The 61,298-nt window shown below is 36.8% G+C and overlaps 1 protein-coding gene across 1 annotated transcript; it reads right to left on the minus strand.

Annotated features, from left to right (window-relative positions):
- Positions 1–29,979: 29,979 nt before the first annotated feature.
- Positions 29,980–36,168, minus strand: LOC110797526 (mRNA-decapping enzyme-like protein). Its single transcript, XM_022002644.2, has 8 exons — positions 35,845–36,168; positions 35,717–35,757; positions 35,446–35,495; positions 33,768–33,912; positions 33,497–33,544; positions 32,874–33,006; positions 31,420–31,881; positions 29,980–30,508 (listed from the first exon to the last, which is right to left on the minus strand). Exons 1-8 carry the CDS (start codon positions 36,001–36,003, stop codon positions 30,452–30,454), a joined length of 1,095 nt encoding a protein of 364 aa, XP_021858336.1. The 5' UTR covers positions 36,004–36,168; the 3' UTR covers positions 29,980–30,451.
- Positions 36,169–61,298: the final 25,130 nt, after the last annotated feature.

The raw sequence follows: 61,298 nt of genomic DNA on the forward strand, positions 1-61,298 counted from the left end.
ATGTAATAATATGCAATAAATATATATCCTTCTGTATTACAATAGATGCACGTATTGTAAAATATGTTCTATATAATGTACAACTATCACCACGTATAGGTTGTAAACTTGTAAAATATACCCCTTGTATGTCAGTTGTGTTGAGTAGTGAGGTTTTGATGATTATAAACAAATGATGATTATCTAATTAACATGTGTGCTAAGATGTGCATAGGAAGAACAAGCTATGATTAAACCAAGAGACAAGGGACATGAGCAATGATAAGCTATTGTTGACGAGAGCGGAGATGGCTACGTTATACATGTTGTTTATTTACGTAAATTAGCATTTACATTGGTAAACTTCATGTGGTAAGTAAAGTGACAAAGGAGGAACGAAATGATACTTTATATGGTCCAGCAGGAACAACAAGAAAGAGATCAGAAATAGTTTAACAGAGTTCCTAGTTGTCTGACTGTTCCTGTTCCCAGTCACCTGTACGAGATACGCATGCGTGCATCAATAGAGTTTAGGAGTGCATATAGTTCTTTCATATTTGCATCCTAATATGTTCGTTATATGCATGTGTAATTAAGAGTCCATATTGGGATAAGTTGTTTATTAGACTTAGGACTTTGCATTAGTTTAGGTCTCTTATAATATCCTATCATAAGTACATATAGTTGTGTGTGATTAGGACTCTTCATATAGTTATATATGCATTAGGAGTCTTCTAGGAATGCATATCATAGCTGGTCTCATTTATCATATATTATGGTGCATTGTAGACGATGTAGGAGTCTAAGAGTTTTAGTTTGCATAAGCATGTTAGGAAAGATTAAATATTTAGAGTTTAAGCTTTTATAATTAGTATTATGCATAATATAGGACTGTCTAGATTCAATGTATTTTAGGAGTTTGAGTCACATAATACTTGCCGTAAATATTAAGTTCATATTAGGATAGGAATAGTATTTATCCACTAGTATATTATATTCCATATTATCCTATGTGTATTTTAGTTAAGCAAATATTATAATATATGATTTATGCATATTTATCATACTTGACTCAATATCTAACGTGGTTTATTATGCATGCAAATAAATGATAAATGACGTGTGTAGGTAAGACTTTGAAGAAGACCCAAAGACTTACAGGAAGAACGAGGATTTTACGAGTTAGAGAATCCAAGAGAAGAGGAACTTGGACTCGAGGAGAATTAAGAGTACAAGTACAGAGAAAGAGAAGAGAAGAAAATCTAGTAGCATTAGTGTGCTTAATAGATTTGTTTTAGAAACTGAAAGTTAGGAGCTGGTGGAACAACGTACGTGGAACAGTGTCAATGACGAGGGTACTGGTCCTAGTCTGCACATAGTATATAGGATTGCATGAGTATAGTATTTAGATCATGTTACCTTAGAGTTTATGTCCTAATAGAAGTCGAAACATAATAATACTAAGTCATGTACTAAGGAGTTTTAGTATAGTTAGGATTATGTGTTTGATAGTAATTAGGATTGCATTAGTTAATGGTTAAATAATGTTTATCTTATTTAAGAGTCATGATAGGAAAGGAGTGTCGTTTAGATAGAGTTTTCATTAATATATCTACTGCATAAAGAGTTATTATTCGATCATATGTTTGTTAGAGTCTTAGGATAAAAGTCTATCATGATAGAGTTCTATTAGGTCTAGGATTCCTAAATAAAAGATAAACATAAAATATATCTTCTAGGGTTAATAGGTAACATGCATCACTATATATACTGCATTCATAAGTCTAGGAAAATTGTCTGACTTAGTGGTGTTACGTGCTTAAGTTAAATCTACATTATAACCCACGTCAGTACCGTCAGTTCCCGTTCCACATACGTAGTTCCTGCTCCAGCAGAATTTCAGATTCTATTTGTTATTCTATCTTTTATACTTGAGAGTTGGGAAGGGGTTTGAGTGAACCTTGTAATTGAGAGAATCAGCTTGAGTCGAGCTGAAGAGTTGAGAGAGAAGATCTCTAGAGAGATCATTGAGAAGGAACGGTTGAGGGACTGTTCATAAGGGAGTTGAGTTTAGGGAACTGTGATTTTTCTAATTAGTAAAAGGGTTTAAGTCCCTACGGGGCCGTGGTTTTTCCTCTCTATTAGGGTAGAGAGGTTTCCACGCTAAAATCTCTCTTGCAATCTCTTAATGTTTTTAATTCCGCGAAAAAGTAGATCCAACATCTACAAACACTAATTCACCCCCCCTCTTGTGTTGTTCATCTAAACTAACAATTGGTATCAGAGCTGGTGCTCTATATTTTACAGGTAATTCTGATGAGTGATCCGGGAAAAGATGAACAATGTTATGAAAGAAACAGTTCCCACAATTCTGCTGTTCCTGATGGACGAAAAGGATGATAGCACGTATTTGATGATGATGATTAACACAAAGATTGAAGAAAAATAATTAGAGGTAAATTTTCAATCTTTATGATTTTATTTATGTTCGCTCTTAATTATTAAATATTATGAACATCATACGTTATATATTATTGGCCATATGTGTGTTCTTTCCGTAACGCAGAAATAGAAATCAACGATTGATTGTGAGCAACCTTGAATTAACCATGTTCATTTACAAGTTTTCAATAGGGCTTTGCTTTAAATTTAAAATAGTTCTTGCGGTTTTGAAGAGGAACAAAGTGGTCTTGTTTGTTGCACAATTCCAGCAAAATTAAAATTTTCTACTAGTCTTGTCGATATTAAAAATATTTCTATTTTTCCAAAAGGTTTGAAATATAATTTTATTATCTTGAATCTGAAAAGTTTGTTTTTTATATAGATTTTAAAAATTGCAAAGAATTTGTTTCATAAATATTTTACCAGGAACATGTGTGCAACAAGACTTGTTAAAAGCAATATTGATTTGAGATATCAAAAATTGTTTTTGCAAATTGTCGAAAAGGTCATGTAACTTGAATTGAACCACGTGACCATGAACACCAAAATTATTGAGATGGAACTGAGATTCTTTGTTCCTTGTGTTGTTTTCAGTAAGACAATTTTTGGTTCCAAAAGAGTTTTGAAATCTATGTTTAAAAATTATTGAACTTCTTCATAATGCAAATAAAAAGGAAAAATCAGATTTTCAAAATAAAATTTTCAAAATTTGAATTTACTAGGAACAACCTATATATCGTTTATGGAACAAGTCATATCAATTTCAAAACAGATTTTACGAATCAAAATAAGTTTCTTATTGGTGAAGTGTTGAACACATGTAGGTAGCTTATACGGAAATTTCCGACTTTAAGTTTTCAATTGACTTTGATGGAACTCAGACATGTTCCTACAACTGTTTCTAGTAAAGATGACCTTATCTATTTTTAGAATTTGAAATCCGACTTTAACTGTTTTAAATACGATTTTTATGTGTCTTCAATGGAAGAGAAGATTTTCAAATCATTTCAAAAAATTATCAATCTTCATCTCACTAGAAACAGTACAAGGAACAGATCTGGAGGAACTGGTTGTTCCTACTTATGGGAACTGAATTATTTAGGCACTGTTATTTTAATATTTTCAAATAGTATGCCTAAAGTCAAGAAGGTTATGCATTATGAACTATTTACTTATTCAGTACCATATGAATGCATAATTAATCTTGTTAGTATTAGTAGTATAGTAGAACATGTTTGAAAAAAAAAGGGGGCACATATGACTACTCCTACTAACAAGAAGGGACTCAAGGAAATTTGGGTACCCAAGACCAAGAACTGATCTATTTTGCAGGCCATATGTGAGAAAAGACAATATAAAGCTCATGATAAAAATGTTATTCATGCACATATTTGAAGACATATAAGTGCGTTCTCACGAAAAGCCTTTAAAAGAGGTTCTAGAAGAGAAGTTGTATTACAGGTTTATATCATTATACAAAAGATCTATAACGAAGAAATGAACAGCTAACGAATCACACAAAGAAGAAAGGAAAGATGGTATATCCCTTAAGGTCCGTTGAAATATTAGGAACAGGCGCAGTAGGAACTGGATAAGAAAACAGTAAAAAGTCAAATCCAATTCCTCCACAACAAGTCAGTTCCCTGTAATCAAGATGGATGAACACAACGAACAAACTCATATGGATTAAATTGAAGTTTCAAAGACTACGTTAAGGAGACTGAGTTATGAGTGATATGAAGAAGGGAGTTTAATCAAAATCCTTATTTACTTTGTGTGATTTACTTTGTTTCCTTTATTTCTTATATTATTAACTTCACTTTGTGTTTGGTCAGTTGTGCAAATTAACGATAAGGTTTTGAAGGTCTATTCTTGAAGTAAATGAAATTGAAGCGTAAAAATATGTTCCACGTATCAAGGAAACAGAGACCAAGATTTGGAGGAACAACTGAAGTACCTAAGAATACAGGAACGAAAAATAACTTATCCATGAGAAGGCTTTGACGCCGACGCATAAATTCCTGGTCCAACTCATGAGGAACTCAATTTCACAAATATAACAGAAGTTCGGGAACAACTCTCTTAGTGAATATACAACAAAGAACATCAACAAGGTGTACTGTTGTAAGATACTATCAAAAGGGAGTATTCACGTCTTGAATTTTCTGTATATTTATTTCTATGCTTTAATATATATTTATTTCTCGAAGACTAACCTACTAACCTTATAATTATGCAAAAGATTACACTTGGGTCTTAATTTTAGATTACATCATTGTGAGCGAAAACAAAGATGCTTTACTGGTTAATAAAGACCCCAAACTGGCCAATGCAACTTATTCCTCAGATCTACGAGAGACAAACCAAGATGAAGAAGCATGGTCAAGCATAAAGACCAAAGGAAATAGAACGAGTTCCTGTTCAGATGAAAGAGGAACAAGGAACAGGGAGCAGTTGAGACGAACCATTCAACATCACTTAGAGCGTTCTAGCAAAGAAGAAAAGAACACGAACAAGATCTCAAAAATTAGAAGGTGTCACAAGGAGCAACTGAAGTACATGTGAAACTAACACTTAATGAAACTCGTAAGCAAGCCATCAATTATCAAACCATATCCAATGTTTTCAAGCAAGTTTGGACCATGTGAGGTATAACACTCTTACTCATATTAATGATGTGTCAAATTGCATGAATATCGCACCATTTATTTTAAGCAACTTTCTAAATGCTATTTCATGTGAATAAATGCTTTTGATGCTATCACCAAGTAGTAAAGGAACAAGACTTGTTGAAACTAACATGAGCATAAAGTACTCTTTTCCCAAATGAACTTTTCGTTTAGGGCCCTTGTACAATTTTCAATTGAAGTAAATCATGCACGCCTATAAGTCAATGTGTCACACTCAATTCTCATGTTTTAAAAGACATATTCACTTGCCCAAAATTATTAGAGGACTCGTTGAGAAATTTGGATGTTGTCCCAATACAAAATTCCTAAGTTGCCAAAGGAACAATGAAAGAAACGTTGAAGGAACAAGGCAGTAGTGTTCCTGAAATATTGCACTTCTTTTTAAATCTTTTAGAGGGAACAAACTTTCAATACCAATATCATTCCCCAAGTCAGGTTTGTGTTTTCGTGATTGGGTTGAGCCTACCCAGGCCGAGCCATTAGCATAATTCTACAATCTTATGATTGTGGGTGTGTGCTAAGTTCAATCATACTCTACAATCCTGATCTTGTCTTTCTCCATATCATCTTTCAATAATTTTGAATATTCTTTCCTTATCCCATATCATATGTGTACTCTACCACTTCATATTCTCACTACCCTTGAACTCCAAAAATATATTCTTCTTTCCTATGGTTCGACGATGCATGAAGAGAAATAATTATGAATATGTTTTGAGAGGGAAGTCAAAGATGAAGTAGAAGCAGCGTGTTATTATTTATCAATAAAAGCTTTGAAGGAAAATCACCGTATGATGTACGTATCACATAGAATTTTACTAGGTAACATATGGAACTTCACTTCTACAAGGTTCCGCATGAAAGAAGATGGTAAGGAACTCAGGGGGAATAAGGTAGGGAACATTGAACATGATTTTGGTATTCGATGGTGGAACTTATATTTAATGGTAAGTCCTTTCTATATTATTATATGATCTTATACTCTAGGAAAGCTCAAAATTTTGTAATGACGCCTTTGTTTCAAAAAAAAAATCAAAAAAAAAAAATCAAAAAAAAATCAAAAAATAACCCAAAAAAAAAAAAAAAAATCAAAAAATTGAAACAAAGGTGATCAATTCTTGTACTTTATTATTTTCTCCTAGAATTCAATTATTATGAAGAATATCAATGAGTTACAGAAATTTAAACTCATACACTCGTTGAGCAGTAAAGGAACAGACGGTTCTAGGACCAGGAACAGGAAAAAGAAGCAACACTAATGTTAGTTCCTGTTCCACTAAACTTGGTAAGTTGTACACTCACTGCAGGCACTGATTTCAGCAGTCAGTCCACGTTTCACTATGATGTCAGTTCCTTATGGAAGATTGGTGATATATGGGAACTTGGTACGATAAGGTGCTACATACAAAGAGATGGAGGTGTGTTGGGTTTTGTTTCATATTCATTAAAAAGCTCTAATGATTGTTGAGGACCTCATTTAAAAGAAGAAACCACAAACACATCATCTACCCTTGGTTCCCTCTACTCGATTATTCACCAAGCCTTTTCTTCACACCATTTCTACTTAATTCTCGCCCTTGGCAATTAACATTGAAACCATTTTCTTCTAACCTTTTTTTGATATTATTTGTCAAGTTACTTCATTGCTTCTAACATTGGGTCTTTGGATTGTGAATTGGAATTATGTAGCAACAACATCCTTAGTTCAAAATTGGAAACTCGAGGACTTTTGGGACAAACAAGTGTCTAACCTATAAGGTGGTGTGTGTGACATATAAACTCAGGGTGTGTATGGTTAACCTAAAAAGATTGTGTGCAAAGTAACCCTTTTCGATAATGCCAAAAGGGGGAAGAGTATGTATGATGCTTATTGTTTGATATAATACAATCTAAATCCTTATCTATATGGTGTTTATTAGTATTGCTCTTACTATGTCATTATACTTGTTCATAAGTTGTTGGTTTACAAAATTAAGGGGGAATAAGTGTAATCGATTTATTGCTTAAATTGTGATAAGCATCATTAGTTTGTCATCATCAAAAAGGGGGAAATTGTTGAGTAGTGAGGTTTTGATGATTATAAACAAATGATGATTATCTAATTAACATGTGTGCTAAGATGTGCATAGGAAGAACAAGCTATGATTAAACCAAGAGACAAGGGACATGAGCAATGATAAGCTATTGTTGACGAGAGCGGAGATGGCTACGTTATACATGTTGTTTATTTACGTAAATTAGCATTTACATTGGTAAACTTCATGTGGTAAGTAAAGTGACAAAGGAGGAACGAAATGATACTTTATATGGTCCAGCAGGAACAACAAGAAAGAGATCAGAAATAGTTTAACAGAGTTCCTAGTTGTCTGACTGTTCCTGTTCCCAGTCACCTGTACGAGATACGCATGCGTGCATCAATAGAGTTTAGGAGTGCATATAGTTCTTTCATATTTGCATCCTAATATGTTCGTTATATGCATGTGTAATTAAGAGTCCATATTGGGATAAGTTGTTTATTAGACTTAGGACTTTGCATTAGTTTAGGTCTCTTATAATATCCTATCATAAGTACATATAGTTGTGTGTGATTAGGACTCTTCATATAGTTATATATGCATTAGGAGTCTTCTAGGAATGCATATCATAGCTGGTCTCATTTATCATATATTATGGTGCATTGTAGACGATGTAGGAGTCTAAGAGTTTTAGTTTGCATAAGCATGTTAGGAAAGATTAAATATTTAGAGTTTAAGCTTTTATAATTAGTATTATGCATAATATAGGACTGTCTAGATTCAATGTATTTTAGGAGTTTGAGTCACATAATACTTGCCGTAAATATTAAGTTCATATTAGGATAGGAATAGTATTTATCCACTAGTATATTATATTCCATATTATCCTATGTGTATTTTAGTTAAGCAAATATTATAATATATGATTTATGCATATTTATCATACTTGACTCAATATCTAACGTGGTTTATTATGCATGCAAATAAATGATAAATGACGTGTGTAGGTAAGACTTTGAAGAAGACCCAAAGACTTACAGGAAGAACGAGGATTCACGAGTTAGAGAATCCAAGAGAAGAGGAACTTGGACTCGAGGAGAATTAAGAGTACAAGTACAGAGAAAGAGAAGAGAAGAAAATCTAGTAGCATTAGTGTGCTTAATAGATTTGTTTTAGAAACTGAAAGTTCGGAGCTGGTGGAACAACGTACGTGGAACAATGTCAATGACGAGGGTACTGGTCCTAGTCTGCACATAGTATATAGGATTGCATGAGTATAGTATTTAGATCATGTTACCTTAGAGTTTATGTCCTAATAGAAGTCGAAACATAATAATACTAAGTCATGTACTAAGGAGTTTTAGTATAGTTAGGATTATGTGTTTGATAGTAATTAGGATTGCATTAGTTAATGGTTAAATAATGTTTATCTTATTTAAGAATCATGATAGGAAAGGAGTGTCGTTTAGATAGAGTTTTCATTAATATATCTACTGCATAAAGAGTTATTATTCGATCATATGTTTGTTAGAGTCTTAGGATAAAAGTCTATCATGATAGAGTTCTATTAGGTCTAGGATTCCTAAATAAAAGATAAACATAAAATATATCTTCTAGGGTTAATAGGTAACATGCATCACTATATATACTGCATTCATAAGTCTAGGAAAATTGTCTGACTTAGTGGTGTTACGTGCTTAAGTTAAATCTACATTATAACCCACGTCAGTACCGTCAGTTCCTGTTCCACATACGTAGTTCCTGCTCCAGCAGAATTTCAGATTCTATTTGTTATTCTATCTTTTATACTTGAGAGTTGGGAAGGGGTTTGAGTGAACCTTGTAATTGAGAGAATCAGCTTGAGTCGAGCTGAAGAGTTGAGAGAGAAGATCTCTAGAGAGATCATTGAGAAGGAACGGTTGAGGGACTGTTCATAAGGGAGTTGAGTTTAGGGAACTGTGATTTTCCTAATTAGTAAAAGGGTTTAAGTCCCTACGGGGCCGTGGTTTTTCCTCTCTATTAGGGTAGAGAGGTTTCCACGCTAAAATCTCTCTTGCAATCTCTTAATGTTTTTAATTCCGCGAAAAAGTAGATCCAACATCTACAAACACTAATTCACCCCCCCTCTTGTGTTGTTCATCTAAACTAACAAGTTGGCTTTGTGCAAGTACGTTGTTATAGATAATAGCTTGTACATATTTACATTTCCAAAAAAGTAGTCTTCCTATATGAAAAGCTTAAACTTTTATATAACTATTATATTCTATTTTTTAGAAGCCACATACAAAAACCATCGACAACAATATGTCCGCCACGAGGAAAGCTAATTATACAAAAAATGAACCACACCGTACCACAATAAGATACCTATTACAATCTTACGGTTACTTTTAAAGTTATCAGATTATATTACATGTCACCTCATGAATCATTATTGAAAACACTCACTCTACTTCTAAACACGTGTAAGAAAAAATATCAAATCCAATATGAATTTTACCCATTCAAATATTTATAGTTATCGTTACTACATCTCTAACGCTATGCCTATAAATACAACGATCGAAAATACAACACTCCCACCCACGTACTACCAGAAAAAACACAATAACAACAGCCTTTCTTCGTGTATTCTTTCTGTTACAACTAATGGCAGAACCACGCCGAGTAATAGAGGTAAATATCAAACTAATATTGCACGATGTCTTGATGCAACTAGGATTACCTCGAGCAGAATTTGGAATTCATGCAATCACCGACGACGAGATGAAAGCATATATAGATCTACATAGAATTCCAAATACCATTATTGGACCAGTACGGTTCATAGGAACATCTGCAACACGACTTGGTCCTTCACAAACAAATGCTGCAAGACAAGCAATTAGGTTTCTTCAACAAACACACAACATAGACGTCGGAGATTATAACTACTACCCACTGAAATTAGAAGAACACAACCATCAACAACTACTACAGCAAATGTCAAACAAGTTTACAAAACTCAAGCTCTAGAACATCTTATATATATGTACCATCTTTTTAAATATAGTGTGTAAATATTTGTTGTTAAAATAATGTTGTTAAAATAAAACAACCACTATTGTACATATTTTCTGCATCTACAATTTCTAATAAAATAATATTACTCATAAATGTATATTAGTTCAATTTAGTCATTTATCTGTTATGGAAAAAAGTTGTGATAGATATATTCTAGAATCACATTTCCTTTCTCTGTTGGTCCCTTAAAGAAAGATATCGCAAGTTTTGGTTAACTATTACCATTATCAATTTGCGTGAAAAAAATATTAACCGTTAGTTGTCATGAAAGTAAATGACGCTTAAAAGACAAACTAAAGTCATCTGTTACATTGCCTATTGATCGCATAACTCCCTTGAAGTTATGTTCTTTTTTGCTTTTTTTTAAAGATATATATGAACTGCTACAACAAATCTATCAAGTATTTCAACCATTGATTAACCAAGTTGGCTGCCGCGTGCGTAGCACGCGGAGGCCCAACTAGTTTAAAAAGAAAGAGATGGGGTAGTATTTATAGGAGGACATTAAAATCTATAGTTGCATAGTTATAGCTTATAACAAGCTAAATTTATGAGTGCACCCTTCAATGACATGTGTGGGTATTATAATTATTTGAATTTTATTTTGAGCAAAAATTGGTTCGGACCGAAAAAATGAATCGGGCCGGACAGACCCAGACCGAACCGAAGGAAAGTCCGGTCACTGGGTAGAGAAATATCAATTTCCGGTCTTCGGTCCGGTCCGGTATGGTCCGGTCCAAAACCCGATTTTGGACCGGACCGATTTTTCCTTAATAAAATGTAATATAAACTATTTAAAAATTTAATTCTCTCATTTAACATGTTGTAAATATCAATATATTTTGATATATTTTATTTTAGCCTCCAAAAAAGGCTATATTTTTTCTTTTTACCATAGTTTTTTGAAAAAATAAATAATACATAGAAATAGGTCTAGAACCGGTCCAAACCGGTTCGGTCTGGGTTTTGGACCGATATTTCCGCTTCGGTCCAGATTCGATCCAAGCATAATCGGTTCGGTCTTGGGGTCTTGAATTATCAAAATTTCGGTTTTCGATCCGGTCCGGATCGGTCCGGTCTGGTTCGAGTTTGGATCGATGAACACCCCTAAAAATAAGTTGCATTAGCAAAGAGCTTGTAATAAATAACATGATGGAGGGGTAAAATTGGAACAAAGAAATTACGCAAAAAATTGCTATCACTCAACTTTTTAATATAGAAGAGATAAGAAGGAATTCAGATTCTAGTTGTTGGGGGTAGGCCCCCACCATTAAATTCTGTCGTAAAATATGTTAAGTTGTTAACTGGTTGTAAAAGCCAAAATTATTTACGTGCCATAACAAAAAAAAATTAAGTATGTTGGTTAAAAACAAAACAAATCTTTTTAAAGGTGGTAAAAAATAAACTTTCCAATAAAATATTCATCCTTTAGAGTTACAAATAAACATTTAACATATTTCCTAAATTGGAATTATTTATGACAAAATCACTTGTAGATCGATATAACCTATATATACCTAGTCTTTGAAAAGGAAAACCACATTTGATTGGATGACATGTGTCAACACATTTGATTAGATGACACGTGTCATCCATTCTTTCCTCCATCAATTTGGTTTTTCATTTTATTTTTTCTTTGTTGTTTGATATATTATACAACTCCAATCGCCTCTTTCACTCCATCTTCCTCATACAACATCAATCCACCAATCTATTCATTCAACATTTTACATTTCATCTTCCCGATTAACACTCAATATTAATACACTATTTAATTTTATGTATTCTTTCAACTTTCAAAATTTACCTCTATTTAAATCATATATTCTCTCTAAAATCACAAGATTAATAAAATTAGAATTTAAAAAGATAGACTAAATAACCACTATACAACCGCCCGTTCAAAAGCTAGTTATTAGTTAATACGGAGTATAGTTAATGTTTTCATGTTTAGCATTTTATATGTAGTTTCTTGGGCTGCATATATCATTTTCCAAATAATTGTATGCATTAAAAAACCCAAGTATTAAGCTCGTGTGATGCTCGACGGTTTGATGTTGTGAAATTATTTGTTTTTGGAAATTGTCGTGATAAAATGTGGAATAATAATAAGCGGTAATTTCATAATGAAAAGGAATTAAATTCAGTAGACAACTTATGACAATCATCAACATCCCAACTACAATATTTATTTAAATCGAACAACACATTACAATCAACCAAATCTCAACTTCAATAGGTCTTAATAACTATTATCATTCAACAGGGGGTGGCAAAGATTTTGGGGGCCCTGTGCGGTTTCATATAATCGGGTCCTTTTTCATTATTAAACGTAACTCGGAAATATTTAGTTCAAATTAGTAGGGTATCCCTTTTAACTTTTTCATTGACTATTTCTTTTGTGGTTTTAGTATCACTATACCCAATTTCCCTATTAACAGTTTAACACCTTCCCCAATATTTAACAAATCACCAATTATTAAAAAAAAAAAATTCAGTTATATGAAAAATAATTACTTCATTTAAAAATAAAATTTATATTATTTACCAACAGAAGAAAAATTTAAATATTTTGTGAAATAGGAACAAAGAAACAAACAATGAGGTCCCGTCAAAAAAAAGTAGAATAGTAAGAAATATAAATTGAAAAAAAACAAAGTAGAATAGGAACAAAGATGGAAAAAAAACAGAAATAAAGAGGAGAGAGAAACCAAAGTGATGGCTGTCATGATTTGACATCTTTTGTTAAAAAAAAAGACCAACCATAAGCATTGAACGCGGAACTCATAGTTTATTTAATAGATATTTAACCACTGGGCCAAACTATGAAGGAAATAATGCCCTTGGTCCAAGTATGCATTCTATGTTAAGTCTAATAAATGCGGTTCAGTATTAATTAACAAGTTAATAATTCAGTGAGATCAAGTGAACTGAATGCCTAGCTAGAGGCCGCTTCAGTTCAAGTGGAATTAATGATATTAATCCACAACTTACTCTTGACTGAACCCGTAGGGTCACACAAATAGTACGTAAACGGATCAAGTATTTAATGGCATTAGATACTCCATCTATGGATATTCGGAATCGACGGATCTTGGTTTCAGTGGGAGCTGAGATCGTCACAGGCAAGAAATGAATACTCCGGAAAACGATGATATTGCCGAAACGGAAATATGGATCGTATCGGAAATATAAATATTATCCAAGTCGTAGATGTTGCCGGAAACGGAAACATGGTACGTATCGGAAAATATTATCGGAAATGGAAATATTGCCAGAATCGGAAATATTGCCGGAAACGGAAATATTGTCAGAATCGGAAATATTATCGGAATCGGAAAATAATTCCGGAAACGGAAATATTAAATATTTGTTCGAAACGGAAATTGATTCCGGAATCGGAAATATTAAATATTGTTCGTATCGGAAATGAATTCCGGAACCGGGAATTTAATCGGAAGCGTATCGTACGAATTAGCATCGGACGAGGCCTGCCGGACGAAGGCCCAGCACGAAGTCGGGCCATCGCCCAGCAAGCCAAACGCGCGCCCAGCCAAGGCAGCGCCCAGGCCCACCGCAAGGCAGGCCCAGCGCGCGCCAAGGCCATGGCCTCGCTGCGTGGGCTGCTGCTCGCACGCACACGCATGGGCGGCCCTCGTGGCTGCCGTGTGTGTGTGAGTTTGTGTTCATGCATGATTCCTAAAACTATTAGAGTTAGTATATGATTAAATTCCTATTCCTAAAAGGATAAATTAATTAATTAGAGTTCTTGTAGGATTCTAAGTTTAATTAATTCGCATCCTACTAGGATTCCAATTCCCTTTCCATAACTCTATAAATACGTGCCTAGGGTCACATATTTTCAGAGATTAATTCAAGTATTCAAAGTGAGTTTTGAGAGAAAAATTCAGCCATATTTCTTACCTAAGAGTGCCGAAAATTCTAGTACCTTAAGGGCGATTCTAGTTGGTCAATCTTAAGGCGGATCCGGACGTGCTGTGGACTATCTACGGAGGGACGACACTTGGAGTCCTAAAGACTTGTTCTTGTTCGGTTCGGGCGCAGCCAGGGAAGGCACGCAACAAAGAGTATGCATCTAAATTTTGCTATATGATTATGTGTAAATAATATGTATTCCTGGCTTAATGGTTGTTTCCGCATGATTTATGTATTGTCATATGTATCATAACCTAACAGTGGTATCACGAGCCCCTTATTATTTTCATAATCTAAATTGCATGAACATGGTTAAATATTACAAATTTGCAAGAATTAAAAGGGGTGATTAATTTTCGTAATTGTTAATTAATTGCAAATTGCGTTTATTTAATTATACGTACGCAGTTTTTCGGCAGTTTCTTCGTTACTCATCCAAATCGAGTGATTTTTGTGTCAATTCCGCATGTAAAAGGCATTCTAAAATTTTGACAAAAATAGTGTTTTTCTGCCGAACCCAGAATTCTCAAATTCGAAGCCTAACTATGACTTTTCGAAGGTTTTACTATTCGAATGCAAAATTTCGTAAATTTAAGATGTTAAATTAAATACTTGCGATTCTTGTTGATAAATCTTGAATTTTTGATTGACCTACTGTATATGTTTAACAAGTTTGAATGCCTAGCCTTGTTAATTATGCAATCTAATTTGTAATTATGATTAATTTGTTGAAAATTAGAATAATTTAGAATTAATTTGATTTTCATAATTAATTATAATTTAATTAGAAACCTATGATTAAAAACCACCATAAAAATTGTAAATTTATGATAAATTTTAAATTTTTATGACCTAGACTTGAATCCATGACAATCGGAAATCAATTGAATAATAAATTTTCGATTTTTCGCCCTAAAATTATGAAATTAATATTATTTATGAATTTGTCATTAATTTTAAATATAAATTTTAAATTTTTATGCGATTCGTTCATATAACTTGCACGCACAAAGCAATGGACGCTTCGTGTTACCCTTAAGGGGTGTTGTATAGTGCGGGCATGCGACGACGAGCAAGGGAGCTCGTCGCCCGTGCGGCACGAATGCAATGAGCAAGGCATGGTGCACGAGCACAAGGCAGCAGCCCTGCCTTGTGTCGTGGGCCACGAGCTATGGACAAATGGGCATGGGCGAAAGGCAAGCCATGGCAGTCGCGTGTGGGCAGCAAGCGAGCTGCGCCACAACGCGCACTGCCTCGCGCAAGGGCGCGCAGCCTCGCGCGCAGCGAGCGCAAGCTCGCGTGCCACGAGCGCTGCGCCCAGCGTTGATCGCGCGGAATTCCTCTCGCACAGCGAGCGATGGCTCGCGCGCACAACGAGCAATGGCTCGCGCGCACAGCGAGCGAAGGAGCGCGCGCAGCGAGCGCTGGCGAGCGCGCACAGCGAGCGATGGCTCGCGTGCGTCGAGCGCTGGCGCGCGCGCAGCGAGCACCACAGCGTGCGATGACTTGCGATGGAAGATGCAGCAGCTATACGACGAGCGCATGGGCTGCGCGCACATGGCCAGCAATGGCTGTGTGCGTGCGGCCCATGGGCGTGCAATGCGTAGGGTGTTTGCGTTGCGATTAGATCGTTTTGAATGTTTAATTTGAAATTTTTCAGTTTACGTAATTTTAATTAATTTTAAAATTAATAATTTAAATTATTTTCTTGGATTTTAATTTTGAATATTGTAATTATAATAAATTTTATTTATTCTAATTATTTTACTAAAATTAAAATCATGAATTAATTTAAATACGACTGAAATTAAATTAAACTTTTTGGATTCAATTATAAATTTATATGAGCTTTAAATTTTAATTAAATTTGTATGTTTCCGGTTAGACTTGAAATACATTTTTATGTTTAAAATTAGTAAAGCATATGAATTTATTGGTTTAAGTGGGAGCCCTTTTAGTCATAAGACTCTTGATTAGGTCTACAAATCCTTAAGGTTAAAACAACTTGATTAGAATTAATAAGGACTGAATAATTGGTAGATTATTAGAGCCCTTGATTAATTGCTGCAAATGTTTACGTGATGCATAATGTGTTTTACTAACCAGCTATGTGGGCCATTCATGATAATGAATGGGTGAATGGTATATATTGTATATGTACTGTTTTGCAGGTTATGAAGTGACTAGTATGGCCCAAATAGGATAGAAAATATGGTCTGCGTACCATTAATTTGAATGTAATTGGTCTAAAGTACCAAAGTTATTTTTCAATTCAAATATGGTCTGCGTACCATCAAATAGTTGTAATTAGTTATAGCTTATCCTATTTGAAGAAAATGGTGCCTCCCACGGAGATTTTCAAGACGGACTTTGAAGTCAAAGCTTCAAGATGAAGTCGGGCCATACTAGATCACATTTATCTTATGCATGCTTTAAGTTATTTATTGCTTTAAATATGTCTTAATTATGCATGAGATTGTGGCTTGATTATGTTGCATGATTAAGGATTTTAGTTCACTTAAAATCTAACCAACATAGTAAGAGCCTTAAGTTCCAAACCTAAAAAAATTGAGTTAAAAGGTACCATGCCAAAATATACACTTGCTTGGATATCCTTTACATCAATCTAGTAATAGTTTTCGCTCAGCGAGGTGTTACTTATTGGTCCAAAGGGGCAAGGTACACAAATAATTGTGAGTACATGTTAGTTTTGGTGAAACTCAACGATATAAGTAAGGAGTCCTTTTATGTCGTGGCAAAATCGATAGGTTTACCTAATAAGTTCTTAGACGTACCTATCAACCAAGAATAGTTTCTAGACTATTAGCAAAAGGCTTTTGCTTACCTAAGATGTTCTAGGATTAAGTCGACAAACTGTGCTTAGTTCTTCAATGATTTTAGGATCTTGGAATCATTTTATTCACACCTGCCGGAACACATAACTTGAATAAAATGCTTAATAAACATTGAATTATGCATATATGCTAGAATTTAAGTTTATTAAGAGAAACTGTGAATGGTTATTTATTTGTTTATTCTTTTCAATTGTAGTTTTTAATATGGCAAACAACAATTCATTCAACATTCGATCAATTCTCGAAAAGGAGAAGTTGAACGGGAAAAACTTCCTTGACTGGCAAAGGAACTTGCAAATAGTTCTTATGTAGGAAGAAAAGGAGTATGTCCTAGATGAGGCGATGCCCGAAGCCGTAGGCGACGGGGTCACTCAGGCAGCCCTCAATCGTTGGATTGATGCCAACAAGGATGTGAAATGTCTAATGCTCGCCACCATGAGTGCGGATCTGCAGAAAACGTTCATCAACTCAGATGCTTTCACAATCATCAGTGAGTTGAAGAACATGTTCCAAGATCTCGCTCGAGTCGAAATATTCGAGACTCATAGGCAAATTCTTGAGACCAAGCTTAAGAAAGGCGAGCCCGTAAGTCCACATGTTCTCAAAATGATTGGACTCATTGAGAATATGAGTCGGCTGGATCAGCAATTTTCTCAGGAAATGGCTATAGACACCATCCTCCATTCTCTTCATAGCGGGTATGATCAGTTCAAACTGAACTACATTATGAATAGTCTGGAAAAAACGCTCACTGAGCTTCACGGTATGCTGAAGACCGCTGAAAAGACGCTCAAAAGTGATAAGCAGGATGTGCTTATGGTGCGTGGGGGCAAGTTCAAGAAATCTGGAAAGAAGAGGAATGCTAAGAAAGGTGGCGACAAGGCCAGCCCAACTAAGCAAACTGGCGCCAAATCTGTAAAGAGGAAGGTCAGTCAACCCACTTCTGAATCCGAATGCTTCTACTGCAAGAAGAAGGGGCATTGGAAGAGAGATTGCTTGAAGCTAAAGGAAGATCAGAAGAACGGAACAGTCGTTCCATCTTCAGGTATTTTCGTTATAGACTGTATACTTGCTAATTCAACTTCTTGGGTATTAGATACTGGTTGTGGCTCACACTTATGTTCCAATCCACAGGGACTAAGAAGAAGTAGAAAGTTAAGCAAGGGTGAAGTCGACCTACAAGTGGGAAATGGAGCACGGATTGCTGCATTAGCTGTAGGAACTTACTATTTGTCGTTGCCCTCCGGGCTAGTTTTGGAACTGGAAGAATGTTTCCATGTTCCAAGTCTTACTAAAAACATCATTTCAGTTTCTTGCTTAGATGCTAAGGGATTTTCCTTTTTAATAAAAGACAATAGTTGTTCGTTTATTTTAAAGAGATGTTTTATGGATCTGCTAGATTAGTCAATGGACTTTATTTATTAGATCACGACAAACAAGTATATAACATAAATACCAAAAAGGCCAAAAAGGATGATTCAGATCTCACCTATCTGTGGCATTGTCGATTAGGCCATATAAACTTGAAACGCTTAGAAAGACTTCAAAAGGAAGGAATTCTAGAACCATTTAACTTAGAAGATTATGGTAAATGCGAATCATGTTTACTTGGCAAAATGACAAAGCAACCTTTCTCTAAAGTTGGAGAAAGAGCAAATGAACTATTGGGATTAATCCATACAGATGTATGTGGACCAATGAGTACAAATGCTAGAGGTGGTTTCAGCTACTTTATCACTTTCACTGATGACTTCAGTAGGTATGGTTATGTCTACCTAATGAAGCATAAGTCTGAATCCTTTGACAAATTCAAGGAATTTCGGAGTGAAGTAGAGAATCAATTAGGCAAGAAGATTAAAACACTGCGGTCTGATAGAGGCGGTGAATATCTGAGCTATGAATTTGATGACCATCTGAAAGAATGTGGAATTCTATCAGAATTGACTCCTCCTGGAACACCACAATGGAACGGTGTGTCGGAACGGAGGAACAGAACCTTGCTAGACATGGTCAGGTCAATGATGGGTCAGGCCGAACTTCCATTAGAATTTTGGGGACATGCACTAAATACAGCTGCACTCACTATAAATAGAGCTCCGTCTAAAGCTGTCGAAAAGACTCCATACGAATTATGGTTTGGAAAGCCTCCAAATGTGTCTTTTCTTAAGATTTGGGGATGTGAAGTATACGTCAAACGATTAATTTCAGACAAACTTCATCCAACATCTGACAAATGTATCCTTGTGGGCTATCCAAAGGAAACAAAGGGGTATTACTTCTACAATACATCTGAGAACAAAGTGTTTGTTGCTCGAGATGGTGTCTTTTTGGAGAAAGATCACATTTCCAAAATGACAAGTGGGAGAAAAATAGACCTCGGAGAAATTCGAGTCGAACAACAAACTCTAGAGAATGCTCAAGATGACATTCAGGATGAAACTCAGAGATCTTTAGAAGAATCTGGTGAGAATCATGGTCAATCTAGAAATGTTACCCCGCGTAGATCGCAAAGATATAGATCTCAACCGGAAAGGTACTTAGGTATTTTGACGAACGAGATCTATGACGTTCTATTACTTGAAAGTGATGAACCTGCGACTTACAAACAAGCTATGACGAGCCCTAGCTCCAAGCAATGGCAAGAAGCCATGCAATCTGAATTAGACTCCATGTCTGAAAACCAAGTATGGGATTTGGTCGATTTGCCAGATGGCTATCAAGCCATTGGAAGCAAATGGGTTTTCAAACTGAAAAAGGACAAGGATGGGAAACTTGAAGTTTTCAAAGCTAGATTGGTTGCAAAAGGTTACAGGCAAGTCCACGATGTGGACTACGATGAAACCTTTTCACCAGTTGCAATGCTAAAGTCTATTCGGATAATGTTAGCAATCGCTGCATATTACGATTACGAAATATGGCAGATGGATGTCAAAACTGCTTTCTTAAACGGCGTTTTAACAGAAACTGTGTTTATGACACAGCCTGAAGGTTTTGAGGATCCAAAGAATGCTAAAAAGGTATGCAAGCTAAAGAAATCAATCTACGGATTGAAGCAGGCATCCAGGAGCTGGAACATACGTTTTGATGAAGCAGTCAAGGACTTTGGTTTCATCAAGAACGCGGACGAATCTTGTGTATACAAGAAGGTCGGTGGGAGCAAAATTGCTTTCCTAGTATTATATGTCGACGACATATTACTTATCGGAAATGACATTCCTATGTTGAACTCTGTCAAGATTTGGCTTGGGAAATGTTTTTCGATGAAGGATCTAGGAGAAGCACAGTACATATTGGGCATCAAGATTTACAGAGATAGATCTAAAAGGATGATTGGACTTAGTCAAAGCACTTATATCAATAAGGTACTTGATAGGTTCAAGATGGCGGACTCCAAGCGAGGCTACCTACCCATGTCTCATGGAATGACTCTAAGCAAGACTCAGTGCCCAAAAACACTTGATGAGCGTAGACGAATGAATGGGATTCCATATGCATCATTGATTGGTTCAATAATGTATGCTATGATATGTACACGCCCGGATGTTGCGTACGCACTTAGTGCTACGAGCAGATACCAGTCAGACCCAGGAGAGGCGCATTGGACTGCTGCCAAGAACATTCTGAAGTACCTGAAAAGGCACAAAGATGACTTCCTGGTCTATGGTGGAGATGATGAATTAATTGTTAAAGGCTATACGGACGCAAGTTTCCAAACCGACAAAGATGATTTCAGATCACAGTCTGGGTTTGTCTTCTGCCTCAACGGAGGAGCAGTAAGCTGGAAAAGTGCTAAGCAAAGCACCATTGCGGATTCTACAACTGAAGCGGAGTACATTGCTGCACATGAAGCAGCAAAGGAAGCTATATGGCTAAGGAAGTTCATAGGTGAACTTGGTGTAGTCCCCTCCATTAAAGGACCAATAGCCCTGTATTGTGACAATAACGGAGCTATTGCACAGGCAAAGGAGCCTAGACACCACCAGAGAGTCAAGCATGTACTTCGTAGATTTCACCTTCTACGAGAGTTCGTTGAAAGAAAAGAAGTCGAGATAAGCAAAATTGGAACTGATGACAACATATCAGATCCATTAACTAAACCTCTGCCGCAGGCGAAGCACAACTCGCACACTGCAGCTATGGGAATCAAGCATATTGGAGAATGGCTTTGATGTCTCTGTTTAATGTTTTAAAGTTTTAGAGTTTAAATCTTTGTAAAACATTATTGGTTAATCATTCACAATAAATGAAAAGAATTCATTTTTCCATTTAATTTGTGGTTTATTAAATGATGAGTCCCTTCAATTTGACGATATATTCAAGATAGACTGTCAGGACCAGTTCTGTGACTAAGAAATGTCTATCAAGTGAACTTGAATGTCAAAGGTTGAAAATGGTCCCTAGTCGGAGTTTTCTATAAAATTGGACGCATAGAAAACGTTAGACGATTAGAATGCAAGATGACTAGTAGTTCTGTTTCTTGAACTATGTGGACATGGCAATGTCATAATCATTTGCATAGATACTTACTTTGGGAAGACTAGTATCGGACAAGACCTATGAAACTTTACTGTAAGAGATGAAAATCTGTCATAAGTAAATTTCATTAAATTATTAGACACTAAATCCTCAATACCTGAGTGATTTGAGATTACTTGTTTGAGAACTGGTTGCTTTGACGTTGACCAACCGTCGCACCGTAAAAGGAGGCTATAAAGGCAACGCTCAGGTAATCACCTATCAAACGAAGTCTAATCTCAAGATCGCAAGATTGGGATTGTCCTCCCATAAATCGGGATGAGATGCTTAAAAGTTGTACAAGGCCACTCGGAGAGCTAGAAACTGTGAAATGCATGGCCGTGCTCGGATGAATCATAGGCTATGATTATCTGTTTATTTGATCAGTTGAACTCTGAAACCGAGAAACACCTCTGGATAATAAGGATGACAACTCTTACCTTATGTTCAAGAGCAAGCATCGAGCGACAAAGGAATTAGGAAATGCACACTTGTCCCTAAGGACAAGTGGGAGACTGAAGGAAATAATGCCCTTGGTCCAAGTATGCATTCTATGTTAAGTCTAATAAATGCGGTTCAGTATTAATTAACAAGTTAATAATTCAGTGAGATCAAGTGAACTGAATGCCTAGCTAGAGGCCGCTTCAGTTCAAGTGGAATTAATGATATTAATCCACAGCTTACTCTTGACTGAACCCGTAGGGTCACACAAATAGTACGTAAACGGATCAAGTATTTAATGGCATTAGATACTCCATCTATGGATATTCGGAATCGACGGATCTTGGTTTCAGTGGGAGCTGAGATCGTCACAGGCAAGAAATGAATACTCCGGAAAACGATGATATTGCCGGAAACGGAAATATGGATCGTATCGGAAATATAAATATTATCCAAGTCGTAGATGTTGCCGGAAACGGAAACATGGTACGTATCGGAAAATATTATCGGAAATGGAAATATTGCCAGAATCGGAAATATTGCCGGAAACGGAAATATTGTCAGAATCAGAAATATTATCGGAATCGGAAAATAATTCCGGAAACGGAAATATTAAATATTTGTTCGAAACGGAAATTGATTCCGGAATCGGAAATATTAAATATTGTTCGTATCGGAAATGAATTCCGGAACCGGGAATTTAATCGGAAGCGTATCGTACGAATTAGCATCGGACGAGGCCTGCCGGACGAAGGCCCAGCACGAAGTCGGGCCATCGCCCAGCAAGCCAAACGCGCGCCCAGCCAAGGCAGCGCCCAGGCCCACCGCAAGGCAGGCCCAGCGCGCGCCAAGGCCATGGCCTCGCTGCGTGGGCTGCTGCTCGCACGCACACGCATGGGCGGCCCTCGTGGCTGCCGTGTGTGTGTGAGTTTGTGTTCATGCATGATTCCTAAAACTATTAGAGTTAGTATATGATTAAATTCCTATTCCTAAAAGGATAAATTAATTAATTAGAGTTCTTGTAAGATTCTAAGTTTAATTAATTCGCATCCTAATAGGATTCCAATTCCCTTTCCATAACTCTATAAATACGTGCCTAGGGTCACATATTTTCAGAGATTAATTCAAGTATTCAAAGTGAGTTTTGAGAGAAAAATTCAGCCATATTTCTTACCTAAGAGTGCCGAAAATTCTAGTACCTTAAGGGCGATTCTAGTTGGTCAATCTTAAGGCGGATCCGGACGTGCTGTGGACTATCTACGGAGGGACGACACTTGGAGTCCTAAAGACTTGTTCTTGTTCGGTTCGGGCGCAGCTAGGGAAGGCACGCAACAAAGAGTATGCATCTAAATTATGCTATATGATTATGTGTAAATAATATGTATTCCTGGCTTAATGGTTGTTTCCGCATGATTTATGTATTGTCATATGTATCATAACCTAACAAACTATACACATTATCATCTGTTGCAGCGTAATACTGCATTAAACGATTTTGGGGGCCCTTTTATTTGGGGGCTTGTGCGGTCGCCCCGCTCGCACCCCCTCTTCACCGCCCCTGTCATTCAATTAAAAGATGTACTTTCTATATGGTACAAATATCGCTAACATCAACACATATTCACCTATATTTAGAGTTCAAACTCGCTAATATCAATACATTTCGACTTACATTTTTATTACCTTATCAAGTGCAATAAGCAAACATAGCATTTGCATTGATAGTTCTTAAATTTCATTATCATCTCTTTAGTTCATCACCTATCCTTGGAGTAATCCCGTTTGATTCTTTTTGCACATAGTTGAAGAGATAATTGATTACCTTTGTTTCATCACACTTTCTCACATCTCAACAATCTATTATCATGGTTAATAACATTTTTAGCCGACGACATTGTCCTTTTTATACCTGTAGATCAAAGTGAATATATGTTAGCGTGTACCCCGTAACTCAATAATTCTTCTAAACAATACGTACTTTTTTCAAACATGGATTAATTACTCCTTACCAATTTCTTAGTTCCGTAAAGTTCACATGTTGACTTTTTTAATCATTCATTAACGTCGATCATCAACAAATCACAGCTACTTTCAAAGTAACAGAAAGAAAAGGTACGACTGCTACACCAGAAGTTGATGCACGGAGACTAAAGGAATATAAAGATACTTTTTATGTTTTTCAATAAAGAGTTCAATGGTCAGCATACTTTTGTTTTGAAAATATCCAAATTAAATAATAATATGAGATAATGGAAAGAAAATTCAAGCAAAACCTCCCTCCTTTTTCCGACTAGCAAAAGATGATAATTACCTGAAATAATTAAAGAAAAAACAACAAATTTTTGTAAATTAAGCAGAGATACATAGTATGAAAAAGAGAATTGCAAACCCAAAGCCTAAAATACAACAAAGGAAAGATTTGAAATATGGCAGAACCTTGAAAAAACCAAGTATTCATTAAAATTCAACTCATATTGAATTAGGCTATAATAAGTTTTTTTTAATTAAAAAAAAGGCGACATAGGAACGTTCGAAGAGAGAGGAAGGTACTTATGGTAGATCAAACATAAATATGATTGGAAATGGTTAGAAATTACAATTAGTTTCATATTTGTTCTGAATGTCAATAATATAGTACTCAATAATACAGTCAGAAATGATGAATAGCGTTGATTTATAAGTGAAAAATTAAGAAATAATTTATGACTCTGCGCTGCTCCAATTGCACAATTCCACAATTTTCATGAATCCAAAGATAAAAATATTAGTGAATAAAAAAGAAAGAAAAGAAAAATTAAGTATGTGTTGATCATTGGTTAAATTGAAAAATATACATAAAAAAAACTTGAAGAAAGAGATGTACCCAATATTCTTGTGTCTACACCATAGTGAGGTAGAATTAAATTTTTGAATATTGATCGTTAAAAATCGATATCAATTAAGCAGAATAAATGAATCAAAGGACGAGATACTGGAGAAGTTGGAACGGTTTCTAAAGAGTTGAGAATGAGAGAAAAAGGTTAATTGATTTGAGTTTTGGTTTTTTTTTTTTTATATCCAGTGTAAGCGTCAAACAACAGGAGAAAGAAGTGCAAATTACATTTTCTATATTAAAAATGAGCACAATCAATTTTATTTTTTTTAATTAATTTACTTTTTTTTATAAAAAAAAATTGAAATAGTAAAAGGGATCACGTGACACTCTAGATTTCTTTTAAATTAGTTTGTCATTAAATAGTAGTATCAATTTACAAGAGAAAATCAATTTTTTCTCCAATAAAACAATTATATCGAGTATAAATTTGCTTTTGTTCGCAAATTACAGGAGCCTAATGGAATACAAATCAGTAATATAAACTAGCATAGTACCCGTGCGATGCACGGTTTATAATCTAAATATATGAAATCTAAATGATAGTAGTAGACAATTATCATCAAAATAAAGCTTACATATATTTTAATTAATATCGATGATGGATAAATTTGTTATTTTCCCATTTAGTATCGTATTTATTAAAAAAGTTAAAACAAATAAGTGTACATAGACAAAATTATGCGGTACTCGCCCATCAAACTCATTGCCCGATCACTTAACACCTACCCCCCCATTTACTTTATTCAGATAGAGATGACTGTGAAGCGTGGAAGGACCTCCACAATTGTAATCACCTAAAATCTTATCCCCATCATCGTCACCCATGATAGAAACAATAGTACCAACAGGGCCCCCTACCCAATCCCCTTACTGAAAGGTAAAAAATAAAATTCATCCCCGCTCAATCACCCACCGATATATCAACACCAACCTAAAACTCACCCCTGGAATCAACTTTTTTTTTTGTTTTGGTAAGAGAATTTTGAATTTTAAAACTCTATTCTAGAGTTTTTGACAATTTGTGTTATCTGATTGGAGTAATTGAATAAATAACAAAACATTGTAATAGGTAGGTTAGTAGGTACTTTTTTTAATAGATTCAAAATAAATTGGTTGAAGGCCGATAAAAGAGGCGAGCGGGGCTAATAAAAAAAATCCATGCATCCTCGTCATGTCACCCGAGGCGAGTACATTTTTTAACCCCATCACCTACCTAATTGCCTCCACTCCGTCCACCAAGGGCAATGCACGGGGCATATCTCCCAAAAAACTCACCCCACTGACCATATTTCGTCCATATATTCATCAAATAAGTCACTCTGTCTTTCAGCTAACTTTTGAACATATTGACATAAGTTTATTATTAAAATTGATTGTATTATCTATAATATTGATGAAAGTATCTAAAAGTGACACACATAATTAGAATTGGGTGACGGTTCTCTAATCCAATAATTTAAACTTGCCCCATCACCAAGGTGGGTACACGTTATCCTCATATCTGCTCACCAACACCAAATCTCAATTTATTAGTGAATATTAGTCAATCATCTATCTTTATCTTCTTCGTTAGCCCAATCTAAACTCCGAACTCGCCCATATAAAGTGTGATGCATGGTTTACATAACAAAATGTTAATTTTACACGAAATTTACATATAATTGATATTACAATCATTTACATTAACATACAAAAAATACTTTTGTCATTGCAAACATATTAATAATAATTTTGTTATAATATAAGATACTACTACGTACAATATAAACCACTAATTATAAGATATAACCATTATAAAGCCTACGCTGGCTTATGGAGTTAGAAATTTCAAAATCATCTTTTCCCCTTTAGCCCAAATATGATATAATATGATATATTATTAGTAGATCACATATATATCATTATAATGTGCACCCACTTTATTCGACCAAATATTCATTCAAAAATGGCATACTCCACCCTCTTAACTCAATTGACCCAATTAAAAATTTATCTTATTCATCAAATTTTACATCGAACGTACTTAATATAAATCGTAAAATACAAAATTAAAATTTTCTAAGTTATATACGTAGTATATGTAAATGCTCGCCTATCTTATTTGTTATGTCTTTTTATATTACACTTTTTTAAAAATTTGTTAGAAAAAAATATAAATTCCTTCGATCTTCATCATTCTCATCTATCACATATCCAATTAATACACATTTTATGTATCCCGGCCCACCACTTATCTTATTATAATATGATTGTTTTCATAATTGTGCAATAACTTTCTTTTATTCTATTCTCGGCGATATAAACATAAACATAGGGGGTATTTAATTATAAGATACAACCATTATAAAGCCTACGTTGGCTTATGGAGTTAGAAATTCCAAAATCATCTTTGCCCCTTAAGCCCAAATATGATATATTATTAGTAGATCAAATATATTACATTATAATGTGCACCCACTTTATTCGACCAAATATTCATTAAAAAATGTCATACTCCACCCTCTTAACTCAATTGACTCAATTAAAAATTTATCTTATTCATCAACTTTTAAATCGAACGTACTAAATATAATTCGTGAAATACAAAATTAAAATTTTCTCAGTTATATACGTAGTATAGGTAAATGCTCGCCTATCTTATCTTGTTATGTCTTTTTTATATTACACTTTTTTAAAAAATTGTTAGAAAAAAATATAAATTCCTTCGATCTTCATCATTCTCATCTATCACATACCCAATTAATACACATTTTATGTATTCCGACCCACCACTTATCTTATTATGATATGATTGTTTTCACAATTGTGCAATAACTTTCTTTTACTCTGTTATCGGCGATATAAACATAAACATAGGGGGTATTTATTTACGGAGTAGTTAAATTTTTGTGTCAATATTACGACATGTATTTTTATTAAATTAGTTTTGCATGTATAATTAAATGGACATAATGTGAATCAGATCAGTTGCGTTGACATATACTTTGTATGTCGTAGTAAAACCATTTAATGTTTACTACTTTACTAATACATAAATATAAAAGATATTCTTTAGTTTGACAACAATATCTTTTAAAAATATACTTCGTAATAAGGTATTAAACTAAAGTATATTTCCTTATAATTGATTTATTTAATTAGGAAGGGAAATAGCTGAATAATATTTTTAGCAGGTTTACTATCAACAGAATCTATAAGATTTATAATGAAAAATCAATAATAATTTTCCTAAATTAGAGTGTTATAATTATTTTTGTTTAATTAAAAGAGAGGCGAATCAATGAGTGACATTTGTCATCACCACATTGATTTCCTCTCTTTTAGTATAATATATAGATTCTTTTTGGTTGTCTATTTATGCAACTTTTTGTTAAATGATCTCTTATCACAATTTGAACTTATAGATTTTTAAAAACTAAAACATAACATTGATAATGATATTTGAAGAATCAAACATTGCTATTAAAAAAATCGAAGAGTAATGGGTGTTGTTGTTTTTGCCTGTTTGTAATAGCTGCCAAAAAAAAAAAAAAAAAAAAAAAAAAAACCCGAAGTTCATGGACTTCTAATACTAGTTTGAAATGGGTAAGACTCGTACGAGTATCATGTTTTGTTGACAAAATTATAAATTTAAAACTCATAGCTTGAACCGATAATTAATGTATATACCACATATTTATGCAACCAATTTTGAACCGAGCCAAAGACATGGGATTAGACTATTAGGTATAAAGTTCCAACCCCATACCATTGATACCACCTTGATTGCATATCTGATTTAATACCTATACCGTTTTTCAAACTAAACGTCCCCTAAAAACTAGTGTCAAAGATGCCCTTAGTAATTACCACACAAAAAAAAAAAGATGCCCTTAGTATCCGTTTTATCCAAGCATGAATTTACTTAGTTTGCATATATGTACCAGTCAGCCAATACAGTCTATCTTTTCACTTCTCTTACAAACAACCAAACTAGTTAAAGGTAAAGATTAGTCTAATCGTCGCCGTCTTATAGTGTTGGACCACCCCAATCTTGACGGTAAGGTAAAGATTAGTTAAGGGTTTATGTTTTGGGATTGTTTGACCAAATTCGTGTTTATTTGTTGTGTATCTCCCCAGTTGGCTTAGATTTTGGGTGTTGTTTGGCTTAATCTTTTGGCGTTGGGTTTGTTTTATTTGTTTTTGTTTAGATTTAACAGGAGGTTAAAGGCTTAATTTTTTAGAGTAGGGTTTGTTTTATTTGTTTTTTTTTAGATTTAACAGGAGGTTAAATGCTGTTTATTTGGAGTGTGTGAAAATTCATGGCTACTGTGTCCAGTTGGTTGTGGTTTTTGTGGGTAGTTGTCTTGTTTGTTAGCAGGGTACCTGTTAAGGTTGTGTTGTGTTTGTGGATTATTGTTGGATATGCTATGTGGTTATATCCAATGTGGAGTATGGAGGGAGCAGAAGGGCTGGAATTAGATTTTAGGTTGAGGGTGTTGAGGATAAGTGTCATCTCCTCCTCCAAAGTGTGGTGTTTGAACTTTGGAGTAGGTTTTCTTTGGTTAGAGATCTTGGTTTTGATGGTAATTAGGACGAGGGGATAAGGTATATGTGAATGGAGGATGAAGTGTTCTCAGGTTTGGTTTGTTAGTTGGGTCGTGAGAATTACCTTTTTAGTTAGTTCTCTTTTTAGGTTAGCAACGAGATTTATTCTCATTGCTTTCAAAACTCCTTATCTGAATGGTGCTCCCCACTTTGTGGGAATTCATAGCATGCCTACCGAGTCATTGGTAATGACTCATGTTGTTAGTGAGCACATTGAAATGATCACGGTCAAGAATCATCCAACCCATGGAGGTCCTTTTGTTCCACTTATTTTCTCGTATTCCAAGGTTCACATGTTTCCAGGAAATTCTCTTAATGTCTACCACCCTAGTTTCAGCACAATTTCCGGTGAGGAAGTGATGATCTCCGGTAAAGCGTAATACTGGGTTTCAACAACCAAGGTCTGTTAGAAAAAGAAGCAACTATATCTTATGTTTTAAGTAGCCTTTGTGTAATAGCTACTAAGGCTCATTGTGGCTTTGGTAAACTTTTAGTTATGGTGTAATTCTGTTTTTATTAATGTCAAATTCAGCCTATGTCAAAGAAAAAAAAACTAGAGCAATTTATAATAGTTGCAAAAGTTGCAGCAATTATTTTCTTTTTAGTCATAATAAAAGAAAGTTCAACTGTCTTATTACAAGGACATTATTCCATTGACCTGTATTCTTCTCTGAGCTATGTTCGGCTACCTGTATATTCATCAATAGTTCAGAAGTAAAATGGATTACATAGACCACAAACCCAATGACACTAATCCCAACAAAAACCTAAGATGAAGTGAAGATAATCTCTCTAACAGCCACAGACTGATACCATACTTTGATACTGACAGAGATTATGAACTGCGCTTTCCGAAGTTGGCAATTCAAGCTGGAAACAAGTTCCTACCCAAGATCGGCTGTCGCATTTCAGCCCCTAACATGCAACGAAATGCTGGAAGCCCTCGAAGGGCATAGCTTCTTGCTTCAATATTATGCAACCCAAAATGGGAATGGCAAATACACAAGTCCTGTACAAACGTCCTCAGAACACCCGGCCACTTCTACAATATGCTTACACTTGGTGAACGTGCTGTAAGGCTTTGCAGAACATATCGATGAATTGGTTGTCCTGAAACAGATTCCAAACTTATATTTAGTCTCTATAGAACACAAAATATGGAAGTTTTCTTCCCGTGCTAAATACACTGCACTGCAGACCCTAAAAATCATCTTGAACATTATCAACTTTTCAGGAACTTGAATGCACTAAAATTCATGCTAAATTTTCAGGGAATGTAATCCAGTAAGCCTATGCCAGGACCAGGTCTATCGCAGGGAGCTCACCAGCCCAGACAGAGAAGTAATGGCGGAGGACAGGGAATCCCACCCCAAGAGCCCCTAATGGAGTTTGTTCGCAGGACCTTAATGCCACAAGAGCAAACCTTGCCACTAGACCAAGACAATTTTGGTACATCATGAACATATTAGACACTTGTTTAATGGTGTACAATAATATCCAAGGAAAAAAGCCATCATTATTTACATACTATACAATATAAACAAAGAACTTGATGGTGTACAGAAAATTATTCAGTCAAGTCCCAGACACTAAGCAATGTCTGCTACGCACATCAAACTTTACCATCAATTGTAAGTCCTTCAAATTTCAGATTTACCCCAGCACCCAATGATAGATTTTACTGGGTTCAAAAGCATCATGATCATAAAGACTAGACATTATGCAGTTACTTAGTGTTCTTGCAGTATCATCCAGTCGAACTGGGAAAAAACTCTCAAGATATTAACACAATGATCCATGTGACAACAAGGTCCTAAAAGTAGATAGCATATAGATGACAAAAGACGCCAATGACTAAAAGCCAAAGTCAATCATGTTCAGCTAAATGTGGAAAAATAGATGAGATGGAGACCGCACACATAGATGAAGCACAAAGAAGAATAACAAGATTTTATAGCAGGTTGAAAACCCACAATACAAGCTTACAGCAAATAAAACAGGACCAAGTGGGGAGGGGTTACCTGGACAAGCGTCAGAAGAGCTTCACGAACTTTGCCCCGATCAATAACAGGTCCAAGGATTGGTGCAGCAGCACTATGTGGTGTAAGAAATGGCGATGGTGCTGGCGGAGGGTAAGGTTGGAGAAATGGGGCACCATATGGGCGCTGCAAAGTTAATGAAGGCTGCAGAGTAGTGTGTGGCAAGGATGATGAAAGAGGTTGCTGTGAAACTGCAGATGAAGAGGGATGGGGGGTTTGAAAGATTGCAGGCGTAACAAGATTTGCTATCTGATTGCTTCTGTAATTTGAATCAGAACCATCATGATGATGAATTAGATGAACAGTTGGAGCAGATGTGGCCCCTGAAGGTACTTGAAGCAGCCCAGTAGAAGTAGGCATCAGACTGGACGTGCCTATCAATGTCAAATGTTCACTAGAAGGATGATAAGTTTGCACTGGCTTTTCTGAAACATTGTTTGCCACCTGATACAGAAACCATATCAAACCAGTCAGAAAAAAAAATTGCTTGACAACTAACAATCAATCAAATTCATACTAAATAATTCACAGAAATACAGGATGGTGCAAAAATTCATTCATCCTTTATTGGATATGCAAAAAAAAACTAGTTGAACAGAAGACTTGGACTGGACATCAAACTTTGTTGATCACCAATTGTCAAGCTCATATTATTTGAAGGATATTTCAAAGATTCATGCAACCAAAAGTTGTCGATTATGCAAAAGCCCTCCAGTGGAAAATAAACCAAGGTGCAGGTGTCACCGCAGGAAGATGAGTTTTAAAGCGATTTAACCTTTTCAACGTCACAGTATCTTAAGTATTTTCCTTTCTAAAATAAGGAAAAAAAATTATCTACGAAAAGCAGAAAAGCAAAAGAAGAAAAGAAAAGAAAAAGAAGATAAAACATGAAACATTCGGAAGTTTAAATAAAACCTAAAAATAATCCAGCTAACAGTCAGTTAATTTGAGCTATCTGAAATATTAAAGGGAGCTCTTCGATGGACCAGATCTCAGGCATACACTATAATAGGCAGGGTGTGTAATGAATGTCTCTGAGATACAAAACAACTGCAGAAGCCATCTCGACTCATGGGGTACGGATTCATCACATCTTAGACGAGGGTGGAAACAAAAGATACCATAAAAGAGATACCTCATGGCTTCAATTAGAAATGTCAAGCATGAGCTAACATGCTGGATAATCAAACTTAAATCACAGAACACTGATAACTCAAAATCTCACAACAGCATTTAAAATGCCGGAGACAAATCAGACTCTAAACTCATGGTAGCATACTACAACTGGTCTTTTGTTGGGAATGAAGATCCTTTAATTCATAGTTGCTAGACGCGAGAACCATTCTACCAAAGGAAGCTAAGAAAACAACAAAACGCTACTTGAAGAAACGATACTAATTCATGAAATTTATTTATCAAGACTTCCCAGTACAGACATTGAAAAATCTTGCGATAGAACTAATCTCAGAAACACCAGCTGCACTAACGGAAGCTGATAAGCCAGTTGATAGCTCCAATGGGCTTTCCATCACTGACGCGGATGGGACAGGCTCAACTTCCTTAAACTCGCTGCATAATAAAAGCCAACATAAACAAGTTATAATTATGAAGCTTCTATTTATGCTCTGTGCAACAAATTTGCACCACAAGATTCTCACAAACCTTGTACTTGAAACTAGGACCTACGTATATATAACATCAAAGTCAACAATCAAGAATCACATCAAGCAAAATAAGGCAATTCTCTTTGTCATTATATATTAAGCAGCATCACATGTCATACCAATAAAATAATACCCTTAGCAATTGTCAACTATTACCAGAAAAAGAAGGTACACTAAGTTTCTAATTGTTGCGGTTACATCTTTCTTTGATAGCTTACTCATCATCACAACTACATTAGATGCGGAAAATGGCAAAATGTGGAAGTGGTTCAAAAAGTTCAAATGCAGTTTCCCCACTTTTATCTTCTTCCTTTAACTCGTAGTAGTGACCTGGTTATTTCTTTAAATCCTATGTAAAGAAATACTTGTAATCACTCGTACTGGTAAATAACTACCTTTTGTCTACCAATGGCTCTGAAGAACTCGTAAACGACGCAATGATCCTGCAGCAGGATACACACAAGAATGAGTATAATGATCGCTAACAATAAATATTGAATGATGTCAAAGTATTAGTATAATATGTGGTAGACCCTGCCCACAACAAAACCAAACAAGAGACACATTTCGGAGAACGGAAACAAAGCAGGAGCAGAAAATAGACATAATTAGAGCAACTGAGAAAGAGATGACAACAAATTTGCTCTTTTTCAACATTGACCTCACCTGTTAAAGAGATCAGCAACCTCCTCGATTTCTGGTGTATTATAAAACCATATGCCATTAACTTCTTGAACAACATTTTTGTATAAAATATAAGGAACTTGAACGTCAAATTCGAAATTCCCTGAGAGATTCTCCACAAGGTTTTCTGCAACAGAACAGATCGTGAGCTTTATATACTGATATTGAAGGAACTTTGATATACAAAAGGCCATGACTCAGGATGTTTAAATGCATGGAAGCACATGTACATCAATGTACAGGGGATCCAACAGAAAAGGATTCACAGTTCATCTAAGCCACAATTGTTTGGTTTGCCTTAATAAATTAGCAAAGCATTTGTTCAGTTTAAATTGCATGTTTGCCCAACAAAAACACATCATCCAGCTTGTGTAATCTAAGAAGCCCCAGAAGGGTCTTTTCATCAAATTGTCACCACTAGTAATGTCAAGGAATGTGCAAAGCCTGTTGCATAATAGTTACAGATGTGCTATGCAAGATTTTATCAGCAAAATATATAAAAGGCTCAAGGCGCACCTAGTCGATATATAAAAGGCTCAAGGCGCACCTAGTCGATTCGGAGTTCCCAGCGCCTTGGGCGCACTGTGAGGCACCCCGATAAAATGTTTTAAAAAAAAATGTGAAAAAAAATGGTGTGCGTCTCGGGGGGTGCGCCTCATCAAAATCACCTCGCCCATGCCATAAAAGGCGCTGGCTCCAAACGCCTTGCACCTCAACGCCTAGGCACACCTTTAACACTGTTGATAGCTCATATGTTTCCCAAAAACATCTCATGAATTTCAAGGTCCAAGAAACATTCAAAAAGAGTGCATGACTGCATGCTAAGAGGAGGAGGGTAAGCAGCAATTGAACTTGGTAACAAACAAAGATTATAGTGGCAAAGCAAATACTAGAAAATAAGAATCACTCAGCCTAATATCCCACGGTGTTTTCAACATTCTCCACTGACCATAGCTAACAGTTTGATTCTCATGGAAATCATCACCAGCAAAAGATTTTTCAGATCTAGGGTCAATATTCAAAGATCTTAAATATAGTATCAATTAATGGCCAAAATAAACATCAGAGATTACTATAGTAAGGTTTGTACTGTAGATTGATCTCTATAATCTCCAATACACAGAAACTTTGCTCCAGCTATCTCTTCTGACAATGGAGCCTTTGTGGGGATGAGCTTCTTTTATCTTTTTCTTTTCATGATCATATTTTTTGAGGCACCAAGAAAGTGTTGAAAATGAAGTGACAAGAACGCAAATTTTTTTGAAGTAGCAGCAACAACAAAGTGTAGAACTGTAGGTTTAGCGTACCAGCGGCTCATTGTAGGAGAGGCCGAGAGGAGCTTCACTTTGGTGAGAGGCTAAATCCTAACTAAACAAGACGTGACATTTTAAGTTCAATCAAGGGCATATTTTTCTATTCTTTCCATTGCTTTTGTTCAACTCATTATGAGACATGAAACCAGATGAGTTCTAGGGTTGCACAACTTGTTAGAGCCTGGATCAAGTTAGTATCATTCACATCTCCTTATGATGAATTATACATCCACACCCGCCTTTAAATATTTCTATATAAATACACATCGATTTCAATCATATGACATAAAAAACACAATACTTGAAGATTATACACAAAGCTATCAAATTTCAATGGGTAAGCTGACCTGTATTCCTTTGATTCATCACAATAAACTGATACCAAGGATCTTCACTCCTGCAACATCGATTAATCACATGAGTTCAAGAATACATCCCCATTGAAAATTTAACCCGTATTTCTTTATTCATCAGAAAAACATTACCATGGACATTGACATGATGCTCTCTTAGCAAAATTACACTATAATCCAATAACATTTAAATTACCACCTACTGAACCGGGCCGTACAGTTTCAATTTGATGTGAAAACGAAGCAAATAACACAATTAAATTACCTTTTAACAACAAAAAGGGAGCCCTGAACATCCTTACGGCTCTGAAATAAATTAAATTTTAATTAGGAATAAAAAGCAGAAATAAAATCTTAAAAGAGGAAGATGAGTGATGATTCGGGAGAACAAACCCATTGATTTTGACCCATGCTGAATTCGTAAATGGCGACATGAGCAGCAGTGAAAAGAATATCTTGAATGCATGGATCGAATCGCTGAAGAACAGTGAGATTGAGGAGTTTTTTGCTTTGTTGATCCAAATTAGGCATCAATTTCCCACTTTGAGGCATCGTTTTTTCGAATTGATTTAGGGCCAAACCCTAAACCTCGATTTCTTTATTTTACAGGGGAAAGAGGAGAGAGAAAAAAGGGGAGAAGATCTGGGGATGGCAGAAAGATGGCAGTCGTCTGTTTCCAATGAGCGAGCTTTGTCACGATTTCAATTTCTTCGCTTTTGTATCGACCCGGTTCGCTACGGTTTATTTACGGAAATAAATCTATCTCTATTATAGTGAAAAGCTGATGTTATTTTATTCTCAGAAAAACTGATGTTATTTTTGGTGCCCCTTCAAAATAGTTCATTATATTCTTGATAATTGAAAAAAAAAAAAATTAAAAAAAAGAAAAAAAGACTTACCATATAAATATTAAATGCCTTCATTTATGATTATGGGTTAAAATAAAATAAAATTAACGAGACTGTTACTGATACTTCATTGCACCGTTCATCTTCTTTTATTACTCAACTTCATCATCTTCACTCATTAATCATCACTCACATAGGCACCATGAAACCAACATAAAATAACAATATTAGCATATTAATTCACATTACTTTGTTCAAATCAATGTTGTATAAACAATAAATAATAAATTATCATTTTTTTTTGACAACTGCTAACTGAAAAAAACTACGAAAAATTAGAAAAGCAATGTAAATGTCGTGAAGCTCCAGTTGCAAGTAAATGAGCTTGAGTCACTCGTTCCTGGTCCACCTTGTGGGTGCTGCACCAATCACTAGAGGAAAAAAGCTCAAGTGCGGGCTCATTTTAAGGGGTTTTGTGCGGGCTTTTACATGTGCAACACATGGCGTGCCCGCACTTGATGTTTCTCAAGTGCTGCCAAAATATTGGCAACACTTGATGTTTCAAGTGCTGCCAATTTGGAAAATGAGCCCGCACTTGACTAATTTGGTGCTGCCAATTTTAGAATACGAGCCCGCACTTGACATAGTTGGTGCTGCCAATTTTGAAAATAAGTCCGCACTTGACATATTTGGTGCTGCCAAATTTGAAAATGATCCCGCACTTGATATAGAAATGGGCATCACAAGCACAAAAATGAGCCGCACTTGGCCTATAATGAGCCGCACTTGATCTAGATTAGTTATATAACTGATTTCCCTGCTACATGTATTATATAATTGATCTACTCCACTAGTTAACCTCCATACATTACATAAAAGGTATTCAATTATATAGATAATTAAATTAAATAGTATATAATTGTAAATATAAAAGTCGATTACATTACAATCATATGAAAAACTAGCATCCATAATCTAAGATTCACCACAATAAAATATCAAAGACAATGACTAGTAATGCAATTTGCCAACTTTTCTCGAACTTTCACACCATACAGATAGTGTCTCCATATCTTCAATGCAAACACTATGGCGGCTAGCTCTAAATCATGGGTAGGGTAATTGGATTCATATGGCTTCAACTTCCTCGACGCATACACAATAACCTTTCCGTTCTGCATCAATACACAGCCTAAACCATTCTTAAAGGCATCACTATACACATCATAGGTATCACTCTCATCTGGTAAGGTTAACACCGGCGCGGTTGTCAATCGCGTCTTCAAGGCTTGGAACGCCTCCTCACACTGGTCATTCCATTCAAACTTCGCTTCCTTCTTCATCAAGGTTGTCATTGGCTTGGCTATCCTAGAGAAGTCTTGCACAAAGCGTCTATAGTAGCCAGCTAATCCTAGAAAACTTCGAATGTCAGTCACACTCTTAGGTGTAGGCCATTCACTAACAGCTTTGATCTTAGCAGGGTCTACTGCCACTCCTTCTTTACACACAAAATGTCCAAAAAATGCAACCCTTTCCAACCAAAATTCACACTTTGAGAACTTGGCATACAACTGGTTATCTTTCAGCGTACTCAACACAGATCTTAAGTGTTTAGCGTGATCCTCTTCACTCTTCGAATACACCAGGATGTCATCTATGAAAACCACTACAAACTTGTCCAAATAGGCATGGAACAAACGGTTCATTAAGTCCATAAATATCGCAGGTGCATTGGTTAACCCAAAAGGCATAACGGTGAACTCATAATGTCTGTATCTAGTCCTGAATGAGGTCTTTGGTATATCGTGATCAGCATTTCTCAATTGCTGATAACCTGAGCGCAAATCGATCTTTGAAAAGATTCCTGCTCCTTTCAGTTAGTCAAATAGGTTCTCTATCCTAGGTAAAGGATACTTATTCTTGATCGTGACCTTATTGAGCTCCTTGTAGTCTATACAGAGCCGCATACTTCTATCCTTCTTCTTCACAAACAAGACTGGTGCTCCCCAAGGCGATGCACTTGGCCTAATGTAACCTTTCTCTAATAGATCCTCCAACTGGCCTTTCAACTCATTCATTTCTGCTGGAGCCATTCGATATGGTGCTTTCGAGATAGGCGCGGTTCCAGGCACTAAGTCTATGGTAAAGTCAATAGGTCGATTGGGAGGCATCCCCGGGATCTCTTCCGGAAACACATCGAGGAATTAATTCACTACCGCAATGTCCTCAGGTTGATCTTTGGTCACATGTTCTAGGTTTCTCACATTGCATAAAAAGACTGGGTTCCCTTTACTGACTAGATTCACGAGTTCCATTGCCGTGATAATCCGTATGTTCTTAGGTTTACCAAAACGACGATACGACACTACTTTGCCTAAGCTAAACCTCAAGTGAACCTTCTGCTTCTCACAATCTATTTTGGCTTTGAACATGGCCAACCAATCCATCCCTAGAATCACATCTAGCTCTCCTAATTCAAACTCGATTAGGTTAGATAAGAATACGGTCTTGGCTATGGTCAAAGGCACATCTCTATGGATTTTGGTACACTTCACTATGCTACCAGTAGGTATGACTATAGGTACCTCAATTATTTCAGGCTCTTTCAAACCTAATTTCCCCAAAGCGTCTACTGAGATAAAAGAATATGTTGCACCAGAATCAAATAGTACTTTAACTAAAACTGAGTTAATAGAGAAAGTACCCGCTATGACTTCAGAGGAAGTCTCCTCTTCTTGCCTAGATATCACATTCAGCTTCCCTTGGCAACTCCTTTGTTATAGCCACCTCCATTGGTGTTTCCATTGTTGTTTCGGCTCCCATTCTGCTGTTGGTTTCCTCCAGGCTTTCCATGGTTGTGTTGATTGCCATTGCTATTACTATTGTTACCACCTTGGTAATTCCTTTGGTTTCCACCTCCATTTCCTCCATTTCAGTTCCGATGATTCCGATTATTGTTCCGGTGGTTACCTTGGTTAGGATTTCCATTCTTATAATAGCATTCGTACTCCCTATGGCCTAATGTAATACCTCGTATTTTTATAATATCTATAAGTATATTTTATTATATTTATAAAGCATTTTACGATTTATTAACATTTAAATGCATTTTATTTAATGTATTTTAATTAATTAGAATATTTATTATTTTAATTAATTACGAAACGAATTTAATTCTTGAGTCGGGAAATTAAATGAGTTGCAAATGATTTTTAAAGCTTCGGGTTTTAAATAAAAAGTCCAATTCGTTTTACTAAACGAGCCCAATCAAAAGAATTTAATTCAAGTCCTAAGCTAGCCCAATCATTTAATTCCCTAAGCCCAATTCTAATTCCCTAAGCCTAGCCCATTAACAATAAGGAGCCTATAAATAGGACTCCTCATCATTAAATGACCCCCTATTTTGTCATAAACCCTTTTCTCTCTTTCTTGCCCAACACTCCTCTTTCTCTCTCCTCTTTGGTCCGGTTCACCCGCACGCACAGCACGAGCACTCGTCGTGCCTCGTGTGCTGCTCGTGCCCTTGTACCCCTCGTTCTCGCCCACTCTCTTGCTCGAGCCCAGCCAGCGCGCCCCTTGCGCTGCTGCTGTGTGCGTTGCTTGCGCCAGCCACACCCGCTCTCCCTCGCTCCCTCGCTCGCTCTCTCGCGCCAGCGCGCGCTGTGCCCTGCTCTCTCGCCCCTCCTCTCATGCGCGCGCCCCAGCGTGCCGTGTGCCCTGTCCTGCGCGCAAGCGCTGCTGCGTCCCTTCGTCCCTGCGCGCACACACGCGCGTGTGTGTGTGTGTTGTTCGTGTTCGTAATTCAATTCCTTTTTTCGCCCAATCACTCTAATTCGTGGTTGTTCCATGCTATAGGCCGGATTGGTATAATTCTCTTCTTCCTTACCTATTCTATTTAAATTCCGTATTTTAAAGTATTATATTAATATTGTTTTGAGTAATTAAAATGTTGGGAACCGGTTATGAATACCGTGGTTTGAGGATTTGTGTGTTGTGATTCATTAGGCTTGTTTTAATTATTAAAGGATGAATTTTAAGATTTGTTTATTGAATAAAGCATTGATTTTTATGATAATAAACTAGTGTTATTGGGATTTTCAAGTTAGGGTTTTAACCTAGACCTAATGAGTCAATTGATTAGCATAATTAGGTGATGATTTTAATTATGGTAATCAATTATATTTTCAGATTTGAATAAAGGTTCAAAGTGTCGATTTTTATTGATTTTAAAGGCGGAAAAAGTATGTTTTCGTACTAGGGATTGATTTTGTAAATTGAGACGTTTTTATTACTGAAAAACGATTGAATTCTAAAGTTTAAAGGAGGTTTTAAATTTTATAAAGTTGCTGGAAATTTAATGAACATGGAAATAATTTAAGTTTCATTATTTTGATGATAGGAGGTGATTTCTAGTTGAGTGCTCGTTATTGCAAAGTAGCCCCTACACTTAGGTATTCAAGGTACGTACAAGTCTAGAGCGACCACACCTTTTGTCAATGACATTACATGATTGTTGATGATGTGAATTACATTATGTGGAATCATGTTTATTTTGGTGAACGAGCATGTGATTTGTGATGTTGGATTTATTGGATTAATTGTTGAACAAGCATGTTGGAATTATTATGAGTATGTATTTCATTGTCAATCATGTTGTTCAATATTTATGCATGTATGGTTTATTTCACATGCAAGGGATGAATTATTTATTTGTATGCTATTGTACTGGATGTCTAGCATACTTTGAGCCAATTATTTGTACTTCGTTTTACTATTTATTTTACCACATGTGAAGGGTTAGCTCACGTAAGCCACCGCACATGTAGGGTTCAGTTGGGAATATTATGTATGAAATGAATTAGGATTTGTCGTACAAGGGCACAACCCGCACAAATGAATTATTTAATAAATGTTAATGTGCATGATGTGGAGTCTCACTTTGGTGAGGAGGAACATGGTAGTAATATCACAAGTGTCTTGCCTTGTTGATCACAAGTCCTAAAGCATTAAAATAAGATTGTTTTGGTTGTCGTTTATTAATTGTATGTGTGCATGTTGGTGAGTCTTGAGTTCGCCTTTAATAAAATATTAATAAACGTAAAGTGCAACCAGAACAAGCTTCAAAACTCTTGGAACGTATATACCTTGAGTATGAACAATGGGGGGAGTCTTGCCGGAAAGCTCTTACTCCTACTAATGATACAAGACGTTGTTTCATTTATATTATGCGCAGGAATTCCGTCGGTATGGCCCGACACTCGGTATGACCCGATTTTATTATTTATTATTTGGTGTATGGTTGGCTCCCATCACCTTTTTCCCTTTGTGGATATTCTTTTGGTCCGTTCGAAGCTTATTCTAATTAAATTGTGAGTCAAGAGTCGAGTCAAGAGTCGAGTCTTGTATTCATGATTGATTGTTAATTATTATATGGCTTTTTCATGTTGATTAGTACTTAGTGAGTGATGCATGTTTTAGTTTCATTCACTCTATGCTTGTAAGTACTCAGCTTTTGCTGACTACGTGCTTTGTGTGTTTTGGTCATGGCCTTTGCCTTAATGACCCTATGATGATCTATCATTTGCACTTGCATTCATGGGGAGTAGAATAAATTAGCAGGTTGGTAGATCGGAATCATGTGGCTTGGGATGATCGAGAGAGTTGCATGTTTTCGTATTTTGAACTATTTAACTTTACTTTAATTATGTTTGAAACGTTTGAACTATTTCTACTTTGGATTTTGGGCCATTATGGTTCCAAATTGTAGGAGGCCTCAATATTTCATTAATTATGTTTTTAAAAGTTAGTTGACATTTAATTCCGCTACGTAATTCTGGTAATAGCCTTAACCGTTATCACGGTGGCGGTAATGCTTTAGTAATTCCTTTATTTTAAGTTGGAAAATGGTTTTATAAAAGCAAGGAATTGTTAGGTGTTACACCTAAGTTCTGACAGAATCTACAGGTCACTAAGTTTTCGTCACAATCCTTTCCAGGGTGATTCATGTTACAGCGCCTACAGTTGTAGGTCCTTACTCCATTCCTTCCAGACTGATTTCCACCACCTTGGTTATTGCGATTTCCACCATTGTTAGCTCTAAACTGGAAATTCCCATTCCCTTTGTGCTTCTTAAAATTTCCTTAATTCTGTTGGTTACTCCCCTGATTCGAGTTCCCAACATCCTTTCTTTTCTCAGTACTTCCATTCTTCCTTTGTTGTAACCCATACAGGTGAGCAGCTTTTCCGTACAGGGTGTCTAATGAGATAAAGGTCTCTCCAGACAACAACAACTGCAAGTCCATGGTCAATCCATTCTCAAATCTTTGAGCTATGAGCTCCTCCGTTGCCACCACTTCAGGTGCAAACCTAGACAACTCTATAAACTTAGAATAGTACTCCGTTACAGATAGACCCTCCATTTTGAGCTCGATGAACTCCATGCGCCTTTTGCTTCTTCAGGTAAGGTGGTTAAAACTTGTTCCTCAATGCAGTTTTAAACGCTTCCCACCCAAAGTTAGGTGTGGCTCTAAGGGTATTCTCACATCGTTGCCACCATAAGTCAGCTTCACCTCTAAGGTAGTACACAACATTGTTTACCCTAAGGTTTTCGGGGCAATTCACAGCTACGATAAGCTTATCAAATTCTCTCAACTAGTTTTCAAGCACACTTGGTTCAATCTCTCCGCTATACAGTGGAGGCTTGCTTTGAGCTATTTTCTTAAACATTTCCCCAGCCGGATCATGCACTGGGTTGGCTCTAGTTTGAGCTAGGTCTCAAACTACCTCAGCTAGTTGTCTAACCACTTCAGAAATCTCTTGGTTAGCCATATCCCTTCTCCTGAATAGAATAAAAGACTAACTGTAATATTGGTTGGAGACGACATTGCTAAGGCACTAGTTCGACAACGAACCTACTGACCACAAGAACACAAACAACACGTGCCCTAGGGGAGTTGACGCCAACTTTGGGCCTTTTCTCCCACCTATTCGATGCATGAAATTTTAGATGGTTGCTAATTTGACCACCTTGCACATAAAATTTCACTGAAGAAAAAACAATTAATCCCTTTGCGATACCCACGAAACTTAGAATTGAAAATTGAACTTAAGAGATAACGAAAAGGAAATTCAATGCTTTTATTAATGCTTCAATGATAAAGTCTTACATCCATCAATGATATAACTTTTATTTCTCCAAACTATAATAGAACTAATAACCATAAGTAGTAGCTTTGCCACTTTATTTTCAACGAAATAAATAACTAAGGATTACATTTCTCTAAAGACTAATGTCATCACGACGATCATTTCTTTCTTTGTATTGCTCTGGAGTAAAGTCTTGATCATTAGGATCATCCAAGTCTTCTTCCGGATCAAAGTCTTCATCCATAGCCTCATCATCCTGTTGTGGCTCACTATCAACCACATTGTTCTCTTCAAACTCATCCTCAGATCCACTAGATATCTCAATTGTTGGTTCAGGAACTACAGGATTAGGATTTTCAATCTCCACTACATCATCATCATCCTCCTCAACATCATTAGCTTGCTCATCATGAATCATGCCATCTTCACCATCACTTTCTACTCCTCCATAGCCCATACCTAGACCCGCAGAATACTTCCCATCCTCATAGCTATTCTCCGCAACCTCTAAGATAGTAGTGAGAACCTCAGCATCATACTTCCACCTACCATCTCCAGTCCCATATTTGTACCAATTAGGGGTACCATCATTATAGTGCATGTCACTGAACTTGTTCTTAAGGTCTATGTAAGGGTTCCTATGGATCAAACAATGAATAACCATATTAGCCATCATATCCTTTTGCCTAAGGTGAGGCATATCCTTGGTTGAAGCAAAGTAGTAGCAAGCAAACACAATCTTCTGAACATACATATGAGGAGTCTCGTTATCCAGTTTCTCTAGGCATCCTAGACTTGAGAACTTAGAAGGTAGCATCTTAATTCCTGAAAAATTCACAACTAAAAAGTCTTACTAACGCGTTTTCATAGAAATTCCAACCCAAAAAGGATACAATAAATAGTCCGTGGAGCCGTACAATTCCAATGCACAAGTATATGCTCAACATGAATTATGATGCAAATAATCATACAAGGCAAGATAAAACATGGTCAAAACACATACGTGGCAATAATTAGATCACATAATCACATAATCACATAAAATGCATACTTAAACTAATATGCCCTTCTTAATCTACCCATTCCTCACTTGAAAGTAATATTAATTTTCGAAATTAATTAAGAAATAACTCCTACCTTAGTTGAAATTATTAAAATTAAAATCGAAAATTAATAAGAATTATCAATTTAAATAAATAAATTAATTTCGGGTCTAAATAAAAAGGAAAATCCGAATTTTTTTTGTTTTGTAAAATCCGAAAAATTCGAATAAATAATTAAATAAATAAATAAGTAAATTCGGATATTTAAAAAGGGAAATCTGAAAAAAAAATATTTTGAATTAAATTCGAAAATTTCGAATAAATTAAGATTTCAAAAAAAAAAAATTAAATTAAATTATAATCCAAGTTTTCAACTTATTTCAAACGACCCAAAATAATTGATATTTGACCTTTAAAATATTGAGTACTCAAAATAATATGTTTTGACTTTAGGAAAATAATATTTTAAAAAAAATCCTAAAGTTCCGCATTAGTCTCCGATTACCACTTTGTAGTATTGTTTACTACAAAGAAGGAATGAAACTAAGCTCTAGTATACCACTTTGTAATATTACTTACTACAATGTAGCCTTAAGCTCCTGAATACCACTTTGTAACACCCTAATAATTCCTTGCTTTTATAAAACCATTTTCCAACTTAAAATAAAGGAATTACTAAAGTATTACCACCACCGTGATAACGGTTAAGGCTATTACCAGAATTACGCAGCGGAATTTAATGTCAACTAACTTTTAAAAACATAAATAAATTATCGAGGCCTCCTACAAGTTGGAACCATAACCGCCCAAAAACAAAGTATCAAAATTCAACAAACCCAAACATAATTAGAGTATAGATAAAAATAGTTTTAAAGTACGAAAGCATGCAACTCTCTCAATCATCCCAAGCCACATGATTTCGATCGTACTTCGATCTACCAACCTGCTATATTATTCTACTCCCCAGCAATGCAAGTGCAAATGATGGATCATCATAGGGTCATTAAGGCAAAGGCCATGACCAAAAGATACAAAGCACGTAGTCAGCAAAAAGCTGAGTACTTACAAGACTAGAGTGAAATAAAACTATAAACATACATCACTCACTAAGTACTAATCAACATGCAAAAGCCATTTAGAAATTAACACATAAATCATGAATACAAGACTCGACTCGATCTTGACTTGACTCTTGACTCACAATTTAATTAGAATAAGCTTCGAACGGGCCAAAAGAATATTCCATAAAGTAAGGGTGTTGGGTGTTAGGTTATGATTCATATGACAAAACATAAATCATGCGGAAAAACCATAAAGCCAGGAAAGCATATTATTTACACATAATCATTTAGCATAGTTTAGATGCATACACTTTGTTGCGTGCCCTCCCTAGCTGCGCCCGAACCGAACAAGAACAAGTCTTTAGGACTCCAAGTGTCGTCCCTCCGTAGATAGTCCACAGCACGTCCGGATCCGCCTTAAGCTTGACCAACTAGGATCGCCCTTAAGGTACTTAGAATTTTCGGTTAATGTAGGCAATTATATGACTGAATTTTTGCTCTCAAAAATCACTTTGAATACTTGAATACTCTATATAAAATAATGACCCTAGGCCTTTATTTATAGAGGTATGGAAAGGGAATTGTAATCCTATTAGGATACGAATTAATTAAACTAGAATCCCAATAGAATTCTTATTTAATTAATTCATCCTTTTAGATTTAGGAATTTAATCATATGTCGAAACCTGATAGCTTTAGGATTCGTATAGCACACAAACACACACACGCACGCACAGCAGCCCACGAGGGGCACCATGCGCGCGCGCGCAGCCCGCGAGCTCGCAGCCCATTGCCACGAGGCCCACACGCTGCCGCAGCGTTGGCGCGCGCTGGGCCTGCCTTGCGGTGGGCCTGGCGCAGCCTTGGCTGGTGCATTGTGGCGCGCTGGCTTGCTGGGCGATGGCCCGGCTTCGTGCTGGGCCTTCGTCTGGCAGGCCTTGTCCGATGCTAATTCGTACGATACGCTTCCGATTAATTTCCCGATTCCGGAATTCATTTCCGATACGAACAATATTTAATATTTCCGATTCCGGAATTAATTTCCGTTTTGAACAAATATTTAATATTTCCGTTTCCGGAATTATTTTCCGATTCCGATAATATTTCCGATTCTGACAATATTTCCGTTTCCGGCAATATTTCCGATTCCGGCAATATTTCCATTTCCGATAATATTTTCCGATACGTACCATGTTTCCGTTTCCGGCAACATCTACGACTTGGATAATATTTATATTTCCGATACGATCCATATTTCCGTTTCCGGCAATATCATCGTTTCCGGAGCATTCATTTCTTGCATGTGACGATCTCAGCTCCCACCAAGATCCGTCGATTCCGAATATCCATAGATGGAGTATTTAATGCCATTAAATACTTGATCCGTTTACGTACTATTTGTGTGACCCTACGTGTTCAGTCAAGAGTAAGCTGTGGATTAATATCATTAATTCCACTTGAGCTGAAGCGGTCTCTAGCTAGGCATTCAGCTCACTTGATCTCACTGAATTATTAACTTGTTAATTAATACTGAACCGCACTTATTAGACTTAACATAGAATGCATACTTGGACCAAGGGCATTATTTCCTTCATTGGGAGCCCACCAAACACCATAATAATAATAACTAACGGACCATACCGAGTGTCGGGCCATACCGACGGAATTCCAGCGCATAAAATGAATGAAACAACGTCTTGTATCATTAGTAGGAGATCAAGCTTTCCGGCAAGTCTCCCCCCATAATTCATACTCAAGGTATATACGTTCCAAGAGTTTTGAAGCTTGTTCTGGTTGCACTTTACGTTTATTAATATTTATTAATGGTGAACTCGAGACTCGAACACACACGTACATACATACAATTAATAAACGACAACCAAAACAATCTCATTTTAATCCTTTAGGACTTGTGATCAATAAATCAAGACGTAGTGAAATTACTACCAAGTTCCTTCTCACAAAAGGTGAGATTCCACATCATGCCTATTAACATGAGGGTTGTGCCCTTGCACGACAATTCCTAATCCATTTCATATAAAATATTTCCAACTGAACCCTACATGTGCGGTGGCTTACGTGAGCTAACCCTTCACATGTGGTAAAATAAATAGTACGACGTGGTACGGATAATTGGCTCAAAAGTATGCTAGACATCCCGTACAATAGCATAACAATAAATAATTCATCCCTTGCATGTGAAACAAACCATACATGCATAAATATTGAACAACATGATTGACAATGAAATCCATACTCATAATAATCCCAACATGCTTGTTCAACCAATAATTTAATAATTCCAATATAATAATCCACATGATCGTTCACCAAAACAAATATGAATCTACATAATATAATTCACATCAACAACAATCATGGTAATGCCTTTGACAAATGGTGTGGTCGCCCTAGACTTGTACGTACCTTGAATACCTAAGCGTAGGGGCCACTTTGCAAAACGAGCACTTACTTAGAAATCACCTCCTATCATCAAAATAATGAAACTTTAATTATTTCCATGTTCATTAAATTTTCAGCAACTTTATAAAATATTAAACCTTGTTAACAATTAGAATTCAATCGTTCTTTAATAAAATAATCGCCTCAATTTGCAAAACTAATCCCTAGTATGAAAACATACTTTTTCCGCCCTTAAAATCAATAAAAATCAACACTTTAAGCCTTTATATAAATCTGAAAATATAATTGATTATCATAATTAAATTCATCACCCAATTATGCTAATCAATTGACCCATTAAGTCTAGGTTAAAACCCTAACTTGAAATTCTCAGTAAAACCGATTTAATCATCATAAAAATCAAACCTTTATTAAATAAACGAATCTGAAAATTCATGCTTTAATAATTAAAATACGCCTCATGAATCAAAACATATAAATCCTCAAAGTACGGTGTTCACAACCGATTCCCAACATTTTAATTATTCAAAACAATAATGATAATATAATTTAAAATACGGAATTGAAATAGAATAGGTAAGGAAGAAGGGAATTATACCAATCCGGCCTATAGCACGGAACAACCACGAATTAATGTGATTGGGCGAAAGAATTGAACGAACGAAACAAAGCAACACACACACACACACACACACACACACACACACACACACACACACACACACACACACACACACACACACACACACACACACACACACACACACACACTTCGTGTGTGCGCGCGCAGCAGAGGGTCGACGAGCAGGGCACAACGCGCGCTGGGCGCGAGAGAGTGAGGGCGAGGGACAGCGCGCTGGGCTCGAGAGAGTGAGGGCGAGAGGTGTGCGCGTGTGGCTGGGCGAGAGAAGCAGCAGCGCACAGCAACACAACGAGGGCGAGAGAGAGAGGCTGGGCGCGAGCGCGAGGCACGCAGCAGCAACAAGCAGAGCAGCAGCGCAGGGCACTCGAGTGCGCGCTGCGGGCTGCGAACAAGAGAGGAAGTGGGCGAGAGTGATGGGAGAGCAACGAGGCACGCAGTACGGCACGCGAGTGCTGTGCGGTGCGGGTGAGGAACCGGGCACAAAGAGAGAGAAAATAGAGGAAGAGTGTGGGGCAAGAAAAAGAGAGAGGCTTAAATGAAAAACAAGGGGGTCATTTAATGAGGAGAGTCCTATTTATAGGCTCTCATATCCCTAGTGGGCTAGGATTGGCAATTTGACATTGGGCTTAGTATTTAAATGATTGGGCTAGCCTTAAGCTTATAATTAAATTCTTTTGATTGGGCTCGATTTATAAAACGAGTTGGACTTTTCATTTAAAACCCAAACCTTTTAAAATTACTTGCGACCCATTAAATTTCCCGACTCGAAAATTAAATTCGTTTCGTAATTAATTAAAATAATAAATATTCTATTTAATTAAAATACATTTAAATAATATTTAAATGCGAAATAAATTCTAAAAATCGTAAAATGCTTTATAAATATAATAAAATATATTTATAATTATTATAAAAATACGAGGTATTACAACACTTGTCTAAAGGACAAATGGGAGACTGAAGGAAATGTGTCCTTCATTCAAGGTGCATTAGTCTAATACCAGGGTTCACATTAATTATGAATAATTAATTTAGTAAGATCAAGTGATCGGAACAACTAGCTGAAGCTATTTTCCGATCAGTGAGTTCTAATCGTTATTAGGCTCACAACTTACTCTCGACTGAACCTACAAGGTCACACCAATGACATAAATCAGATCGCCTAATTAAATGAATCGAAAATTCATTTAATGGCTATACGGGAATTTAGTTCAAAAACGTAAATATACGATAAGACGTCAGATCGTAATTGTCTATCGTATTGCATAGAATCATAGGCTAGGCGAAACGAATAATCGTATCGTACGACGTTGGATCGCCAAGTACTATATGATAAATAATAGCCGGAAAGCATTAGACGCAAGATAAAAAGGGAACGAGCAAGTTGCTCGCCCACGAGCCCAAGCGCTAAGCCCATGGGCGCAGAAACATAATAGCAGCGGAAACACGACAACGTTAAGGCCATGACCTAGCCTTCTATGTGCGTGCGCGGGCCAAGAAACATTACATCAGAATCAGCAGCGCTACACTATGCGCTAGCTTGGGCGCGACCCAAGGCCCAGCCGCGTGCAAGTTGTGTGTGTGTGTGTGTGTGTGTGTGTGTGTGTGTGTGTGTGTGTGTGTGTGTGTGTGTGTGTGTGTGTGTGTGTGTGTGTGTGTGTGTGTGTGTGTGTGTGTGTGTGTGTGTGTGTGTGTGTGTGTATGTCTGTGTGCTGGTCGGCCATAGACTTTGTGCTTTGTTCGGTTAGAACATATAATGTTCCCTAGGTTATTCTAAAAACCTAATGCACTATGTTTTCCATCTACACTTGGTCAAACCTTAGAGACACATAGAACCCTAATTCTCTATGTGCCTATTGTTAGGTTATGATACATATGACAATTCATAAATCATGCGGAAAAACCATTTAGCCAGGAATACATATTATTTACACATAATCATATAGCATAGTTTAGATGCATACTCTTTGTTGCGTGCCTTCCCTAGCTGCGCCCGAACCGAACAAGAACAAGTCTTTAGGACTCCAAGTGTCGTCCCTCCGTAGATAGTCCACAGCACGTCCGGATCCGCCTTAAGATTGACCAACTAGAATCGCCCTTAAGGTACTAAAAATTTCGGCACTTTTAGGCAAGGTATGTGACTGAATTTTTCTCTCAAAAACTCACTTTGAATACTTGAAAACTTGTTATAAATCGTGAACCCAGGCCACATATTTATAGGGGTATGGAAAGAGAATTGGAATCCTATTAGGATACGAATTAATTAAATTAGAATCATAATGAAACTCTTATTTAATTAATTTATCAAATAGGATCAGGAATTTAATTATTAAACGAATCCTGTACGTTTTAGGTTTCGTATGTGAACACAAACACACACCCACGCACAGCAGCCCACGAGGGGCCCCATGCGCGCGCGCGCACAGCCCGAGCAACGCAGCCCACGACTGCCGCAGCCTTGGGCGCGCGCTGGGCCTGCCTTGCGGTGGGCCTGGCGCAGCCTTGGGCTGGCGTGCTGTGGCGCGCGTTTCCTTGCTGGACGTGGGCCTGGCTTCGTGCTGGGCCTTCGTCTAGCAAGCTCGTCCGATGCTAATTCGCACGACGCGCTTCCGATTAATTTCCCGATTCCGGAATTCATTTCCGATACGAACAATATTCAACATTTCCGATTCCGGAATCAATTTCCGTTTCGAACAAATATTTAATATTTCCGTTTCCGGAATTATTTTCCGATTCTGACAATATTTCCGTTTCCGGCAATATTTCCGATTCCGGCAATATTTCCATTTCCAATAATATTTTCCGATACGTACCATGTTTCCGTTTCCGGCAACATCTACGACTTGGATAATATTTATATTTCCGATACGATCCATATTTCCGTTTCCGGCAATATCATCGTTTCCGGAGTATTCATTTCTTGCCTGTGACGATCTCATCTCCCACTGAAACCAAGATCCGTCGATTCCGAATATCCTTAGATGGAGTATTTAATGCCATTAAATACTTGATCCGTTTACGTACTATTTGTGTGACCCTAGGGGTTCAGTCAAGAGTAAGCTGTGGATTAATATCATTAATTCCACTTGAACTGAAGCGGCCTCTAGCTAGGCATTCAGCTCACTTGATCTCACTGAATTATTAACTTGTTAATTAATACTGAACCGCATTTATTAGACTTAACATTGAATGCATACTTGGACCAAGGGCATTATTTCCTTCAGTCTCCCACTTGTCCTTAGGGACAAGTGTGCATTTCCTAATTCCTTTGTCGCTCGATGCTTGCTCTTGAACATAAGGTAAGAGTTTTCATCCTTATTATGTCCAGAGGTGTTCCTCGGTTTCAGAGTTCAACTGATCAAATAAACAGATAATCATAGCCTATGATTCATCCGAGCACGGCCATGCATTTCATAGTTTCTAGCTCTCCGAGTGGCCTTGTACAACTTTTAAGCATCTCATCCCGATTTATGGGAGGACAATCCCAATCTTGCGATCTTGAGATTAGACTTCGTTTGATAGGTGATTACCTGAGCGTTGCCTTTATAGCCTCCTTTTACGGTGCGACGGTTGGTCAACGTCAAAGCAACCAGTTCTCAAACAAGTAATCTCAAATCACTCAGGTATTGAGGATTTAGTGTCTAATAATTTTTAATGAAATTTACTTATGACAGATTTTCATCTCTTACAGTAAAGTTTCATAGGTCTTGTCCGATACTAGTCTTCCCAAAGTAAGTATCTATGCAAATGATTATGACATTGCCATGTCCACATAGTTCAAGAAACAGAACTACTAGTCATCTTGCATTCTAGTCGTCTAACGTTTTCTATGCGTCCAATTTTATAGAAAACTCCGACTAGGGACCATTTTCAACCTTTGACATTCAAGTTCACTTGATAGACATTTCTTAGTCACAGGACTGGTCCTGGCAGTCTATCTTGAATATATCGTCAAATTGAAGGGACTCATCATTTAATAAACCACAAATTAAATGGAAAAATGAATTCTCTTCATTTATTGTGAATGATTAACCAATAATGTTTTACAAAGATTTAAACTCTAAAACTTTAAAACATTAAACAGAGACATCAAAGCCATTCTCCAATATGCTTGATTCCCATAGCTGCAGTGTGCGAGTTGTGCTTCGCCTGCGGCAGAGGTTTAGTCAATGGATCTGATATGTTGTCATCAGTTCCAATTTTGCTTATCTCGACTTCTTTTCTTTCAACGAACTCTCGTAGAAGGTGAAATCTACGAAGTACATGCTTGACTCTCTGGTGGTGTCTAGGCTCCTTTGCCTGTGCAATAGCTCCGTTATTATCACAATACAGGGCTATTGGTCCTTTAATGGAGGGGACTACACCAAGTTCACCTATGAACTTCCTTAGCCATATAGCTTCCTTTGTTGCTTCATGTGCAGCAATGTACTCCGCTTCAGTTGTAGAATCCGCAATGGTGCTTTGCTTAGCACTTTTCCAGCTTACTGCTCCTCCGTTGAGGCAGAAGACAAACCCAGACTGTGATCTGAAATCATCTTTGTCGGTTTGGAAACTTGCGTCCGTATAGCCTTTAACAATTAATTCATCATCTCCACCATAGACCAGGAAGTCATCTTTGTGCCTTTTCAGGTACTTCAGAATATTCTTGGCAGCAGTCCAATGCGCCTCTCCTGGGTCTGACTGGTATCTGCTCGTAGCACTGAGTGCATACGCAACATTCGGGCGTGTACATATCATAGCATACATTATTGAACCAATCAATGATGCATATGGAATCCCATTCATTCGTCTACGCTCATCAAGTGTTTTTGGGCACTGATTCTTGCTTAGAGTCATTCCATGAGACATGGGTAGGTAGCCTCGCTTGGAGTCCGCCATCTTGAACCTATCAAGCACCTTATTGATATAAGTGCTTTGACTAAGTCCAATCATCCTTTTAGATCTATCTCTGTAAATCTTGATGCCCAATATGTACTGTGCTTCTCCTAGATCTTTCATCGAAAAACATTTCCCAAGCCAAATCTTGACAGAGTTCAACATAGGAATGTCATTTCCGATAAATAATATGTCGTCGACATATAATACTAGGAAAGCAATTTTGCTCCCACTGACCTTCTTGTATACACAAGATTCGTCTGCGTTCTTGATGAAACCAAAGTCACTGACTGCTTCATCAAAACGTATATTCCAGCTCCTGGATGCCTGCTTCAATCCGTAGATTGACTTCTTTAGCTTGCATACCTTTTTAGCATTCTTTGGATCCTGAAAACCTTCAGGCTGTGTCATAAACACAGTTTCTGTTAAAACGCCGTTTAAGAAAGCAGTTTTGACATCCATCTGCCATATTTCGTAATCGTAATATGCAGCGATTGCTAACATTATCCGAATAGACTTTAGCATTGCAACTGGTGAAAAGGTTTCATCGTAATCCACACCGTGGACTTGCCTGTAACCTTTTGCAACCAATCTAGCTTTGAAAACTTCAAGTTTCCCATCCTTGTCCTTTTTCAGTTTGAAAACCCATTTGCTTCCAATGGCTTGGTAGCCATCTGGCAAATCGACCAAATCCCATACTTGGTTTTCAGACATGGAGTCTAATTCAGATTGTATGGCTTCTTGCCATTACTTGGAGCTAGGGCTCGTCATAGCTTGTTTGTAAGTCGCAGGTTCATCAATTTCAAGTAATAGAACGTCATAGCTCTCGTTCGTCAAAATACCTAAGTACCTTTCCGGTTGAGATCTATATCTTTGCGATCTACGCGGGGTAACATTTCTAGTTTGACCATGATTCTCACCAGATTCTTCTAAAGATCTCTGAGTTTCATCCTGAATGTCATCTTGAGCATTCTCTAGAGTTTGTTGTTCGACTCGAATTTCTTCGAGGTCTACTTTTCTCCCACTTGTCATTTTGGAAATGTGATCTTTCTCCAAAAAGACACCATCTCGAGCAACAAATACCTTGTTCTCAGATGTATTGTAGAAGTAATACCCCTTTGTTTCCTTTGGATAGCCCACAAGGATACATTTGTCAGATTTTGGATGAAGTTTGTCTGAAATTAATCGTTTGACGTATACTTCACATCCCCAAATCTTAAGAAAAGACACATTTGGAGGCTTTCCAAACCATAATTCATATGGAGTCTTTTGGACAGCTTTAGACGGAGCTCTATTTATAGTGAGTGCAGCTGTATTTAGTGCATGTCCCCAAAATTCTAATGGAAGTTTGGCCTGACCCATCATTGACCTGACCATGTCTAGCAAGGTTCTGTTCCTCCGTTCCGACACACCGTTCCATTGTGGTGTTCCTGGAGGAGTCAATTCTGATAGAATTCCACATTCTTTCAGATGGTCATCAAATTCATAGCTCAGATATTCACCGCCTCTATCAGACCGCAGTGCCTTAATCTTCTTGCCTAATTGATTCTCTACTTCACTCTGAAATTCCTTGAATTTGTCAAAGGATTCAGACTTATGCTTCATTAGGTAGACATAACCATATCTACTGAAGTCATCAGTGATAGTGATAAAGTAGCTGAAACCACCTCTAGCATTTGTACTCATTGGTCCACATACATCTGTATGGATTAAACCCAATAGTTCATTTGCTCTTTCTCCAACTTTAGAGAAAGGTTGCTTTGTCATTTTGCCAAGTAAACATGATTCGCATTTACCATAATCCTCTAAGTCAAATGGTTCTAAAATTCCTTCCTTTTGAATTCTTTCTAAGCGTTTCAAGTTTATATGGCCTAATCGACAATGCCACAGATAGGTGAGATCTGAATCATCCTTTTTGGCCTTTTTGGTATTTATGTTATATACTTGTTTGTCGTGATCTAATAAATAAAGTCCATTGACTAATCTAGCAGATCCATAAAACATCTCTTTAAAATAAAACGAACAACTATTGTCTTTTATTAAAAAGCAAAATCCCTTAGCATCTAAGCAAGAAACTGAAATGATGTTTTTAGTAAGACTTGGAACATGGAAACATTCTTCCAGTTCCAAAACTAGCCCGGAGGGCAACGAAAAATAGTAAGTTCCTATAGCTAATGCAGCAATCCGTGCTCCATTTCCCACTCGTAGGTCGACTTCACCCTTGCTTAACTTTCTACTTCTTCTTAGTCCCTGTGGATTGGAACATAAGTGTGAGCCACAACCAGTATCTAATACCCAAGAAGTTGAATTAGCAAGTATACAGTCTATAACGAAAATACCTGAAGATGGAACAACTGTTCCGTTCTTCTGATCTTCCTTTAGCTTTGGACATTCTCTTTTGTAATGGCCTATTCCATCACAATAAAGACAACTTGATGTGGATTTGTCCTGCTTTGATTTAGCATTGCCCTTGGACTTTCCACCTTTCTTGAACGGTCTCCTTCTAGCCTTGAGTAAATCTTTGGCTTCACAGTCCAGTATTATTTCAGCCTTTCTGACAAGGTGAACAAATTCTGCAACTGTTTCTTCTCTTGGTTCACTTAGGTATAGTTGCTTGAAGCGACCAAACCCACTGTGTAGTGAATTGAGCAAGATAGAGACTGCCATCCTTTCGCTTATTGGTGTTCCTAGTAGACTTAGGCGATCAAAGTATGAACGCATAAGATCCACATGGAACCTCAGTGGGACGCCTACCCTCTGTTTAGTGCGAAGGAGCTGAACATGTGTTTCTTGGACCTCCATCCTATAACACCTGTTGGGAGAACTAACCATTAGACCAGACATTGATTCAATCAACTCATGGACGTTTAGGTCTCTGTCCTCCGTGCTTCCACGACAGATATCCCTCAGATTCTTGATGAGCGTAAAAGGTTCATAGGCTACAAACCTTCTAGCCCAATCATCAGGGATATTGTTCAGCATGAGACTCATAACCTTTTTGAGATCCGCATCCCAGGCGTAAAATCTCTCAGGGGTCATGTCTCTGGCATAGTAGCTTGGCATGGGATGTGACAGTACATACTCAAGTCCATTGAGTTTGACTATTTCAACTAGCTTAGCTTCCCATTCAAGAAAATTTGTCAGGTTCAGCTTGACCATAAGCTCAGAACCTATGATGATGTTTTGATTGTTGTTTTCCATATTAAAAACTACAATTGAAAAGAAAAAACAAATAAATAATCATTCACAGTTTCTCTTAATAAACTTAAATTCTAGCATACATGCATAATTCAATGTTTATTAAGCATTTTATTCAAGTTATGTGTTCCGGCAGGTGTGAATAAAATGATTCCAAGATCCTAAAATCATTGAAGAACTAAGCACAGTTTGTCGACTTAATCCTAAAACATCTTAGGTAAGCAAAAGCCTTTTGCTAATAGTCTAGAAACTATTCTTGGTTGATAGGTACGTCTAAGAACTTATTAGGTAAACCTATCGATTTTGCCACGACATAAAAGGACTCCTTACTTATATCGTTGAGTTTCACCAAAACTAACATGTACTCACAATTATTTGTGTACCTTGCCCCTTTAGGACCAATAAGTAACACCTCGCTGAGCGAAAACTATTACTAGATTGATGTAAAGGATATCCAAGCAAGTGTATATTTTGGCATGGCACCTTTTAACTCAATTTTTAAGTTTGGAACTTAAGGCTCTTACTATGTTGGTTAGATTTTAAGTGAACTAAAATCCTTAATCATGCAACATAATCAAGCCACAATCTCATGCATAATTAAGACATATTTAAAGCAATAAATAACTTAAAGAATGCATAAGATAAAAGTGATCTAGTATGGCCCGACTTCATCTTGAAGCTTTAACTTCAAAGTCCGTCTCGAAAATCTCCGTGGGAGGCACCATTTTCTTCAAATAGGATAAGCTATAATTAAAACTAATTACAACTATTTGATGGTACGCAGACCATATTTGAATTGAAAAACGACTTTGGTACTTTAGACCAATTACATTCAAATTAATGGTACGCAGACCATATTTTCTATCCTATTTGGGCCATACTAGTCACTTCATAACCTGCAAAACAGTACATATACAATATATACCATTCACCCATTCATTATCATGAATGGCCCACATAGCTGGTTAGTAAAACACATTATGCATCACGTAAACATTTGCAGCAATTAATCAAGGGAACCAATAATCTACCAATTATTCAGTCCTTATTAATTCTAATCAAGTTGTTTTAACATTAAGGATTTGTAGACCTAATCAAGAGTTTATGACTAAAAAGGGCTCCCACTCAAACCAACAAATTCATATGCTTTACTAATTTTAAACATAAAAATGTATTTCTAGTCTAACCGGAAACATACAAATTTAATTAAAATTTAAAGCTCATATAAATTTATAATTGAACCCAAAAGTTTAATTTAATTTCAGTCGTATTTAAATTAATTCATGATTTTAATTTTAGTAAAATAATTAGAATAAATAAAAATTTATTATAATTACAATATTCAAAATTAAAATCCAAGAAAATAATTTAAATTACTAATTTTAAAATTAATTAAAATTACGTAAACTGAAAATTTCAAATTAAACATTCAAAACGATCTAATTGCAACGCAAACACCCTACGCATCGCACGCCCATGGGCCACACGCACATAGCCATCGCTGGCCATGTGCGCGCAACCCATGCGCTCGTCGCATAGCTGCTGCTTCTACCCTTCGCAAGCCATCGCGCGAGCTGGTGCTCGCTGTGCGCGCGCAGCCGCTCGATGCACGCGAGCATGTGCTCGCTCCACGCGCGCCAGCGCTCGATGCACGCGAGCCATCGCTCGCTGCGTTCGCTCGCTAGCGCTCGCTGCACGCGGGCCAGCGCTCGCTTCGTGCACTCGCCAGCGCATGCTGTGCGCGCTCGCTAGCGCTCGCTTGGTGCGAGCCAACGCTCGCTGCGTGCGGCATCGACGCTGGGCGCAGCACTCGTGGCACGCGAGCTTGCGCTCGCTGCGCGCGAGGCTGCGCGCGCTTGCGCGAGGCAGTGCGCGTTGTGGCGCAGCTCACTTGCTGCCCACACGCGACTGCCGTGCCTTGCCTTCGCCCATGCCCATTCGTCCATTGCTCATAGCCCACGACACAAGGCAGGGCTGCTGCCTTGTGCTCGTGCACCATGCCCTTGCTCATTGCATTCGTGCCGCATGGGCGACGAGCTCCCTTGCTCGTCGTCACATGCCCGCACTATACAACACCCCTTAAGGGTAACACGTAGCGTCCATTGCTTTGTGCGTGCAAGTTATATGAACGAATCGCATAAAATTTAAAAAAATTTATATTTAAAATTAATGACAAATTAATAAATTAATATTAATTTCATAATTTTAGGGCGAAAAATCGAAAATTTATTATTCAATTGATTTCCGATTAACATGGATTCAAGTCTAGGTCATAAAAATTTAAAATTTAACATAAATTTACCATTTTTATGGTGGTTTTTAATCATAGGTATCTAATTAAATTATAATTAATTATGAAAATCAAATTAATTCTAAATTATTCTAATTTTCAACAAATTAATCATAATTACAAATTAGATTGCATAATTAACAAGGCTAGGCATTCAAACTTGTTAAACATATACAGTAGGTCAATCAAAATTTCAAGATTTATCAACAAGAGTCGCAAAAATTTAATTTAACATCTTAAATTTACGAAATTTTGCATTCGAAAAACTAAAACCTTCGAAAAGTCATAGTTAGGCTTCGAATTTGAGAATTCTGGATTCGGCAGAAAAACACTATTTTTGTCAAAATTTTAGAATGCCTTTTACATGCGGAATTGACACAAAAATCACTCGATTTGGATGAGTAACGAAGAAACTGCCGAAAAACTGCGTACGTATAATTAAATAAACGCAATTTGCAATTAATTAACAATTACGAAAATTAATCACCCCTTTTAATTCTTGCAAATTTGTAATATTTAACCATGTTCATGCAATTTAGATTATGAAAATAATAAGAGGCTCGTGATACCACTGTTAGGTTATGATACATATGACAATTCATAAATCATGCGGAAAAACCATTTAGCCAGGAATACATATTATTTACACATAATCATATAGCATAGTTTAGATGCATACTCTTTGTTGCGTGCCTTCCCTAGCTGCGCCCGAACCGAACAAGAACAAGTCTTTAGGACTCCAAGTGTCGTCCCTCCGTAGATAGTCCACAGCACGTCCGGATCCGCCTTAAGATTGACCAACTAGAATCGCCCTTAAGGTACTAAAAATTTCGGCACTTTTAGGCAAGGTATGTGACTGAATTTTTCTCTCAAAAACTCACTTTGAATACTTGAAAACTTGTTATAAATTGTGAACCCAGGCCACATATTTATAGGGGTATGGAAAGAGAATTGGAATCCTATTAGGATACGAATTAATTAAATTAGAATCCTAATGAAACTCTTATTTAATTAATTTATCAAATAGGATCAGGAATTTAATTATTAAACGAATCCTGTACGTTTTAGGTTTCGTATGTGAACACAAACACACACGCACGCACAGCAGCCCACGAGGGGCCCCATGCGCGCGCGCGCACAGCCCGAGCAACGCAGCCCACGACTGCCGCAGCCTTGGGCGCGCGCTGGGCCTGCCTTGCGGTGGGCCTGGCGCAGCCTTGGGCTGGCGTGTTGTGGCGCGCGTTTCCTTGCTGGACGTGGGCCTGGCTTCGTGCTGGGCCTTCGTCTAGCAAGCTCGTCCGATGCTAATTCGTGCGACGCGCTTCCGATTAATTTCCCGATTCCGGAATTCATTTCCGATACGAACAATGTTCAACATTTCCGATTCCGGAATCAATTTCCGTTTCGAACAAATATTTAATATTTCCGTTTCCGGAATTATTTTCCGATTCCGATAATATTTCCGATTCTGACAATATTTCCGTTTCCGGCAATATTTCCGATTCCGGCAATATTCCCATTTCCAATAATATTTTCCGATACGTACCATGTTTCCGTTTCCGGCAACATCTACGACTTGGATAATATTTATATTTCCGATACGATCCATATTTCCGTTTCCGGCAATATCATCGTTTCCGGAGTATTCATTTCTTGCCTGTGACGATCTCAGCTCCCACTGAAACCAAGATCCGTCGATTCCGAATATCCATAGATGGAGTATTTAATGCCATTAAATACTTGATCCGTTTACGTACTATTTGTGTGACCCTACGGGTTCAGTCAAGAGTAAGCTGTGGATTAATATCATTAATTCCACTTGAACTGAAGCGGCCTCTAGCTAGGCATTCAGCTCACTTGATCTCACTGAATTATTAACTTGTTAATTAATATTGAACCGCATTTATTAGACTTAACATTGAATGCATACTTGGACCAAGGGCATTATTTCCTTCACCTATATACAAAGTTGATAATTCCCGAAAAGCCAAATACCTTGTGGAAGTTCTAAGATAATGGAATCAAGGTGGATATGAACATGTTGATGGACGATTGTAGAGGAACTACAAGTGAAGTTCTTGTTCGTTTATGTAAGGCTAGTAGGAGTACACGCATCAAAGGTATGTATTCGTTTAAACTATTCTTTTGCATGAGATTTTGGATATGGGATGTTTTCCACTTTGATTAGTTAGATTAGCATTAAATCCCAACAGGTTGGTGCTGACCGGTTCCGGAGGCAGGGCGACATCCATCCCGGTCTTGTCGACGTTGGTCCATCAGGGGTTCGTCTTCAAGGATTGGCTCCAAGATAAGGCCATT

Source organism: Spinacia oleracea, chromosome 2 (genome assembly GCF_020520425.1).
Source record: "Spinacia oleracea cultivar Varoflay chromosome 2, BTI_SOV_V1, whole genome shotgun sequence".
Lineage (NCBI taxonomy): Eukaryota > Viridiplantae > Streptophyta > Magnoliopsida > Caryophyllales > Amaranthaceae > Spinacia > Spinacia oleracea.

Bases quoted from the DNA above. Each gene is read 5' to 3' on its own strand.
- LOC110797526 (XM_022002644.2), bottom strand. From the start codon at position 36,003: ATGCCTCAAAGTGGGAAATTGATGCCTAATTTGGATCAACAAAGCAAA. The intron at 33,007-33,496 runs GTAGTTATTTAC...TTTATTATGCAG, and splicing joins GAGCCATTGGTAGACAAAAG to CGAGTTTAAGGAAGTTGAGC. The intron at 31,882-32,873 runs GTCTGTACTGGG...TTTCTGTATCAG, and splicing joins CTATCGCAAGATTTTTCAAT to GTGGCAAACAATGTTTCAGA.